The following is a 60,948-nucleotide window of genomic DNA, read 5'->3' as shown; positions in this document are numbered from 1 at the left end:
GCTTCTGTGTTTTAAAAGCCTTAATTGTTTATTTTTAGACCATCTTAAGACTATATAGGAAGCGTCTGTTGGCTTCCCATTAATGATATATTTAATTTATTCCTCTTACTGTAAAAGCCCCAGGACCTATGTCAGCTGACAGGACTCCTTCTGTCTCCATTGGTTTCATGTTTCTCACGAGAACTGCTTGTCCTTCACAAACACACACTCTTGGAGTGTTATACCACAAAAATAGTTTTGCCACCGACTGCTCTTTCAAGCTGGGTGGTGTGTGACCTTTCCGTGCCGGGAATTCATTGCTGATAAAATCTCTAAGCAGGGAGCAGGCATAGAGGACTGCCACACTTGTTTTTGTCCCTTATTTTATAACTTCTTGATTTACAGACATTCACAACAACTGGAAATAAAAAGTTGATACAAAGATTCATAATAGAAAACTGAGTTGTCACTTTTAGTTATTTATTATACTTTTAAAAAACCCAATCCTCAGAACAGCTGAGGGTGTTGAGTACATGCACCTTCATTTTATCCTCACATCAGCTCTGTGAAGTAGGTTAGGCTGAGAGAGAGTGATGGGGTGCAGTAGGTTCTGAATTCCCAGCTTTCATATTTAAAAAGTAAGTATCTATCCCCTTCCCTTGTGGAGATATAAGGAAAAAGGCATATCTCTTCAAGGGAAGGGGCCTGATAATTACTTTTTTAAAATTGTCACTTACATATTGATAAATTGACCTACTGTTGTAATAATAGGAATAATAGGTGCAGCAAGTGGAGATATGCCTTTCCCCTTATATCTCTGCAAGGAAAGGGGCTAGAGACTTACCTTTTTAAAAAAAATGAAAGCTATGAATTCAGAGAACCTGCTGGGTCTATTATTTACAACAGGAGACGGATTTATCAATATGAAATTGATGATTTTGAAAAAAAATGCCAACGCTCTGGTGGCCCAGGGAGAGCGGGGTGGCCACTTCTAGTGCCGGAAAAAGCAGTTCAGTTTGAAAAGCATATTGCTGCTGCTGCTCTGGGCTCAGTCCCAACGGAAGTCAGTTTGCCCTGGTGGTGGTGCCCTTTGTCTCCTGGCTCTGAGTCAGCCCGGTCAGGGCTCTCCAGTTTGGATGGGGATGGGGTGGTGGACTTAGGTATGGGTGGTTGCACTGCTCCCCTTTTAGACTTCCCCATGCAAAGACTTCCCCATGTCTTCATTTTCAATCTTTTTTTTTTAAAAACTGGGCCTTATATTGAACTATCAATCTATTAATTTAAGCATGAGCAAAAAAATAAAAGGGGGAGGGTACTGTGACATCACCAATGATGCCACCAATGACGGCAACACCCTCACTTGAAAATTCTGATTATTTAAGGCACATGCAGAACAAAATAAACTGACTCCACAACTATAAAAATGCAAAGAGAAGGCAGATGTGCGGAAGAACTGTACCCAAATCTATTCCAATGGTTGGAGATTGAGTGTTAGGAAAATCAGGAATAAATAATGTGTGCAGAAAAGCCCCTAGTCTTTTGGCTGTCATAAGTACAGCCTGTCATTCTTCTGTTCTCGAATTCAACAGGAGCCGAGCATGTATGACTCAAGGCCTTTTGGGCTTGGGGCAAAGGAAATGACTCCTTCAATCTGCCTGGTCATCATCATTTCCAAGGGGAGCTTTTTTCATTTACCACTATAATTAATTTTCAGTTTTTCCTGTTTCTGCACCCCAATTCTTGATAGAAATTTTTAAAACGAATAGATTGTATTGCAGTGTTGAGATCCTATTATTTACCTCTTTATTTAACTGTGTTTGGAAACCTTATCTTTTGATGGAATTTCTAGAGTGGCATGCCCCTCTTGCCTCTCTTTACATTTTGTTTGAATTTGCTTCCGGTGGTCCAACAGTTCCCCTCTTCTTGTCTTTGTGTAATTCCTGCTAGTACAAATTTCTGTGTTTTGAGACTGCAAAGCTATTCTCAGGTCAGTTTAAAACAAAGAACACTATGCCTTGCACATATGCATAAATTTGCTGAAGTACAAAAAATAGGTGTTTTTTTTTTAAATCACTATGGAAGACACTAAAAAGCTAGCTAGCCAAAATAGACTCTGCTGCCCCCTACCTTAGATTACACTGTGCAATCTAGACAGTTTTTGTTGTGTCTTGCTATAACAACTTATTTTCTCCCAGGATGTGATAAAAAAGGAATATTATTATAAGGCATACCAAGGTCGAATCCACATTCACCCATTACCCGCATGTTTATCGGATATCTTCCGTTTGCCTCCAATCCGCGATTTTTTCCTCTTCGTTCACATTCCTGCTTCCAATCCGTCTTTCTCGCGCGTCCCTCCGGTCACACGGCCGCTCGAAAACCGCTTTTTTGGGTGGGACCTTTTTTTCCCGCCCATTTTTTTTTTGAGGGCACTTTTCCATTATTCCGATCTTGCCTTATAAAGAAACATCATTGAAGATAATGATGCCTCTCTTTCCCCCACTGACAGCACTGATGGCTCTCTCCCGTTTCTTTTTTGGAAATTTGGAAGCATGTGGGAAGCTTTCATGGGCATTTCCTATGCAGGACAGTTCAGTGCCTGAATTTTACTGAAGTTTCACTTCCTTGGAGTGTCATTATTTCGATATTTCGTAATTTCGATATTACAGTAATATAAAATAAAAAAAATAAAAAACAGTTAAAAAGGAAGTTTCGCGAGTCCGTTCTGAGGATGGATTCACCCCAAAATGATTTTTCAAACTACCAGATTTGATTCAGAAACAGCATAATCAATAAATCCAATGCTATGAAGTCAAAAACAGTCTTTTGCAGACTACGGAGCACTTGCAAGTTGAATCAGCCAATAGGAACTCTCAGAACGGCTGGAGAGACAGGAAGGGGGGGTGGTTTTTTAAAAAAACATGTAAATTGTTTAATGAGGTAATGTGACCGGCACTCGGGATTGCGTGGGGAATGCAGGGAACATGCGACTTAGAATGAGTAATGTGGATTCGACCCCTATCCGATTTTCCTACATGGAAGTCTCTCAAATTCTTCCCACTTAACCACTCACCCCTTTTCTACTACAGAACTAGGGTAAGGCCTAAATCTTCTAGTCCTTTCAGTCCTGTGGCAAGGGAAATCCCCAATCTACCATTAAAGAGGGGCAATGTCATATAATTGCCACAATGGGTGATAAACACAGGGGTCGAATCCACATTACTCATTCTAAGTCGCATGTTCCCTGCATTCCCCACACAATCCCGAGTGCCGGTCACATTACCTCATTAAACAGATGCATTTCATTCGCATTTCTCCCGAATATGTGGTTACAGGTTTTCAACAGGAGTTTCACGGTGGCCGTGAACGGGCCAATGCGCAATTTACATGTTTTTTTAAAAAACCACCCCCCCTTCCTGTCTCTCCGGCCATTCTGAGAGTTCCTATTGGCTGATTCAACTTGCAAGTGCTCCGTAGTCTGCAAAAGACTGTTTTTGACTTCATAGCATTGGATTTATTGATTATGCTGTTTCTGAATCAAATCTGGTAGTTTGAAAAATCATTTTGGGGTGAATCCATCCTCAGAACGGACTCGCGAAACTTCCTTTTTAACTGTTTTTTATTTTTTTTATTTTATATTACTGTAATATCGAAATTACGAAATATCGAAATAATGACACTCCAAGGAAGTGAAACTTCAGTAAAATTCAGGCACTGAACTGTCCTGCATAGGAAATGCCCATGAAAGCTTCCCACATGCTTCCAAATTTCCAAAAAAGAAACGGGAGAGAGCCATCAGTGCTGTCAGTGGGGGAAAGAGAGGCATCATTATCTTCAATGATGTTTCTTTATAAGGCAAGATCGGAATAACGGAAAAGTGCCCTCAAAAAAATTAAAAAAAATGGGCGGGAAAAAAAGGTCCCACCCAAAAAAGCGGTTTTCGAGCGGCCGTGTGACCGGAGGGACGCGCGAGAAAGACGGATTGGAAGCAGGAATGTGAACGAAGAGGAAAAAATCGCGGATTGGAGGCAAACGGAAGATATCCGATAAACATGCGGGTAATGGGTGAATGTGGATTCGACCAGGGTTGCCTACCTCCAGATAGGGGTTGGAGATTTCCCAGATCTATAACTGATCTTCAGACTACAGAGATAAGTATTCCTGAATAAAACAGCTACTTTGGATGGTATTATACCCTGCTTAGGCCCTTCCTCAAACTCTACCCTAATCATGCTCCACCCCCAAACCTCCAGAAATTTCCCAGCTTGGAGTTTGCAACCTTAGAACTGGAGTTTAGCATTTCCTGTTGAACAGCTTCAGCTACCACCAGTGCTAAGCAAACCACTATTCAAAGTTGCTGGTAAGGAACAACTCTTGCCCCATCAAGCGTAACTGTTGTTTGTCTTAGATGCAGGGAAGGTGGCCATGCCAACAGCATTTATTGCATTGTGCTTATGACATTGATCTGAAGTGTACAACAAGACCTCCCACCCCCATACCAGCTACCTGTTTTCACTATGTGGAATGCTATGCTAGCCAAAGCTGCTTTTCTCCTGCAAGGCTGGGCCTCTCCAGCGCTTGAGCATATCTCCTACACCTTAGTAACCACCTTTGTTTTAATCCCGCTGTAGCAAAGCTGTCTCCTGGAGAAAGGGTTAATCCTACCATCTTTCATTAGGGATATTGCTTCAAATGATTACACCTAGAGCTGCAACAGTATGCATGTGAGACAGAGTCTGTGACCGTAATAGTGCACAATAGTCCATTCAACTCACTCTGTCTTGTAATGCCAGCTTGGTTATCAGTATGGCCGAGAGGAAGTCAGCTTGCAGTGAGCGACAGAACAAGAATGTAGACGGGATATCCAATTTTCTGTTTCTTCCTTAGAGATATCAGAATATGTTGTAAATGTTTAATGCATGGATATTTCATCTAATGCAAAGGGAAGCCCCGATGTTGAATCTCAAATTTTATTTATGCTTAGCAAGATACTGAAAAGCAAGATATCATTATCACTTGCCAAGCTATATTTAAGACAGCAGCATATTACCATCTTTAGTAAGACGTTTTAGCTCAGAATCGGGAGTCCTTTGTCACCCACTTAAGTGCTTGTGTGTCAACATGCAGGTTGCATAGAGACCTGGTAGTCCAAGTAGTCTTTGCACACTTTATGTTCTTGGGTCTTCCTTCCTTCCTTCTGCTTGGGAGAGAGGGTGAGAGGACCGACAATGAGCTCCAAAAAGATAGATAAGAAGCTGCAATGGGAGAGAAAATCCTAAGAGTCCTGCTTCTGATGCATGTACAGAAACATTTGAGTGGCCATATAGAAATCTTTGCTTCTTATCCTTACATTTTTAGAATTGCAGTGACTTTCCATTAATAAAAATGAGGAAATAAAGCAGGACAGCTCACCTTTTCTTTAAATGTGCTAAAATTCCATTTTGATAATCCTAGGGTTTTTTAAAATTGCAAATGTATCCAAGGGCATCTTTCCACGATGGCGGTGGAAAGTGCTGTCAAATCACAACCAACTTATGGTGACCCCATAGGATTTCAAAGCAAGAGACAAACAGAGGTGGTTTGCCATTGCATAGCTCACCATTTCTTTAAATATGCTAAAATCTCATTCTGATAATCCTAGTATTCAAATTTTTTTTTGCAAATATATCTAAGGGCATCTTTCTGCTCTGATGGTGGAAAGTGTAGCCCCCAGATCCTTGCCTTAAGGGGGGCATTTTTGGGCCAACACTTTGGTACACCTAGGTTTGTGTGCACACACAGGTGAGTATCTGCTGTCTCCCAGTTTGACCTTGGGGGAATCTAGCAGCTTTGATGGTAAACCTGGTTGTTGTCCACTGGCAGGAAAAAAGTGGAAGAATATGGGGACATGCATGCTGGTGGAGATGATGTAATGACATAGGGGCACTCTGTGATTTCCAAAAAGAACCTCTGTGGTTTATCCATTGTTTTTGTGAATAGTAAAATGTCCTGATGCCATGATGTCACATCTGATTTTTACCAGAAGTGATGTCAGAGCACCTGTGTGATGCTGTTGTGCCTGCCCCCCCATGCTGCCAAAGGTTGCAGTCTGTGGCCCAGCAACCCTACCATACAACTTTGCCATTTTCTCATTAGGGGTAGGGAATCTCCCACTCCCAGCTTCTATTTTCTGCCTACAGCTGGTGGGAGAAAAATAATATTAAAAAAAATCCTTTGGGTGATACTGTGATGTTACTTCCCAGGAAGTGACATCAGCATGCTCTAGGAACTGCTGAAAACTCTATGAGTTTCTGGCAATTCCTAGAGAAGTATGATTCTACTTCTGGGTTTCTCACAGAATTGATGCCACACCATCACCTGACAGCACCCCCTATTTCCAGCCCTCCCAGACTCACTAGTTGCTGGCTTGCAACCCTTTTACCAGCAGCTGTGTTAGGTTGTGAACATGGAGTGGGGAGCCTGAAGCTCTTTCTCCTTGCTTGCCATGTTCTTGAATCAATCTGGGTCCACATACATCTGGGAATTGAGTCCCCAGGACAGATCTTCATGCACATATCTGATTGCACTAACCTTGGGAAAATGTAATATATAGTTGGGCCCTTACGGTGTATCTTAAGATAGGGTAGCATTTTTATAGTTCAAAGGAATTCCCTATAAGCTGACTGCAGGATAGTCTATATTACATTATGTGGAGTTACAATTTTATTTATTTAGAACATTTTTGTGCCACCTGTCCACCCACATATTTGTATACCTGCTCAGAGTGTTTCATGTTCCTGTCCTTTTTCCGCATGCCAAAGAGATGGCTGCCCAAAGGTGTACTTAGAAGCATAACTTATATTTTAAGTAAGGCCAGTGGGATAATCAAGTTCAGCAAAAAAAAAAAAATAACCCAAACAGGAGCCTTGTGGCAGTTGAAAGTAAAAAATGTATTCTAGTTTCTGCTGGAATTTTTTAGGAGTCTCATAAAACAATGTAAAAACTATTTAATTAAAATAAGCACAGCGTTTTCCACAGTCATGTTTCAATTAACCATGAAACAAAAACAAATACATACTATTTGTCTTGGCTGCCTTAAGGTTTCAAATGGAACACCCATTGATAAAAATTCCTACTAAAAGCAAATTATGTGCTATCTAGTTTTCTCTGAGTAGGAAACTTTGGGGGGAGGGGCACACTGCATCACGAGAGCCCTCTAAAGTGTGGTCTTTGTGAAGGATCACTTTAGATTGGCCATTATCTCGTTCCTTGCTTGGAAGGGCTAACACACCCTTAATATATGAGGGAACCAAGGAATGTGGTCCAGCAGCTATTTGGCATTAACTAGCAAACCTGCCAAGACTTGCTGCTCCTTGGAAACTCAGGAAATTTGTTTCAGATTTATTTCCATGCAAAACAAGTGTGTTACACTGAGAGAATGTGGAAATTAGTTAATACATAAACACACAATTGCAGCTTGAGCATATGCACGGCTTTTTTTCAGCGGGAACACGGTGGAACGGAATTCCAGCACCTCTTAAAAATGGTCACATGGCCAGTGGCCCCACCCCGATCTCTAGACAGCGGGGAGTTTAGTTTGCCCTCTGCGCTGACGAGCGGAGAGCAATCTATGATGCATGGCCTCCCCCTCCCATGCGCGCAGGCGCCAGAGAGATGGTGGAAAGCGCAATTGTCTGGGGAAGGGCAATTTCCTTGCCTCGGGAAATCATCATAGGGCTCTTCCCTGCAGCAACTGATAGCTGTGCATTTACTCCACTAAAAAGGCACGTGGAATGCAGTCCTATGCACGCTTACTCGGGTATGAACCCTACTGAAAAGAGGTGGTGGAACTCAAGACAGCACAATGACCTCACTTTGGGCCAGCTGGAACAAGGGGTGTTTTTTTTAAAGTTTAAATTGCTCTTGGTGAAAATGGTCACATGGCTGGTGGCCCCGCCCCCTGATCTCTAGACAAAGGGGAGTTTAGAGGGCAATCTCAATTCCCCTCTGTCTGGAGATCAGGGGGCGGGGCCACCAGCCATGTGACCATTTTCTCTGAGGGCAACTCACTGAGTTCCACCACCTCTTTTCCCAGAAAAAGCCCCGAGTGTATGTATTCCGTTTATGCACAAGCATGCACAGAGTTCAATAGGGTTCATACCCGAGTAAGCGTGCATAGGACTGCATTCCACGTGCCTTTTTAGTGGAGTAAATGCACAGCTATCAGTTGCTGCACGGAAGAGCCCTATGATGATTCCCCGAGGCAAGGAAACTGCCCTTCCCCAGACAATCGCGCTTCCCACCATCTCTCCGGCGCAACGCAGCATGGGAGGGGGAGGGGAGGCCGTGCATCATCGGAGGCTCGCCTGCGGGTCACGTGGCACCGACTCGGGCCACGCCCACATTGCTCAGCACTTAGACTGCGGGGAGGCACGTAGCGATCTTGGGCGCAACCAGTTGCTCGCGTCACGCTTTAAGAGAAGAAACAGCCCTTTAAAAAAAATGTACTTCCCAGGCGCACACATTATTCTGGCAGTGGCAAAGCATCCCGGGGAAGAATGTTGCAAAGCGAGCGCGCTCGGAGGCTTTCCGCAACCCCTCGATGCCGCGCCGGGCTCCACACGCGGGATGCTTTGCAAATGCAAGGGTCGCCCCTTGGCTGCGGTCCCGTCCCTTAGACCCCCGGGGCACGGCTCAAGAGCGGCCGGCTCCTCCGGAAAGCTTGAGGGATGCCTCCAGCATGCGTGGGGAGGAGGGTGACGTGCGCTGAGGCATGCCTTTCGGAGCGGGCCAGACGCGCGCCGCCGCCGCCGCCGCCGCCTGCCCAGAGAACGCAGCCGGGGCTGTCCATCAGCCGGCGGCTGGAGCAGGCTTCTTCCCCGCGCGGCCGAGCTCGCCGTGAACAGCCAATCGCAGCGCAGGAAGTGGGCAGGCTTTATACTCTGTCACTATCGCGTGGAGGGAAAGGGAGAGGGGGGAAAAAGCATCTTTTTTCTTGCCTGGTTGGGGGGCGAAGAATATTGTACTTGCAAGCAGCCGAGAGAGAGAGGGGAGGGGGGAAAGGCGCCAACGGATCCCCTTGCATCGGGCTTTCCGAGATCCCTGCAATTTCCCCTCCTTTGTGTTGGTCAGCAGAACCCCCGCGAGAGGTTTTTTTGACCCAGCCAACATGATAGCTGCTCAGCTTCTGGCCTATTACTTCACAGAATTAAAGGATGATCAGGTCAAAAAGGTAAGACCCGAACGGACTCATTTGATGCCTGAGACTCAGCACGTATTCTGGCTGCTCGACAGCGTTGTGGTGGTTAGGGGCGGGGAAGGGTGTTTTTTTTTTAATGTAAAATTTTGCGCATAAAAAATTGCACCGGGGATTTTAAATCGGTCTAATTGATGTCCCGTTTCTTTGATCGTGGAGGTTTGAATAGCAAAAGTGGGACGCGGTTGGCTCTTTGCGACACGCGCTGCAGTGTCCTTGAAAGAGGATGTCGATGTTCCATCCAGAAAATCCAGTCATCATTTCCTCCTCCCAAGGCCCGCGGTGGAATTGCCTGTCCAACGTTATCCCTGCCCGTAATCTTCTAGGAAGTGGCCGTGGGAAATAGCAATACCTCTTTCTGGGTCTGGAGATTCAAGGCCTACTTATTTCGATGCACACATCGAACTATTCAGGCTTCTCTTGGTTTTTGTTTTGTGATGCACAATAGACAGTCGATCAGGTGTAGTTCCTGTAGCTTGCAGTGATAACATTGAGGTTGCAGGAGGCCTCGTGAAATTAACCAGTAAGGCGGAAAAAAATGGGAATCATTTGATTGATATCCCAATGAAGTTGGAGATGTATTTTATGTTCTTTATCACCCATTTCGACCTTGACTGCATATGGCCTAAGAGGTCTTTTAAGGTCACCGAGTGCTTTCAGGGTGTTAAAAGGTATGGGATTGGGCCTCTCCCGGAGCACCAGGCCGAGCTATTCGCATGCTAATTTCTCGGGCACCAGAGGCAGAGCTCATGAACAAGTTTTGCAGAAATAGTACCATTTCAAGAACATCAAGATAGATACGTATTTTTCTGTGCTGGTAAAGATTTCTGTATTTTAGGAATGTGTGGCTGTGTAATGCCATAGCTTCTTTAGAGGGGAGAGAGCTGATTATTGCAACCAGGAGACCATGTTAAATTGATTGCTTCCGTGCAAGGCAACCATATGAATAGACGTTTTAAATTTATTTCAATAATATTGTGTTATTTTCTTTTCTGTGATGGACGTTAGTCACAAAGATGATTATACAATTGTTTGCAGAAAAAAAAGTGTGCTTCACAAAACTGATATCAAAACAAATTCCATTACGTGTAATCACCTTGGTATATGACTGAGATTTTGCAAATGTCATGGCACGTGGAATCTTTTTGGGAATGTGCTGATTGGAGATTTTAAAAAATTATTTTTTTTAGAGTGGAGGCCCACTTGAAAATGTGCAGCCAGTGTTTGCAAAAGCCTGTAGCGTCCAGGGCATGGTGCTGCTGCACACTTAAGTCAACTGTCCTCTCCCTTTGTAGTTTCTTGTTCTCATGTATATTACTCCATCATCTGAATTTCCTTCTGCCTTTACACAGTCGCAATTAATTATTGAAGTGTCTGGTACATGCATTGTGCTTTTCTTTTTGAAGGAGCAATATATTCTGGGTGTGGTGCTCAAATGTAAACAGAACTTTAAAACTAAAACATTTCCTATAAGATGTGATACCTTACATGTTGAAGCAGTTAAAAAAAAAAAGCTCCAGGCTCTCAAATTATGAGGTAGGGCTTTCCTAAGGAGTTGTTAGGAGTATATGTGTTGTTAGGGCTGGTTACATTGGTTCTTTGACACTCCACTGGATGGGAAAGGATCAGGTGATAGACTCTGCTCATCTGGCTGTGATATTCACACATATTCCTCATTAATTTGGCAATAGTAATATAGGGAAGTGGCTCTCTGTCTGAAGGTGAGGGACCCAGTTAGTGCAGGAAGGACGGCTTTTCTTCTGGCTGATGATTCTGAAATATTCAGTTAAATTCTCCTGGAATCTTGATATTGAGAGTTGTCATTAACTCCATCATTTATTTTGCCTTATGCTAACCATCCGAGGGATTAATCGAAGCATTGGCATTTCAAGTCTGAGCAGCGAAGAGTCATCTTCTTCTGATGTTCCTGGTATAGCTATGGATAGCTTTGCCTCCATAGTGTCTGTAGACCAGAGAAGCTGCTGAACTTTGGGAAAAGGTGGACTTTGGCTCTACTAGAGCAATGCAAGGATCTTTTTTTATAATTGGAAAATATCAGCTTTTATTTGATGTTTCTTATTTAATATCTAATGAACAAATGGTAGCACAATAATGAAACACTGGTTGCTGCATAAAACTGGAAATTATGTTGTCATGGGCTATAATAATATTTCATGAAGAAGTTGCTTTTTTCCAAGTATGTCATAAGATCTGCTCTGTCAGTCTTCTTTTTAATACCAGCAAAAATCATTTTAGTTCCAGGAATGTATTCTTTCAGATTCTCCATATGTTCCATCAGTGTATTTTCAGGCAATACTTTTATTCTTGTTGGCATCTGAATAGGAAAATCTAGCAGCTTGTCTCATTTTACGGCCTAGAAGACCCCAAAGATTTGGGCCCATCTTGTGTTTTCCACCTTTTCCTACTGTATGGCACTGAGAACATTTTTGAACAAACAGCTTTTTACCCTTTTCAACATCACCCATGATGTTATGCCGCCAAAGTTAAGGCACCCTGGCTCAGCCTCTTCCCAAAGATCAGCCCTAAGACTTCCTAACTGATCTGACTCGGATGGATGGAGGTCACCTCAGCACGACTTCGCCCACATCGAGCGATGGTGCGGCCAAGGCGAAGGGGAGAGTTGTGACACAATCGCAGTGCGAGGATCTTAAAGAACAAATGTGTCACTTGAATTGGTGAGAACATTGGCCTACCCAACCTTGAAAATTCTATGGGATAGCTAAAAATGGCTTTCTCTTTCTAGAGGTTACAGCATGCTTTTCTTTCTTTTTCTTTTTGGAAAATGGGTGTCTTATAAATGGATTGTGTTTATCAGTTTCCTTGTTACATTTGTCTTGACTGTAGAAATGATATTTCAGGAGGGCTTTCCCCTTTATCCTCATAACAACCTTTTGTAGGGTTGCCAGCCTCCAGGTGGTGGCTGGAGATCTCCCAGAATTACAATTGATTTCCCGGTGACAGAGATCAGTTCCCCTGGAGAAAATGGCTGCTTTGGAGGGTGGAATCCATGGCATTATAACCTGCTGTGGTCCCTCCCTTTCCCAATTCCTGTCCTCTCCATGCTCTACCCCTCAAATCTCTAGGAATTTCCCAACCTGGAGCGGGCAACCTTAACTCTATGGCATCATACCTTACTGAAGTCCCTCTCCTTCCCAAACCTCACCATCTCCAGCCTCCCCCCCCCCCTCACATCTCCAGGAATTTCCCAACCTGGAGCCGGCAACCCTAACCTTTTGGGTTAGGTTTAACTAAGATTAATATTGTAATCAGTTGTTTGCAGTCTTGGTGACCCTTTTTGGGTGGAAAGGCAACATATAAATGTTTTAAAGAAAATAAATAAACTGATGGCTCAAGGACACTCAGTAACTTTTATTGGTGAGCGGGTTTTCTAATACATGTCTCCATGATCCAAGTCTGGCTGCATAGTTAAATGCTGATTAATTTATATTTCTTGTCTGTGTTTAAAAGTTATTGTAAGATATTTTATCACAATACTAAGTGTGCCTCAGATTTTTTAAAAATGTAATTTTATATGTTAACAAGTTCACTAGTATGAACGTCCAGATTAGGTGTAGAAATTTCAGGGTGAATCACCAGGTCTTTGTAGATGTAGCATGATGAAATTTATGCTACAGTTATTTCAACACTGTATTAACTGCTACAGAAATTTTGAAAACAGCGTGAAGCCAAATCTTGAGAACGTGTGGTGTTTCTGCAACTCTTGTGATATAGAGTAGATTTGCATATTGCTGGCTGTGTTCATTTGCTTTGTATTATATCAGACATTTGACTTTGGTAGTAGGTCTTTTAAGAATGGCTAAACTTAAGGAAAGTTGATATTTGGAAAGTCCTGTGTGACAGATGTGTTGTGACTGCTGAATCCAAATCATGAGCTATTAAATGACAGATAATGTTTTTGAAGTTAGCATTTCTATGGAGGGGATTAATGACAATCCCCTCCCCCAAACAGAACTGCTTCTCAAGAAAACTGTTTCCTGGGCTCCTTCCACACAAAGGGGAGTTTTCCATGGTGGTCCTGTTGCTAGTTTCTTAATTATCACTTGAAATGATAATTTCAGACTCCACCGAGTAACTAGTTGTCCCTCCACTGTTTGCTGTGGTGTCCTTTCACACCTGAAGTACATTGGACCGCCCTTTCCCCTGTATCAGGCCATGGTTATGATTCTCTGCCCACCTTAAATTTTTTGGGGGGGGAATGCTTGTGTAGTGCTGCTCAGGAATAACACAAAGCTGAAATTCTTTTTCTAAATCGCTGCATTTGAATACTGCAGCTAAGGAATAACCCAATTACTGAATCCTTTGACAACCTGTGGAAAGATTTCTACACTTACCTCCCTTTAATGAATTAATTTATTCCTACATTTGGACAACATTTTTGGGTTGCCAGCACTGTGATGGAAAATTCCTGAAGATTTTGGGGATGGAGCTCTGGGGAGAGTGGGAAAAGACCTTATTGGGGTTTAATGCCATAGAGTCAATCCTCCAAAGCAGCCATTTTCTCCTGGAGATCAGTTGTAATTCTAGGAGATCTCCAGCCACCACCTGGAAGGTGGCAACTTTCACTTTAGGAAAGGCAATGGGGACTGTCACCTCCCCTTCCTTTTTAATGAATTAGGTTGGGCAAAGCAATGGGGCCAATTCCCTTCCCCCAGTTTATTAGTTCTCCCTAGATTACAGCTGCATTTCAGTTTTCTGGGTAAGCAAATTCTGCCCTCCCTCTGTGTCAAAGAACCTCTTTGCATTTCAGGTTAGATAGATAGTTCAAGCTAGTGTGGACTTTTTTTGGTTATGCTAATGGAAGCAAGCCATGAGTCCTTGACCCACCCAGTTCTCCTATCTCAGTGGCACACAAGCCTTATGTATTGCTTACAAACGTATGTGATAGCCGTCCCTCCCCAAAATAGAGATATGTGCATGAGAATCATTGAAATATGTATACTCAGATGTTCAGAGATGTTTGTGGAGTGCCTAATTGTGGCTTCGTATTTTTGTAGTTCAGAAATGGTGCTACAGTGTTGCTAAGTTTCCCAAAACAGTGGGTGAAGAATAGGTGAAGGGGACATCCCTTCTCAAGAAAACAGAAGATATACCTTCTCTTCTGGATATGCTCAAAATATAGTGGGAAAGATCACATATGCGCTCCCCGCCCCGTGCTCACGTTTGGGGCAGGAATGAAAGACAACATCATGTAGCGCCCCCCCCCCCCAACACAATGCTGGAGTTCCTGAAACAGAAAAAGCTTTGCGTGGAATCATAGAATCATTCTATTACACCCAGCCCTAGATGTACTCCTCTTCTTGTTACAACCAGTGTCAATTCTGGAGATTGTCCCGAGGCCAGAAATTTTGTATTAGGGATGATAAAAAGTCCTCTGTTGGTGCTAGCCTATTCAAATTTACTCACAATCAAGCCCCACTTAGTTCAACAGGACGTAGGCCTGGTCTAGACATGCAGCTCCCTGACCAGAGTGGCCCAGGTTAGCTCAGTCTTGTCGCCTAAGCAGAGTTAGCCCTGGTTTGTACCTCTAAGGAAGACCAGGATCGCTACATAGAGGCTGGCAATGGTAAAGCCACCCCTGTTAATCTCTTGCCTTGAAAACCCCTGCGGGGTCGCCATAAATCAGGTTTCAGCTTGACAGCACTTTATGCAGCAGGATGAGGTGGAAGAGCGAACTGTACTACCTCAGGCAACTGAGGAGGAATGACATTGTTCCCAGTTCCACTGCATGAATGATTCCCTGTAAATGCAAAACTAGATAGCAGGTGAAGGGCTAGGCTGGAACCTTTTGCTTTTGATATGCTAATTTTTAATCTGCAGGAAGTTGGTACATAGAGGACCGTCAAAAGGTGGCTTTCTACACCTAGTATCATGTAGTTAGTTTATCCTGTGGTGTCAGAATTCCTCCACCTCATTCTATGGCATATGTAGACCAGGCCTTAAAACTGAATATTCAGGGAAGGATAGACTATCCCTGAAAGGGGCAGGCTCCCCACCCCTCTCCTTCTGGGAAATGCATTTGTGACATCTGAACAGGCTGTCTTTAGGCAACCCTCAGATGGGTTGCTTTTCTGCCTTTGTCAATGGTGTTAAGCCACTAGTAGGTGAGTGGATGCTGTAGAGAGCAGCCATGGGGTTGTTCTTCATATGGTGCATTGTGACATCCTCCCTGATGGATATGGATATTCATGTTTGATTTACTTGAATGAAATTCCAAGGGTGTAAGGTCAGGCCCCATACCAAGTCAGATAAAATTTTCTCCAGCCTTCGCTTTTGGTATGCAAAGGTCCTTGTTTGTGTTTGTCAAATAATATCATAAAAACAATTTTGTCCTGAGTTGTTCTGTATAAGCCTTGCTACAGAGTGAATCATATCCTGACTTACAGTTACCTGAATCTGCATAATATGCCCACATTTATAGATTCATGCAGGCAGTAACAAAATTGGGTGCTCATGTAAAATGGATGCTTCTTCCACAGACTAGTTATATTTATAAGTTAGTGATAAAGCCACGCAAGGAGGGTTTGGCAACCACAGTCTCAGGCACACAGTAAACTCCATAGAGACATATCAGGGAGGGAGGCCTTGTGCTGATGCCTTGCTAACCTACATTTTACCTTGTTCCGTTTTAGAATGATTCGGACTATACCAAAATGGGTGTTTAGTTATCTCAGAAGCTAGTTTGACTTGGGGGTGGGATATCCATGTTTTAATAAAAAGCATAATTGTCCAGTCATTTGCCTGTGGAAGGCTGGGTTAAGAAGGTTGTAGAACCTGGTTTAAGGAGTGCATGTAGATAAGCTCCAGGTTCAATTCTTAGCAGCCCCAGTTAGAGAGGGAGAGTGTCAGATCACATCTTAACAACGGAGAGTGTGCCAGCATCAGAACCTAACAACAACCAACAACCAACCACTATCACTACCAACATTCAATTTATATACTGCCCTTCAGGAAACTTAATGTCCACTCAGAGCAAATTTACAAAGTATGTTGTTATTATCCCTACAACAATCACCCTGTGAGGTGGGTGGGGCTGATAGAGCTCCAAGAAGCTGTGACTAACCCTATATCACCCAACTGGCTTCAAGTGGAGGAGTGAGGAATCAAACCCAGATTAGAGTCCTGCCGCTCTTAACCACCACACCAAACTGACTCTCCTGGAGAGCCAAAGTAAATAATACTATGCTAGATGGAGTGATTCCACCCCCCCCCCCCACACACACTGTATAAAACAAGTTCCTATATGAATTTGTCTTCAGCAATGAAACTCTTGTGTGTTTGGAACAGCCTGTGGCTCTGACATGTCATGTGACTCTTTTGAGCACAATTCCCCAGTGCAGCACCTGCCCCATGATTCAGGAAAGTGGACAAGGCTGTTGTCCTGTGGGGCCTATGGTTGACAGATGGTTTCCACCTTGAAACACCCGCTGCTGAAGGAATGGGTAAGCCACAAGCCTCCCTGAGGTGCAAGCCTCATGCCTGGGGTGGAAGTAGATGTAGCTGTTTTGACAGGTGATAATTGTAAACGTGGCTGCAGAGTGAGTGCTTCTGGTATACGGTTGTGTCTGCTGCTTGGGCCCTGTCAGTGATTGACCAAGCAGCACCAACAAAAATGTTAACCATGTTAGCAGGAAACTCCTTCAGAACTGTGAGGAAACCAGCTCACCTGTTTAGTAATGATGGCCAATAAAACTGAGTACTGTGGCCCAAGCCTCTGTTAAATCAATTAATGTAACTTGACTTCACAGTTGCATTTCAGCAGCTACATATTCTCCCAAATAAATGAACTGTTTATGGGATGTTATGAAGCTATAATCAATGTAGTATACGTGGTTTTTCAAGAGCTAAGGCATTAAGTTATTGCTAGGGTGAGCACTGAAAAAAATCTGGGTCTGGGTTTCAGGGATAAAAAAAATTCCCGGATCCCTGAAATCTGGGTCAGATTCTCTGACCTGGGATTTAACTGGCCATTATTCCCTATGGGGAAAATGTCCCAGGGGAGGGGGATTTTAAACAGTCTCCACCAAATTTGAAGGGAACCCATTCCTGCCTATACTTTGTAGACCCCCCAAATTTCAGGAGGATTGGATCCCAGGGTCCAATTCTATGAGCTCCTGAACAAGCTGGCCCCAGCCACTCCCCATTTTTTCCTATGGGGGAAACATTTCCAAGGCGTTTGAACTCCATGCCCCGCCCCCTTGCTTGGGATTTGCTGGTTTGATACTACTCCTTTGCAAGCCTGTTGTCTAGCCAGAGAATCCCAATATCAAACCAGAGAATCCCATTGGGGTTTCTTCCATTAGGTTTCATAACATTGTAAGTAGATGATAAAAAGGGCAATATAATATCAAATTGGATGGATGACACTGTAAGTATGCCAGCCAATTTGAAAGAAATAAAAATCACCTGAACTTCTGTTTACTTATTAAAAAGTGTCAGTTTGTGAAATGTCTAAATAAAATGTAACATCTAACACAAAAATCTAAAAATCTAATCTAAATGATGTGACATGGAAAAAAGGAAATACATTTTATTGGATTTGTTGTGATGTATTATTTTATTAAATAAATACAAAGAGAGAAGACTTGGGAAAATTGACCTTGTGAGTATCTGATGCTACAAAGGTTCTGAAACTGACCGACCACATACGTCAGAGGAAGTGGCAAGATACTGAATGTGCTGGATTAGGAAGATTATATAAAGTTTAAAGGAATCATTGAGTTGGACCTGCCATGCAATAATGGAAGAGAAGGGTTACTTAATGCCGTTGTTTGTGCAAGAGCTACTGTTAAGGTCAAGCAGTGATTTTTCATTTCTGATGAGTATCAATATGGTTTGATTGAAGAAAATTGATATGGGGGGCTGACATATATACATTGCACAATAACTTGATTAAGTAGAAACACAAGAGAGCGTACAGTCGATAACTCAAGGGCTACTTGTGATTAGAGATGGGCATGAACCTGAATACGACCCCAAAAAACCCACGAACCAGTGGTTCGTTGAAGCTCGTTTCCACGAACTTCCACGAACTGGTCTACTGGTTCGTTTGGTTTGTATTAAAGGGCAATGCCCCTTTCCGTGCTGCTGCAAAGCGGCAGGGAAAGGGGCAGTTTAAATGGCCATTTCCTGGAGGAAATGGCCATTTAAACTTTTTCTGCTGCTTGCAAGTGGCTGATCCCTTTAAACTATCAGATGGCAGGGGGGATCCCCTCCTTGCCGACTCCCAGCTGATAGTTTAAAGGGACCTGCTTGCCAGCGGCAGGGACCTTTAAACGCCCAAACCCCACAAACCCCAGCCCCCCAGCCCTCCACCCCCACCCCAGCCCCACACTTACCATGTCTGGTGGTTCTGCAGCTGTGGTCTCCTCCTCCTCCTCCTCCTGCGAGGGGCGGGAAGGCCGTTTTCGGGGGCTGGGGGCTGGGGCTGGGGTTTGTGGGCCGTTTAAAGGGCCCTGCCACTTGCAAGCGGCAGGAAAGGGCTCTTTAAACAATCAAATGCTCCTTTCCTTGCTGCTGAGCAGCCGGAAAGGGGCATTTAAACCCCACGAACCACAAACTGGTTTGCGAACTTGCCCCAGTTCGTGGGAGTTCGTGGTTCCTGGTTCGTGGAAACTTCATGAACCGCGAACCGCATGGTTTGGTTTTTTTGTGGTTTGTGCCCATGTCTACTTGTGATGACTCACTTGTGTTTCTGCCTGTGTAACAGCTCTTGTGTGAGTGGAAAGGTCCCATGTGATTTAACCTGATGTGTTATGGAGTCTTTCTTCCTGGCACTGTTTTGTTGTGTTTTTAAAAGTTTTTGTGTAATTCCAGGCATCGAGAGAATAGAAGAGCAAGATTCGAGTCCAGTAACACCTTAAAGACCAACAATATTTTTGTGTTTTAAGCTTTTGAGACTCAAAGCTTCCTTCATCAGGAAAGACTAGAAGCTGCTTGCTAAACTAGCTGTAGTAGTAGCAATAATAATGACGGCTTCTGCCCATTCAAAGGCTACCATAATTCAAAATTGTAGCAGTCTTTCTCCAGTAATCATAATGTCTAGAAAGTTTTTTAAAAGGGATCATTTTGATTTTTCAGAAACATGTGGTGCTTGAATATATGTACTACTTGCAAGCTTAAAGATCCTGTTTATTTATTTAGAAAATATACATTATACCCCTAAAATCTCTAAATATTATGAATGGCCTATTAAGTTTTAAAAGTAGGAAGTTAGTTTGAGATGAATTTAATAATTAATTGCGCAAAGCTGTTTTTAGTTGCAAAACCTTGGAACTGGTAGGCAGCTGAAAGTGCTCTGCAACAGCTTTTTGCATCAAAGTGCTGTTCTTATCCCTCCTGTCGCCTCCAACAGATTAATCTGTATTAGATTACAGCATATTATAGCATGATACAAACAGAGATTGCATTACCCGGGGTGTCAGGAAGATGTCCACAGGACATGGACATGTAAGACGTCTCATTCAGAATAGCAATATACGTCATGCTTATCATGTATTTGAATGAGTCTCCAGTTCTAAAGATGAAACGATATTGGAAAGCATAAAACGTTCTTCTCACTGTAAAATAAACTGGATTGTGTAGCAGCCGTTTTTGTTCTCTGTGGCACAATGCTCTCTAGCACTGATGTGGCCAGTAAAAGGAAGTTTCGCAATGTGCGAGTTGTGGCTTCAATTCTTTGTCTCTCTCCACGTGGTGTTTGGGGTGTTCATTTGATGGTGGGTGGCAGGTATAACTTATTTTGAGACCCACTAACAACGTCTGCTATATTTCAGGGCTGCTGCCTCCCTGTGATGTATCCTCCAATTAATGATGCCTGTAGTTTATTTTTATCCAGAGAAGAACTGAGTCTGTTGTAGGAAAATAGCAGGGTTGGGGGAGTCGTCATGCGAGACCAGTCTTTCAATACCGTGTGCTGAATGCAGAACTGCTAACAAAGATCTATATAACCAGGAAAAGGGCATGTAATGTCTCAGAACTATTATTATGTCCTGTCATATCATATGTAGTTTTATTCCAGTTTATTACCATTGTGTTTCTTGTAAAGCCTAGTTCATAATTCTGCAGCTGGGTTACTGGAATATGGTTTGTCCAGGACTTCCCTTGACAGTGATTTAGAATCTCGGGGAGGCACTTTAGCTCAGTAGTAGAAAATACGGTTTATATTTTATTTAAGTATTTATATCCCGATTCTATCTGAAAAGGACCTATGGAAAAAGATATCTGAATTAATTCCTGGCGTCTCCAGTTAAAGGATCTCAGGTAGGAGTTAGGAAAGATTCTTCTCTGACTGAGACATTGGAGAGCTGCTACCAGTCTGAGCAGACAGCGCTGAATTAGCTGGACAAAGGCAGATTCAGAAGATCATATAAATTTCAGTGAATACAAAAAACTGTGGATCAAGTTGCACAGCAGTGATCCATTGTGTGTACTTACTGTTTCTTGCTTTTCTCGCCCAATTTGAAGTGCTGGTGGTCGTCTATAAAGCCTTAAATTGCTTGTGATGAGTATATTTAAAAGACCAGCTCAACGCTGTGTGAGATCCAATATAGTACAGTGGTTAGAGTGTCAGATGAGGATCTGGGAGAACCAGGTTCAAATCCCTCCTGTGCCACGGAAGATCACTTTGTTGACCTTGGGCCAGTCATGCTGTCTCAGTCTGACCTACCTTGCAGGGTGATTGTTGTAAGGATAAAGGAAAGGGAAAGCCAGTTTGAGTTGTCACTGGTGAGAAAAGCAGGGTATGAATAAATAAATATTTTGGTTCCATTGTGACATTTGACTGGGAATACCATGTTACACTTACCATTCACTTTTTCAGGAGACAGATATTTTTGATGGCTTTTTCTTAACTCAGAAATTCCCTCCTTTGAAGGTTTAGCAAAGGCCAAGTGTAAGTGCCTTCTGGAAGTGATCTAATACTTTCCCGTTCATATTGGCCTTTGGTGAGCAAAGTGGATTCGATGGTGATCAGCTGATGTACTGAGGACTGTAACTGATGTAAATGTTATTACCTGCCTTGTTACTCATAGCATCTTGCCAGATCTGACCTGTGTTTGTTTCTCTCTCCTCCTCAGATTGATAAATACCTCTATGCTATGCGACTCTCTGATGAAACTCTGTTGGATATTATGGGCCGCTTCAGGAGGGAGATGCAGACTGGGCTTTCCAGAGACTTTAATCCAACAGCGACCATCAAGATGCTGCCTACTTTTGTGAGGTCTATTCCTGATGGCTCAGGTAAGGATTTTGTGATGCGCTGTTGCCATTTGTAAACGCACCTGCTGTCCTCAAACACAAAAGAGTGCCTTTATTATTACAGTGAGTGCAATGTGTGTCGTGGGCTACACTTGGGTTCCTGGAGAGAAGCAGTGTGGGGCAGTGAGTAAGAGTGTTGGATCAGAACCGGGGAGGCCCAGGTTCAAATCCTCACTCCTCCATGAAAGCTTACTGGGTGACTGTGGGCCAGTCATACTTTCTCACAAGTGGGTTGTTAAGATTAGCCTTAAATTTTGTGACTATACAGCTGAAGTACCATTTCACAAATATTTCAGACAGGTAATAAAGTAGGAAGACCTTCTATTTGAGATGCAAACTTAACCTGCAGAAGCTTATGTTTAACCCGAAGAAAAGCATGTACGTCTTGTTGATAGGGATGCCGATTCTCAGTTTGCAGATGGCATTCATTTGCTGCATATTGCCAGAGAGGACATTTCTAAAGTGCAGCATTTGTTTGAAGTGTATTTCAGGGTTCATTTGCTGTTGAAGAAGGCCATCTGCGCTAGTGTTTATTTTCCATTTTGTTAATGGTAGTGGCTCAGTTTAAACAAATGATGGGCTATAATGATGAAGATTATTTGTACATTTAACTTGATATGAGATACTTGTACTGAATGGTGAAGTTTAATTGTTTTCATTCATAGAACATTCTAAAAAGTTGTCTTCAGGCTTGAAATGACATTAGCCTAAGAATCTTTGATGTGCTGAAGCATTGTAGTGCGTGACCAGAAACGTATAGTCTGTGGTCCCTTGCAACATTATAGGGATTCTGAAGGCATAATTCTTGGTGTGCATCTGAGCATGATAGAAGAGTTGTGATATAAGAGGTTTTGGAGTGCATCTCCTAAACTACATACTGCTTTGTCACTGCTCCCCATTCCCAAATTTGAGCTGTTTTTGTAGTCAGGTGAGCAACAAAATTATATTCTTTTGAACATAAGGCATTTTGACCATGTAGATTCCCAAATGGAGGAGTTCATGTCTAATTTTTCTTTCAGAAAATAAACAGCCTCCTTTGATCATTTGCTGTGATGATGCGGAGTCACAAAAATACCTTGAGGTGCTGAACAGTCTTTTTTAAAAAAGTGGAAATAATGAATTGGATCCAGCTAGCTTTTTCACACAGTCTCACCTAATTTCCCTCCTTACTACTCTACCTGTTCTACATGGCTTTTGTCCATGTTGCTTCTGTGATCCTCAGCATAGCTTTTTGGGTGGTCAAAGGGCACCCCCTTCCCTTTTTCATTAGCAGAAAATCTGGTTGGATACAAACCTGTGTGTATATGTATTTATTCCCCATGTACATGATCTTCAGTGTTTATTTAAGTTGGGTATACAATCATGGTTTTTATCTTCTTCCAAAAATGGTATTAGTTGGTTATCTCTTCTCTAAAGCTGTAAGGATTGCTATCTTTGTTTGTTTGATCTGATAGACTGGGGCAAATGTCATCCCTTGGGCTGATCTAGTGTATTTGCAATGTCAAAAGGTAATTGCTGATAGTAAAACCGTCAGCGGCTGAGTACATTATTTTATTTAGTTAGTGGTGAAAAGCCACAACAGATCAGATCCGTTTGATGCTTAAGTGGTGACCTGTCTCTTCCAAAACAGAGAAAGGGGATTTCATTGCACTGGATCTTGGTGGATCTTACTTTCGCATTTTGCGTGTGAAAGTCTCTCACGAGAAAAAGCAAACAGTACAAATGGAAACAGAGATTTATGACACTCCAGAAGATATCATGCATGGCAGTGGAACACGGGTAAGGATCCTTTTCAAGAGCACACTGTGTTGAATGCTTTTTTAAAGTTTTCCCATCACATTTATTAAGCCAATTTATCTATTTAATTTACTGTACTTTGTATTTTAAATCATATTAGCTAGTTATTGAATATTCAAGAAAACTAAAATACTAAACTTAGAAATAATTGCTTGTAAAGTTATACTTTAACATCAACTTCTTTGCTATATTTAGTTTAGTTTTTCTTTTAAAAGACCTCTTACCCCTCCAAAAGTTACATAGTGCCTTAAGCAGCATAGAGGGAGAGATGAATGTCATTTACCCTTACCCAACACTCATGTCTGATGGGCTTCCAAGACAAGGAGGGGAAAGTAAACCTCTCCACCATGGCCTTATTTCTACCCTCTGAATTGTACCTTATGTCCTTTTCTGTTCAGAGGCCCAGGTTTCCAGATCTGGGGCTCTGCTAAATACCTAGTTTAGCCTTCAGTTACCTCTTAATATATATTTATAAGTTCTGGATAGGTTAACAATTTAATGTAACTATGCATATGTTATTGAAACCTTAATTCTTTGAAGTGTTGTCTCAGTTATTTACATTCACACTTGACTGGTCTTCAAAAAATGGTATGCAAATGTGTTTTTAAAAGAGATCTGCATCGCTAACTTTAGGTATTTTAAATACTGTGGTTGATTGGGATTAGTGAAGGGATTTGGAGCTGCATCTCTGTTCTTAGAAGGATGTTTTCTTCTTTTACCTGTTTAGCCACATTCCGCACTTGAGAGGTAAGAAATTGGTTGGTACAACTTTAATTAAACCCAAGGCAAATCAGTTCCTGCTCTCAGGTCTTAGGAGAGTTTGGGGGTGGGGGAAGTGTTTTAGACAGGCTCTTGACTAAAATTCTCAGCAGACTAGGCATGGAATTCTTAGAAGCTCTGACAGTTCAAGGGAAGAGCCAGCATATCCGGCTAGGATCTGGAAGATCCAGGTTCAAATCTCCAGTCTGCCATGGAAGCTGACTGGGTGACCTCAGGCCAGTCACTCTGTCTCTTCCTGACTTATCTCACAGGGTTGCTGCTGTGAGGATAAAATGTAGGAGAGGAAACTGATATGGCAAGCTTTTGGATACCCCTTGGGGAGAAAAGCAGAGTCTTAGTATATCAAATTCTCAGCATGGCTGAATCTGTGGATATTTAAACCCAGAGACTGGACTCATGAACAGATAAGATAGACCTTTCCTCAAACCTAAAAAAAGCCCCAAGTTTGCAGAAAAATGTGAAATCTAAAAAAATTTATATTAGCGAGTTGGTGGTGGAGAGAGCCGTCAAGTCATAGCTGACTTAAGGTGACCCCTAGTGATGTTTTCATGGCATGAGACTAACAGAGGTGGTTTGCCATTGCCTGCGTCTGCAACCGTGGCCTTTGATCGAGGTCTCCTGTCCAATTACTAACTAAGGCCAACCCTGCTTAGCTTCCAAGATCTGATGAGATTGAGCTTGCCTGGGCTATCCAGGTACATTGGGGAGTTTAAAGCGTTGAAAACAATGGAAGCAGCACCTGTCACTTTAAGAAACAAATGTCTTCAGTGGCTGTTGCTAGGCAACTACAACAGTATTACCAGCCTTCAAGCCTTAGTTTCTGTTAGTAAAAAGCAGCAGGAAAGAGCAAGGTCCTTTCTAGCACTGTTTTGGCCTTTGAGGGAGGACTTATTGGCCCACCAGCAACTACCAGGAGACTTGCTGCCTAGGCCTAGCTGCTTGCTACTGTCAACAGCAGCAACCCCATGGAAGTATAGTGATTAATGTTTCAGGCAATGATCTGAGTGACCCAAGGTTGAATCCCTACCCTGCCATGGAAGCTCTTTGGGAGACCTTGGGCCAGTTGCACATTCTCAGGTTAACCTAGGATTGCTAACCTCCAAGTGGGGCCTGGGGATCTCCCAGAATTACAACTGATCTCCAGATGACAGTTTCCCTGGAGAAAATGGCTGCTTTAGAGGGTGGATTCTATGGCATTATACTCTCTGGAGGTCCTTCCCCTCCCCAAACCCACTATTCCCAGTCTCCACTCCCAAATCTCCAGGAGTTTCCTTAACCTGGAGTTGGTAGTCCTAGCTTATCCTACCTCACAAGGTTGTTTTGAGGATAAAATGGAGGAGAGGAAAATGTTACTACCTGCTTTGGGTCTCCATTGGCGTGGGCATGGGGAAACAGGGTATAAATGAAATAAATAAAACTGAAGATGGAGGGGCAGATAAAAGGTGTGTGTGTGTGGGTGGGAAGGTTAGAAGGAAGCAAGGAAAGGTTGCCAGGATGAAGAAAAGAGGAAATAGTGTGAAGAGGGGGATACAGGAGAAAGTGAGGTGCCCCCGGCAAGTCCTTGTGGATTCCCCACTGCCCATGGACCATAGTTTACCTAGGCTACCAGGGGAGGGAAGGAGGGAAAGCTGAATACAGGGGAGAAGATAAAGGTAGGTTGGCTGATAGGTGAGAAGGAAAAAAGGAAGCAAGAAAAGGGAAGAGTCTATGGCGGTTTTCAGGGAAAGGAAAGAGGAAATATTGGGGAAAGAGGGCAGGAAATACCCCCCACAAGTCCTTGAAAGCTGCCCACTTGTAAATAGATGATACTTGTAATGCAGGAGGCATGTTAAGTGATCTGCCAAAAGGCTGTTGTGCCTTTTGACAATAGTTAGATCTGCATACCAGATGGAGCTTTTCACAGCAATGGGATAAAGTTTGTCATCGGCTAATATCTCTGTTCCAAGCTAGTGCAAGATCCAAAGCTGCAGGGACCCATTGAAAAGGTGGCAACTTGCCATCCTGTGGCCCAGTTCTCACAGATGAAGGCTAAACCTGTGTCTAAACTACACTTTTCCAGACTACAGGTAGAAACTGCCGTACTTGGGAAGTTCTGGTTCCGGTTTGACAGTGGAGGACACTCGTACTCTGCTCTGCTTAGAGGCTGCTAATTTTAACTTCTAGAGGCTTTAAAACATCTTTTCCCCTCTTTTTTTCTCTCTCTCCTTATTCTCTGCTTACGTTTCTTATCTTTATTTTGTAGTTCTTATAATTTCAAAGTAGCTGTATAGCTACATAGACTTAGTTTTAGCTCCACCCCTCGCTTATCTATATTAGTAGAGTGAGGAAGTGGGAGTGGAATTTAAAGAAATTAAAAAGAAATCAGGGGTTTGTTAGGACTTCGGAGGGTGATGATGATTTTTGACTTACGCTTTCTAAGTAGCTCTTAGTAGCTTAATTAATGGTATGCATGCTGGTTTACATTTTAAGTATTGCTGTTTAATTGGTTCCTAATTGGAACCAACGCTGCTTGTTAAGATTGCAGCAGGAGTAAAGTAGAGTATGTGTGAATGAATGAGAGAAGCAGACTTGCTGAGATGCAACTTTCTCACCTCACCTCTTTGCCTTCCGACCTGGCACACTCAGTTTAAATCTTGGCTGCCTTTCTGCCCTGTTGTGAGTGGCTGGACGTCCAGAAGTGCTTTGAAGATCAATTCATTGAAAAAGTCTGCTGCCCTAGTCAAACAACTCAAGCAGCAGGCAGGAGCACCAGGAGTTCTGTGCAGGCAGATGTACCTCATCCATTTCAGTTTTGGGGAAAGCTCCATACATGCTTCACTTGCTTGCATGATGAACTTCCTTATACTCCAGTGGTTGGGGCAGCCTCTGTTTCTGTGGGCTCCATGTGCATACCGGAGCACTATTTGCAGAGCTTTTTTTTTTTTTAGTTCTCAGACTTCTTTTAGCCCCATCATCCCTTATTAAGCCCCCTTTCATTTAAATATTTCAACAATATATTCCAACAATTTGTTATTGCGAACAAAGTCTGGAATATATTTTGTTTGTTGCAAGAGAATTTCTGGACCCATATCAGTAAGGACTCATGACCGTTTGCCCTGGTCGGTGATCTCCCACTGAAGCTAGACAAGGGGTGTGTGATCTGGTTCATTTTCTCATACCTTACTGTGCCATTTGATGTTAAAGCCCATCAAACGTTTCTGAGCCACTTGAGATGCTTGGGGATCGGGGGCCCTATGTTTGTGGTCTTATAAGACATTTGATACCTCTGCAGAACTACTGCCTTGTTCCATAGGATTTTACCTGTGGGGGATTACAAGTTTCAGTTTAGTCTCTGTGGGACCTCTGGGAGAGATTCTTTGGCAACATGGACTGCAACATCATCAGTCTGCTGACTGCCAGCTCTATTTCTGTTTGTCCTCAAATCCAGGAACAACAGGGAATTCCTTGAGTGTATATGCTAGGGTGCAGTTATGAGCCGGCTAAGGACTAACAAATTGCCATTCTGGTTTAATGACAGAAGAGATAGCGATAAGGCCCCCAAATTGGTGGGACTGCGGTTTTGTCAACCCTAGATGGGGATTCCTAGCCACAAAGTGCATACTACGGAGGGTGCACTTGCGCCCTGCTGGCTGTCAGCTAAGGATATGGCTTTGGTCATCCACGCTTTATTGTGCAATCCTCAGCAGAGTTACTCCAGTCGAAGCCCATTGATTTCAATGGGCATAGATTGGTGTAACTCTGCTTAGGCCTGCACTGTTAATAACTCTTCAGGGGGGTGACTGAAGTGTATACTTTAGGGGCTGCCTTTTAAGACTGTTCAGAAGTCTGCCAAATGCTTCATTTTCAGATTCCTTGCTACCATCATAGTTTGCTTAAATTCAGGCTGTGTTGTGGCAAAAAAATACTTATCTATAGTGTAATATAGGTAGATCATTGGTAGTGGAACATGCCATCAAGTCACAGCCATAGTGATGCCGTAGGGTTTTCAAGACGTGATACACAGAGGAGGTTTGTTGTTGCCTGCCTTTGTGTAGCCACCCTGGACTTTTTTGGTGGCCTCCCATTCAAGTGCTAACCAGGGTCAACCTAATATAGATTGATCAACCTAATATAGATAGATCATTGGTGGTGGAACATGCCATCACGTCACAGCCGGCTATAGTGATGCCATAGGGTTTTCAAGACAAGTGATGCACAGAGGAGGTTTGCTATGGCCTGCCTCTGCATAGCAACCCTGGAATTCCTTGGTGGACTCTCATTCAAGGGCTAACCAGGGTCAACCCTACTTAGTTGCCAAGATCTAATGAGATTGGGCTAGCCTGGGCCACCCAGGTCAGGGCTAATATAGATCCTTATGTAACCAATAATGTTTCTCTGTGTGATGATGATGCAGTCTGTGTTGCCAAACCATGAAAATTCAAGCAAAAGTTGGTATAGACCTAACAGTAAATTCCCATGGCAATATGATGCTTTGATGCATTTTTAAGCTCTATTATGTTCTTAAGGTTAGGCAATTTGGGCTGTATTGTTTCCATACTGTCATTTTTTATGTTTGGGGGTTTGTATTTTGTACTCTGTGCATCATTGTTTCTCTTCTTGTTCATATCTTGCATTTGGCCCAAATTAAAAGACTTTCTGATTTTGTAATAAAGAATTCTCACCTTGCTTCTTCATGGGGAAGTTGCAGAGGCCACTTTGAGTGCCATTTTTATAGTAGTAAACATTTCTGAATGAACACAGCTCTTGTTCTAGCTTAAGTGCGCAATGTTACGTGTTTGCTTCTGGCCCCCTTTCAAAGCTTTCGTGCTGACCTTTAAAGCCCTTTAAAGGGCCTGTAAATCTTGGGTACCATCTTTCATATGTCTGGATTTTTTATTGTATTTGGATGGTGTTACAGGTGTTCTTTTTGGAAAAGAATGAAGTTTATAATAAACAGACCCTCCCTAAAATGTTCCTTGTAAATGTTCACATGGGAGTCAGGATAGTTAAGAACAAACTTTATCGCCTACTAATGCCCGTGAGCCCAGCCTGTTTAAATTCTACTACTTCAGGTCTCTGCCTTTCCGTCTGTACTCCGCTAGTGCTGTAAAACGTTTCCCTCTTAAATAGAAGGGAAATCCATAGCAGTTGATACATCAGTGTGTAGGCAAGTACGTTTTATGCTTGCAGTCTGAGGATTAAAATTGGGAGCAAAGACGGCATGAAGAATTATTTTTAGTCACTGTGCTACAACCTGAACTATGTGTTGGGAAATCCTCAGTTCAAATATTTAAATACTGACCTCCCTTAAAGAAGGATTACTAAGATCACACACGAAGTGCTTTGAACGCTCAAAATAAATATGATTATCTTGAAATGAGAAGTGTGTTAAGAGGATTTAACACTTATATATAGTTTAAGAATTAAGACAGAATCACATATATTTATGCTAAATTAATGGGGGGGGGGAGTTGTTTGTGTTTCTGAGACCAATGAAGCCCCTTCACCCAATTGCTGTATTTGTTGTACAGCTGGGAATATAATTTTAAATTAAAGTTTTTTCTCTTTTGCTCTTGCACACATACGCACACCTACATATTGTGTTACATTTTGCTGCCAACAACTCAGGCTGGCTGGCTGGTGAAGGCCCTGAAAGGCTAAAGGAGTTTCGTCTGCTGTCTCCACTAAGAGCTCCTGGGGGAGTTACAGGTATTGGAATCTGGTAACAACAATGCTGCTATTCGGTTACCCCACCTTACACTATCCATTACCATTTCTCTTGCTTTTCTCTTAAGGCCCAGCCTTAAGTAATGGGGTCCTGAGTCACAGCAGCATGGCTCATGGGCCTGGAGGCCTGTTAGAAGGGCTGTTGGACACCACTGTTGTAAAACTGTCTACTCAGGGCAAGCTGGTCCCAGGCTTGTCTGTGCTCTTCTAGCTGTTTTGCTCTAAAACATCCCCCCAGCTGCTTCAGCTTGCAGATATGGTATTAGTAATATGCCTGAAAGAGTTACGTTGGTTTTGATTACTCTGGAAGGTCAGGTTTGATGATGCCGTAGTCAAAGGAACCAGTTTGTATCTTGTTCTAATTTCTGTTTTGGGGAGATAATAAAACTCTGATTTCTGCGACAAATACCTATATTCTTGCCTTAACTTTAGTAGTTATGACACGTAGATTATATGAATGAACAGTTATTTTAAGTTTAAATTGAGAGTCTGTGCTGGATGGACTGTGAAAATATATCCGAGTCCTACTGTTAGGAACCTTAAAGTCAGACTTTTAGGAGCCACTGGTCAAAACGTTCAGAGCCCTGACTCATGACCTAGGTGTATTTTACCAGTGAAATTCTTCACTACGAATTAGTGATTCTGTTCTTAGTGAATCTGTTAATGAATCTGTTATTGATCATTTGATTTTAAGAAGCTTTATTTGGCCTTTGCCTACTTGTCCAACAGGTTGGTAAAATAAGATAATTTATGCAGTAATTTAATACGGACAGTCTCATTAGCGATCAAGTCAATGACATGTGGCAGTGGCTTTCAAATTTTTAGCTCCAGAGATCAGACAATAGAACTTTCGTCTTTTGTTGCAAGCTCACTTGTCAGTTATTATATTTGAAATGGGAATAAAACATTTATGTGCAGTCCTGACACCAGAACCCATGTCACATGGCTTGCATTGTGTCACCATCTACTTTGAAATTTGTAGTGAATTTCTGGCCGTTAAAATCAAACAGAAGAGGAAATAAGGAGAGCCGTGCTGGATCAGATCAAAAGGCCACAGAGGCCAGCATTCCATTTCCCATAGTGGTTAGCCACATGCTCTTGGAAGGCCAAAACGAAGGGTTTGGAGGCCAAAGCCTCTCCGCTTTTATTGCCCTCTAGCAACTGGTATTCAAATGTACCCGGCCTCTGAACATGGAGGTTCCACTTAGCCATCCTGGCGTGCGCTTAGGACAGTCCACCACAAGTATTGAGGGGAGGGACAGAGCTGAACAGCAGCGCCCCATTAACCCGGAATAGGACTGGGTATTTGTTTACATGGCATAGGCCACAAGTAAAATGTAAGGGACCTAGTACTGCATGTGTCTTATTGCTGATCCAGATGTTAACTTGGAAAATAATGGTTGGCCCAAATGTCACTGAGCTTTTGGTTGGCCCCTTGAAAGGGTTTGGGAATAATTCACAGAAAGTGAGCAAATCATGATGTAAATAAAAAGGATATTTTTGATAAAAAATATAAAGGTTTGAGTTTTTTGGTTTTGCTTGATGAGCAGTTTGGAAGAAGACGTATCTGGAGATTTTCTGATGCGCCTGTCTTGACCATACTGTTGTGCTGCACTGCCCTTTCCCACATTAGCACCATTGCGCTGCTCTTGCCTGTTTCATAGCATGAAGGAGTTGCAGCATTAGTCATATACAGAGCAGTGGATAGATTGCCTGCATACTGCTGCATTAAAAAAAACAACCATATATGTGAACTATTAAACAGCATCCAGGTGTGTGCTTTTAAACTATGAGTGAAGACATTTTGTTGTGCATGGCCTTTCCCTTGTGCAAAAATTGCCCAGGCTTGTAAATATAGCTACTTGGTCATAGATATATTAACCAGTTGACAAGCATCTTCATATACAATCTTCTATGTATAGTGTAAAAACTTATCAAAATGTTCCATTTTAAAGGCTTGCATCTGGGATAGACGTAACGTTCTGATCTGCTAACTGGGGAGAGCAAGTTACAGCTGTGCCAGGCTTCACTACCGTATTTATCATCCCAGTGATTTCACTGGGACTTATTTCTGATTAAATTTGTGGAGAATTGAAGCAGCCTTTTTATAATAAATCCTGTGAGAATAGTTCACAGAAAAGCTTGCTGAGCATCATGGCTCAAAAGGAGGATTTTTCTCCCTACATGGCCATTTATTAAAATACATATCAATTGCTTTCTTTCTTAAATGCTGTTTATAGGTAGATCATGAGAGGGAGGGCAGGAAGGGTTATATCAGTGCTTAGTTCTTGTGGCCCCTTCTTACATGCCCTGGGTTATGCCAATCATCACCTTGGGGGTCAGGAAGCTATTTTTCCCAGGCCAGTTTGGCTAGGGATCCTGACAGTGTTTTGTCATCTTCTGGGCATGGAGCAGGGGTCACTGTGGGGGGGGGGGGTGGGGGGAGGGGAGGGGAGGTAGTTGTGAATTTCCTGTATTGTGCAGGGAGTTGGACTAGATGACCCTGGAGGTGCCTTCCAATTCTATGATTCTATAGCACTGCCGCCAAAATAATGTCACTAGTACGGATTCTTTAACTACATTTTAGGGTCCCTCCCCAAATGACGTTTATGAGGATGGAGGCATAAATAAATTTTCATCCAACTCTCTAATATAATTTTATTTCCTTGCTTTCTTAGCTTTTTGATCATGTTGCGGAATGTTTAGGAGATTTCATGGAGAAACAAGAAATCAAGGACAAGAAATTACCAGTCGGTTTCACATTTTCTTTTCCATGTCGACAATCCAAGCTAGATGAGGTAAGAGCATATTAAAGGTTTAATATAGAAAAGCTGTGTCAACGTTCTGATAATGGTGTTTGACATAGTGAAGCTGCTGAGCCTTGATAAATGACTGCTGTTGTTGACTATGATAATGCTATTGTTGAAATATTTTATACTGAATGGGAGACACTTGAATTTAAACTTCGTCTTCCAGGCCTGAATTATATTTGGGTAGGTGACCACTCAGAAGTTCATTCTTAACTACATACGGAAGTTTGGTAGGTAGCCATGTTGGTCTGCTGTAAAACAGCAGGATTTGAGTCCAGTGGCACCTTGAAGAAGGGAGCGCTGACTCTCAAAAGCTTACACTCTGGAAATCTTGTTGATCTCTAAGGTGCCACTGGACTCAAATCCTGCTGTTCTACGTGTGGACGTATTTGCCTTAGATTCTGCTTTGAATTCCACTGTTAAAGTTTGAATGAAAATATGCGCAGGGATGCTTAAGCATGACTTCTGTGATTCCGTAATTGTGGTGAATCTAAAATGGTGTTATCACAGTTGCAATGAAGGTGAGCAAGTGGGTATTCATGTGCTTTTGATACACAGGTTGCTTTTTCCATGTGGACTTAGGCAAGTCTGCATGACAAGATTTGACGGTGAAGTGGTTCATAGTTCATTTTTAACAGAACCGGAAAAAATGGGGCTGTAATGAAAAAAGTAGCACATTGTTTATTTGGTCTCACTGTAATTGTTTAATTATATTAGGGTTTCCTGATAACCTGGACGAAACGCTTCAAAGCAAGTGGCGTTGAGGGAGCTGATGTAGTACAGTTGCTCAACAAAGCAATCAAGAAACGTGGGGTAAAGTTGTCCTTTAAATATGCATGCATTTCACAGATGCTTAGATATTAAATGGTTCATTGATTAAGTCTTGTTCTCCTAAGATGCAGTCATTGATACTTTTTATTAAGATGGATATTGGGGTTGGCAGCAGATTCCCATCGGAAACATTCCTGAATGGTTAGATCTGGGTGGGCAGATGTTTCAGCCGGAGGGTCACATTTGGATTCTTGCATGCTTTCGAAACCTCTGATGCTAGTTCTTGTTTCTGGTGCCAGAAGCAGTAAGAACTGGTGTAAAACCTGGACTCAGCAAAAGTGGACAGAGATCTAGATGTGGTCCTTTACCCCAGTCTGCTGCTCTTGATGGACTTGAGCTGTTTAATAAGTTTGCGGGCCTGCCACTGCTGCAGTCTGGTTGGCTGATGATCCTAGCAAATCAGGAAACAGCCTGTGGGCTGGATAAAAAGCTGTTGTGGATGTGGTCCTGGGCTATAATTTGCCCTCCTCTGGTTAAGATGTCTTGCTTATTTTGTGATGTTGCCACTTCGGTGTAGTGGTTAAGAGTGGCAGGACTCTAATCTGGAGAACTGGGTTTGATTCCCCACTCCTCCACTTGAAGCCAGTCCTTGGGCCAGTCACAGCTTCTAGGAGCTCTCTCAGCCCCACAGGGTGTTTTGCTGTGGGAATAATAATAACATACTTTGTAAACCACTCTGAGTGGGCGTTGCCCTGAAGAGCGGTATATAAATAGAATGTTATTGTTGTTGCAAAAAATACTAACTCAAGAAATTATTCAGAGTTCCAATACATTTTGGGCTCTTCGCTCCTTCAAGGGAATGTTGTGTGCCAAATGTAGGAATGTAAAAAGGAAAATTTGATTTGACAGAGATTCCTCAGGTTCCAACAATCCACTCTGAGTCAAAGTGGAGTGTTGGAATCATGTAGCAACAAAGCATGTTTGTTTATTTTTTTACTTCAGTGTAATGCTCACTGAATGGGATTTGTACCTAAGTACATATGCAGAAGATTGCAGTGTAAACCGAAAGTCCTTTCCAGGGCTTTTTTTCAGGGGGAACACGGGGGAACGGAGTTCCGGAACCTCTTGAAAATGGTCACATGGCTGGTGGCCCCGCCCCCTGATCTCCAGGCAGAGGGGAGTTTAGATGGCCCTCCGTGCCGCTTGGTGGCGCGGAGGGCCATCTAAACTCCCCTCTGTCTGGAGATCAGGGGGCGGGGCCACCAGCCAAGTGACCATTTTCTCTGAGGGCAACCCACTGAGTTCCGCCACCTCTTTTCCTAGAAAAAAAGTCCTGGTCCTTTCTATGCAGCTACCTTTGGCATGTAAATGATTGGTTTCTGGCTGGTAGAATTTGTAAAGAAGAAAAGGATGCAAGACTCTTAAGGAAAAACGATCTGTAGTAATAAGGACAAAACACAACCTCCTAGCTGACATATAAGCAGTATGTTAAGCGAATCTGTCAATGATTTATGATGCATGTCAAAATATGTTAATAACATTGCACAATATAAGAAACATTCCATTGCATTTTAAAGGATTATGATGCAGACATCATGGCAGTGGTCAATGACACCGTTGGAACAATGATGACCTGTGGGTTTGATGACCAGCGTTGTGAAGTTGGCATAATTATCGGTATACTGATGTTCAGTTCCTTTGCTCAGTGTAATACATATTGCAATTTTATTTTGTTTTGCAATCTGTTTGCTAATCCCACTCCTTTTTTCTAAGGCACTGGCACAAATGCCTGTTACATGGAAGAAATGAGACACATTGATCTGGTGGAAGGTGATGAAGGACGGATGTGCATCAACACTGAATGGGGAGCCTTTGGAGACGACGGCTCATTAGAAGACATCCGGACCGAGTTTGACAGAGAGATTGACCGGGGTTCCCTTAATCCTGGGAAGCAATTGTAAGTATGAATATGTTACTGTTGTCACTGTCCACAAAGGGTTGTGATTTCTTTGATCACTGATACTTCCACAATTTGCTATTACATTTGGCCTCCGTTTCCCTGAACCTCTTCATCCAACTTGTATTATTTTTTTGGAAAGGTGGGATATACTTCTTAACGAACTAAATAAAACATTCAGCAGAGATAATATGGGTTGCTTCCGCAAGGAGGTTTTATCTTTGTTTGCTATCCAACTGGAGCTTTGTGGGCGGGGGGCGGCACCCATATGATGTTGTCCTTTAATCTTCCACCCATATGATGTTGTCCTTCCACCCATATGATGTTGTCCTTTAATCTTCCACCCATATGATGTTGTCCTTTAATCTTCCGCTTTCTAAGTGAAAGCGTGTTTGCACACTATGTGAATGGGAAGAAGGTCCTGCCTGCTTCAGAACCATTTACCTTGCTCCAACCTCCTGCAGCTCCCCCCCCCTTCCACTAGATGGTTTTTCCCAGGCATTGTTAAAAATTGGTAATTGCCCGATTTCTATAACATCATAACTAGCTATTGCCACAATTAACTTAGTTCCTCTGCATCCCCAACTTTCATTTTTAAAAAAAATTCTAGTCTCTAGCACTTTTTGTTATGGAGGTATCCCTTTCTGCTTATTTTTCTGAATAAAAGCTGGGCAGTCAGAGGAACTATTTAGTTGTTGCAGTAGATAGATATAATGTTGTAGTGATCCAGCAATTACAGATTTTTTTTAAAAGGTTGCAATAAACTCTCTGATGATGTGATGGGAAAAGGGCACATGACAGAGGAAACAGCAGCAGCACAAATCTCCCAGTCCATTGTGAGTGCCTCTGCGTATGTCGTGGTGATGAGAGGGAAAGGGGAATCGTTGCCATGTGGAGGCAGTCTTAGATAATATTTGGGTTGGCGTTAATCATCATCATCCCTGGAAGAGGAGGAGGAGAATCTCAAAGGCTTGCAGTGAGATTACCAGTATGAGTTGGATCCAAAGCTATGCAAATACATATTTCCCTCTGCAGCCTTCTGCACTCCCGCAAATGTTGTTTGTAGTTCCGGAGAGCTCTCCAGAACAGTATGCAGTGGGAAGGGAGAATGAATTAAAATGCCCCTGTTTGCACAAGTGGAAATGGAACTTGGGATCCAACCCTATATTTTGATGTCATTTTATCTTCTTAATGGCTTTTGGAGGTAGGTTAGGGTACAAGATGCTCACTTACCCAATGCTATCCAGAAAGTTAAACATGGTCGAAGATGGTTTTGGACCTTAAGGCTGCAGTCGTACGCACCCTTAGTAGGAATTGTTCCATTGATTTAAATGGGACACGTGAGTAAAAGCATGAAGGATCAGCCTGGACATGTGCAGGTTCCCTACAAGTGTGTCTAAACTGGTTTATTTGTGATATATTTCTTTTATCACTACAGATTTGAGAAGATGGTCAGTGGCATGTACATGGGTGAACTTGTCAGGCTTATCCTTGTGAAAATGGCAAAAGAAGGTCTCATCTTTGAGGGGCGAATCACTCCAGAACTTTTAACCAAAGGAAAATTTGAAACTAAGCATGTTTCTGCCATAGAGAAGTAAGTGCTTTCTGAAGCTTTTGCTAGGCTTCCAAGCTGATGTCATTTTGTAATTATTAGAAGGGCAAAATATTTAGTCAGATTCTGAGAGCAGCTCCTGGATGGGCTTTTCAAAATGGATTTTTCTGTTTTATTGCCGTGTTAATAGCTGGTGCTAAAATTTTCCCGGCATCCAGATGTCACTGGAGACCTATCATGGGCTGAAGAGCCCTGGCTGATTGCTGCCATTAATTACGGAAAGCTTGACTTGGCCCTTGAAATACTCTGATATACATAGTCGAACTACGCTGGAATTTTGCTTCTATTTTACTGGTTCTCCTGTTTTTCAGTCTTTACTGTTGTTGTCCCTGCTTTTACAAACATAGCTCTGTAATCCTGGGTTTTCTTTTTTTATGTGTAAGTTGGAATTCTCAAGAGTTTAACAAGGCAGTGTTCTGAATGCCTTGAAGGGCACATGATTTTACTTTGCTGCTCTTACGATATAACTTTGTAGTAGTTCAGAAATGGGCCACAGTTTCCAGATCTGCTTGACCACCAAATTACCCTTTGATCATGTGTCTATTTAAAGGAGTTCCTCCACTGTAGTCTGTTTCCATAAGTGACTTTTCACTGCCCACCCAGAATTCATTTGGATTAGAAGGTGCAGTCTGCAAGGTATAACAGCGCTCCTATCAAATACGTCCCTGTGTGCATTCCTGCTTAGGGAGAGTTGCACATAGCTGAGGGAAACAAGTGTGTATTTGAGACAATGTAGCAAGGACATGAATGAGATAGGAGTCATCAGTGTAGGTATGATTCAGGGATATAAATACTCCAGGGTGAAGACCTTCCTGCACAATCTGATATGCACAGTCTATACTATTGTCAGGCTTTGGCCGGGGTGTAGCTGCACAGGGCATCAGTGTGCCTGAACTGCAGTCCTTGGCTGTGGACAGAGACTGCACAGGTCTCTGCTCTGTGGAAGGAGGGGGAGGTATACATCACCCTTGCTCCCTCTCTACCACTTGCGCGCCTGCTCAACCTGTCAGGGTCCCAGCAGCATCTTCCTGCTTCCAGCCTTCCACGGCTTCCACCCTCCTTGCCTCCTCCTTGCTCGCTGTTCCTTTTCTCTAGCTCTCCCTCACTCTTCTAACCTCCTCCTCACTCCTACTCAACCCACCCCGCCCTGTGGATGGACTTCTTATATCCCTTCACCCATTCCTGGCTCCACCTGCCAGCCACGTTCCCAGCACCACCCTAGCCATGCCCTTGGCTGTCCTAGGCAGCCACACCTGTGGCTGCTTTGCTCTCAGCCCCACCTGGTTCTGGCTGATTCCTTCTAGACTGCTTCCAGGCTGGGGTGTGGCCCTGTGCTGCCCTTCCTCTACTGTAGGTAAGGCTGCTGTCTTGCTGCTGGCTGGCTGTTTGTCCCTGCTTCCTGGGCTTTCTCCCTCTGGTCTGATCCCCTCCTGGTTGTCCTCACTCTCCCTGCCTGGGCTCCCGGGAACTTCTCATAGGATTGTGTTATTTAACCATGACTTTTAGAAATTCATCATAGATTTCAGTCTCCTAATTCCCTTTTTTTTTAAAGGAGCAAGGAAGGTTTGAATAAAGCCAAAGAGGTATTGACACGTCTTGGGGTCGAGCCCTCCCATGAAGACTGCATTGCTGTCCAACATGTGTGCACAATTGTTTCTTTCCGCTCCGCAAACCTGGTGGCTGCTACTTTGGGAGCCATCCTGAATCAGCTTCGGGACAATAAGGGAGTTGGCCGTCTCCGCACCACAGTGGGGGTTGATGGCTCTCTTTACAAGATGCATCCACAGTGAGTTTCTGTATGGTTTCCATAATTATCCTTGGGCACCTGTTAGGGATCGTCTCTTGCAAAGGTCAGACATGTAGCACGTCGAGCTGGCATTTGGACATGTGCTTAGGACTTGATCTAAGTAAACAGAACATTTGATACAGATAAGAGAGCGGGTTTCCTTTAACATCACAGTATAGAATGTTCAGAAGTGGCTAAGGAACCAGTTCTGGCCAGTCTGTTTCTCTGGCACATGCTTAGTAGGGACAGACTCTTCCAGTAGACAGTACTTGCAAACACTTGCTGCACGTGGCTGACAGAAAGTGGATTCTCCCATGTCTGGGTCATGAGATTATCCACATTATTTCTTTCCAGGTGCGTTATCTTATGCCATGAACATGCAAGGGGGTAATTTCTAATACCATGCAGAGCAATGGCACACCACTGAAGTGATATGATGTGGTGGCATCTCTGTGTGTGACCAGAAATGACTCCTCTCACATGAATGCGTAGTAGCGGACAGCTTTGCAAGGAATTATAAGTCAATATGTGAGTCCATCCTTAGGGTATCCTCCACTCGATGTCTTGTATTGGGCAATCTGAGTTCATAATAAAATGTCAAAAATAAGAGAAGTGCCCTGTTTCCAAACCCCGTTGACTCTGGACAGCAGCTGGATCCTGGGCTCCCTCACAGTCACAAGTGCAGTCCACAGACCACCTAACAAAATACGTGGGCTAAGTTTGGCTTCATTACATTGAAATCCAGTCTACAAATGTGAATTTGAAGCAATTAAGACTAAGCAGGTTGAAGTACAATTGCTGCAGTTTACGGGTTGACGAGTCAGTGTTGCTCTCCTCCTCCCCCCGCTTTTCCTTGGGGGTAATTGCTTTCCGTAGATCTTAACTGCAAACTATCTTTGCTTAGGGTTGTAGCCTCTGACTACCAAAGCGGTAAGCAATTGGTCAGTGAGGTGCTGCCACTCTGATCCCAAATCTACCTTCTCCTTATTTTACGTTTTTCAAAGCCGCAGTCCAAGCTAAAGCTCCAGGCTTTGGTGAGGAGTATATACCTCGAGGTTTCCTCGTCTTGGCCAACTTAGGGCCATATCATTTTTCAGCATCTGAAGCTTTAAGCCAAATTGTTTTTACTGGTTCATATTGAATTTTTAGCTTTTCCTCTGGCCCTCATAAAATCTACTTAGTCCCGTTTCTCACAACATGTAGAATTGGCCTCTTTTAAGATACTGTTGGAAACTGTGCATGAGAGGTCCTTGGGCTCACTTGTCAGTGTTTACTTTTAATACTCTGGCTTGATTTGGTCATATAGCCAACTGCCAATTTTAGTTTCCCCCAAATTAGTGGCTAATGCTTCCTTTGCAGTAGGACCCCTCAGTGTTAGCCTAGCTGCACTGGCACAGCTCTTCTGTGAGTGGCTCCCAGGCAGCTGAGGTAACATTAAAATGGGACAACCGCAAACGGGACCACTTGAGTGGATCTTAGAATTTGACATTTTTAGTAATTCAGTGATTGCAGTCAGACCCCAGCCCAGTGCTGGGTCATTTCAGCATTGTCTCAGCCATGCAGAGCCATTCGCAGTGAAATGTTTACCGTGTTAAGTTATATTTAAAGGCCCAATAGAGGATATTATTATTATGTTTGAGCTTTACTTCCAAGTAGCTTTGTTTAGGATTAAGGTGTTATGATGTCCCAGTCTGAATCTGCCATATCTCTCTGTTTTACTCTAAGTGGCGATTGCTATTCTTTTTGAATTTAATGTTCTAGCAGAGTGAGTTGTCAGCCTGTAGAGTGGTGGATGGCTTGAGAAGGAACTGAGGCATTCAGTTGACCTGTGTGATTCCATTGTGAAGGTAGCCCTTTTCATGTTGCATATGATGAGAGGAATGCTACATGCAATCCTCGGTATACATGATTGCTGTTGTGAGTGACACAGCAATCGTGCAATGTCGTGCAGCTTCAGTATGTGCAAACACATACTCTTGAAAATTCAGACTCAAGTGGCGCATACTGTGGATCATATGGAAAATATGTGTGTTTCCTGTTCCGTAGAAAAGGGTTATTGTGCATGCCAAGAGGATCAAGCATTGCACACTTTCCCAGTATATGAGATCAGAGCACCTGAAATGGGATGAAGTTATCCATGTGTTGTAGGATTAGGCTTCAGCAAATTGCCTCCCACACCCTTCCAGCCACTCATGTATTGGGCTAGATAGCTCTGTGCCTTTGTATGCAGCTTGTGTATCATGAGACGCTGCCTATTGTCAGACAGACTACTGCTATATAGTTGGCCTGATCTAGTAAATGTTTCCCTAGAATTAAAGGCGGCTCACATTCGTACTATGGTTTTCTTTCTGCAGATACTCTAGGCGGCTGCACAAAACAGTGAGGCGCTTAGTGCCCGACTCGGATGTACGGTTTCTGCTGTCCGAGAGTGGCAGTGGGAAAGGTGCTGCCATGGTGACGGCGGTAGCCTACAGGTTGGCCGAGCAGCATCGGCACATTGATGCCACCCTGGCTGAGTTCAAGCTCACGAACGAGCAGCTGCTGCAGGTGAAGAAGAGGATGCGGCTGGAGATAGAGGCTGGCCTCCGGAAGAAATCCCACGACCATGCCAAAGTCAAAATGCTGCCTACTTTTGTTCGCAGCACACCAGATGGGACAGGTGATCGCTCTCCTTTTGAAAGTGGCGTTACTTATAGGCTGCCCAATATTTTTCTAGTCTAGTGAGATTTTTGCAAAGTGAGGAAACCAAAACTCCATAGTCGGGGCTGCGCTCTTTCTGTGCATATTTCTCCCCCCCCCCACAAGCTACGCTTTCAGAAGGCACCCCTCCATATTGTCCTCCTCCACAAATTACTCTTAAACCTCCCCCAAGTTCAAAAAGAAGTTTGCTGATTAAGTGTGAGAATTTTTCAGAAGAGAAGTTTGAAGGGAGGTACTTTGTGCATACAAATACATGCTGGTGCTTTCCCCTCCTTTGGAAAGTTCTTGGCCCAAATCATACAGCTGAATAGATTTTGAATACATTAGATCTATTGACGATGTTCCATTACGGATCTTATTATGGATCTTACCTCCACAGATACAGAGAGCACAAGCCCATCAGAAAGAGAAAATAATAATACTTCGCATTAGTATAGTGCTTTCAGTTGTTCAGAACTCTTCATGTAACTTACAGTCGGCTGTAATCTTTACAACAATCCAGTAGAGTCATTTTATCCCCTTATGGCATACGGTTGCCTGAAGTCACCTAGTAAGTTGATGGCAGAGGTGAGATATGAATCCTGGCATTCCTGAACTATAGTTTAGTCAATCTATTAGCCACTCTGCTATCCCAGTTCATCCATGGAAGAATGAAATTAAGTTTCTGCCTACTTTTGCATTGTCCTTCATTGAGAATGACAGAACTCTGAGTGTAGCTTCTGGCTTCATCTGGAGCCGACACATACAAGCAGAGTTGCTGGGAAGTCTTGTCTATAGCTTGCAGAGTAAGGGACTCATTCTGTTACTTTCAGATACTTTCTGGTGGGCATTCCTTTTGATCTCATTTCTTCCATATTAAAGTATTCATCCTTTTGTTTGTGATGGGAAGAGACCTCTCTCTTCTATTTTGTTCAATGTAATTTTTAAAAGCAGCATTGATGCTGCTTTGAAAGAGTGCATCCTTTCATTGGAGGTGGAGAACCCTCTGCTGGCAAGTTTTCCACTTTTAGTGTGTATAGATCAGTAAATTTAGCATTTTCAGAATCTGTTGTCTCATAAAAGAATTTTTTAATGTCTTAGTTTCCCCTTATCTACCATTCTGTTATTTACAGAAAATCTCTTAAAGAGACCCACAACCTTAAGCAAATTTGTGTGAAACAAGAGTGAAGGCGTGGCCTGCTTTATTCCTAAATTCTTACCTGTTGAATGTTTTCTTGGCAGAAAATGGGGACTTTCTGGCTCTGGATCTTGGAGGAACGAACTTTAGAGTTTTGCTTGTGAAGATTCGAAGCGGAAAAAGGAGAATGGTGGAGATGCACAATAAAATATATGCAATTCCCGTAGAGGTCATGCTGGGGACTGGAGAAGAGGTGAACTTCTTTAAGTGTTCTGGATTTTGTTTTACAAAATTGTTGCTGCTCAAAGACTGCTGAGCATGTATCCTTAAAACAATGTGTACTGATGCAGACTTTCTTTTCTAAAAAGCTGTTTGATCACATCGTTTCCTGCATCTCGGATTTCCTGGATTACATGGGAATAAAAGGCGCCCGACTGCCCCTGGGCTTTACATTCTCTTTCCCTTGCAAACAGACAAGTTTAGACGCTGTAAGTTGTTTTTCTTTTTGTTATTATATAATTCAGTTTTTCAATATATCTTTTGATGGCATATTTTAAGCTGCAGTTTATTGGCTGAGAAGATGCATGCTAGAATATTTGTAGCCCACCCTGTAGCCATCTCTTTACTTGCTTAATCAAACGCTTGGTAGGATCAGGAAAATCTCCAATCTCAGGCTTTCAGATTTCTGGGTAGAATACTTGGCCTCTATGCCCCCTCCCCGATTATTGACAGAAGCATGACACAAACTGGGCCCCTCTTCATTTGACATGTATTTATAATAACAAATAGTGTGCGGCAAATGTTTTGCATGCTGTCCCTAATCAGTGATAGAGGAAATCCTGAACAATTAACGTGTGTGTGTGTGTGTGTGCTCAAAATGATGATCAAGTCAAGGTCCAAATGAGATGCTACGAGGAAGGAGTAACTGCCATTGACCTGCATATCCTCGGTAACGTAGTGAAAGAAGAAGCATGATATCGTTATACATTTCCCCATCCCTGCTCCACTTCATTGGCTGCCATTTGTGGTGGGCAAAAACAGTATGGAGGGGAGACATTTCCCCCATTTCTATTGCTTCACGTGGAGGTATTGTGTGCATGTGCAGTAGCACAAAGGGGAAAACTCTCCTTCCCTGCACTGTTTTTGCACGGGACAGGGGAGGGGGGAAGCTTGGGAGAAGGGCAGGAGCTTTCCCTCCCCCCGGTGGCAACTTTCTTGAGCCTATTTGCATGCTGTTTTTTTAATAGAATCCAATCCCCGAGATGATGTGTGTTTGCACATAACACCGGATTGGCCGTGGAGGACTCTTAAAAGAAGTAATGTGTAGAGTGACTGTTAACTTTGATCTTCGTGGATGAGTTTCTGGTGCCATCTGCTGACTAGATCCAGTATTGCTTCTGGATGCCGTAGGGGCAGCTGGCTCCAGCTGAGTCTGGTACCATAATGAATGAAGTCAGAAATAGAATCTCTCTTTACTTTTCAGGGCATCCTTCTGAATTGGACCAAAGGTTTTAAGGCTACTGACTGTGAAGGAGAGGATGTTGTTAATTTGCTACGGGAAGGAATTAAAAGAAGAGAGGTGAGGGTTTTGTTTGACTCCTTAGAATAAAGTTAGCAGGTGGTGGTCATCATTTTGTACTATTGATCTTGAGTAACTGGTACATCTTCACATATACCTCTTTTGCATCAGTAAAAATAGGGTACGTTTCTGAAAGTTAAAATATGCATAAGGAAATTGGTCAAACAATGTAGATCCTCCTATTTAATCAAAGCTATATTGTTTTCTTATTCTTGTGGATGATTCAAAAAAAGTTTCTGGTCTACAAATATGTAAGATGTAGGATTCTATTGTTGTTGTTAGTATGGTATGACGTTTTTTATCGTATGAAATTCATATTGGTATGTAAGTAATACAATGGGTCTAAAGGCTTGTAGGCCAGGTTTGTAATATAACTATTAATACATCACTATACCTTTATTAAAACTTAAAAATGGGAACAAAAGATTGGATTAATTCCAGATAGTAAGTGGCAATGTATTATATGGCAGAAGTAATTCCATTTTAGCTTTGGTAAAAATGTCTTTATGTTATATTGTATATTCCAATTAACAGAAATGCAATGATGGTTATTATTACAATTTTGTAAAAGCAAAATTACACAGATTAGCACATCAGAAGAGATACAATATAACCTGCCAATGGAACCGGTAGTACTTTTTGCTAGGTTGCTTGGAAGATATAGTAGTTGAGAAAATTGTGGGATTAGTGCTTAGTTTCTCTGTCATAAGGGAAAAAATAACAGTGCTGACCAAACTACATGCAATGTTTTTTTTAATCAGTTGCGTCTGGACTTCTCCTGATCCCTTCCACTTGTGCATTTTTGAAACAAAGATATCATCAGAAATTTGAACCTTTTGTACATACGTATGGTTTGATTATATGCTTGGCTTTTCGGAGTTGCAAAACAGAACAGACATCCACTGGCACCTTAGAAACTAGCAGAATTTATTCCAGCATTTATGAGTTAGAGCTTACTTCATAAGATGCTGGATTCATGAAAGCTTAAGCTGGGACAAATTTTGTTAGTTTTGGTTCCACTGGACTTCTGTTTCATTTATTTTTCTAGAATTTTCCTGAGTTATTAGAGATAGGCACGAACTGAAACATAAACCAAAATTAAGCACGAACCAGGCCGGTTTGTGGTTTACGAACTACGGTTCGTCAGAGCCCATTTCTGACAAACCACCACGAACTTTAGGCTGGTTCGTTTGGTTCGTTTTTTGGTTCCTCACTGCAGACAACCTGGTGCCAGTCAATTGGTTTCGTAGGCAACAGGGGATGGACTTCCTGCAGACCTTCTGCTGACCCGGAAGTGATGATTTTCTGACCTGGATGTGATGTTTTCATGAACCAAACAAACCGGTTCACGAACCAGGGGCAGGTTCGTGAAAGTTCGTTGTTCGTGGTTTGTGAAATTTGACGAACCACGAACCACATGGTTCGGGTTTTTTTCCGGTTCGTGCCCATCTCTAGTTGTTATTTGTAATATCGAGTGTGCAAAGAAGGAGTGACTCTCTTCTAAATAAAAGTTTTTAAAAAACGGCCCCAGTGATCTTCTCTTTTTTGGTTGCTGTGTAAAAGCGTCCCCAAAAGATGTACTAATGTAGCCGTGTGGTTACATAAAACAAATTTAAATGTATCCCCATAGAAGATAGGTGGAAATAAGAAGTAGAGGCATCTATTTTTATATAACAATGATACTGCAGTAGGTATTTGCTGAAACATACTTCTGAGATTGGACACTGGCATGTATTCAGTTGCTCCTATACAGAACAAAACTGTTGTATTCAGGTATTATTAAATAGCAAATATAGGCTAGTTCCCCTGCATTGTAATAGAGACTGACTGTTGATTTGATGCACTGCAAGAAAAGGCATTGTGGTATCATATTGTTTCTCCCGAAGGAATTTGACTTAGATGTTGTGGCTGTGGTGAATGATACGGTTGGGACAATGATGACTTGTGCCTATGAAGAGCCAAACTGTGAAATTGGACTCATTGTAGGTATGAGCTTGTTCTTTCATTTGATTTTTTTAATGTTATTTAAAAATCCACGTAGATGTTAAAGAGTGATTTCACCAGTTCCAGATTGCTCTGAGGAACATTTTTGCTGTTAGTTACACCAGCCATGTAGTTGCAAAATTTAACAGTACGTTCCTGTGCAGAATTACTCCTGTCTAAGCGAATTGAAATCAGTGGGCTTAGAATGGAGTGACTTTTCATAGGATTGCATTGGAAGAATCCTGATGGCGACGAGATCTCTTACTAATACTGCTTCAAGAGGCAAGTCTGGTGCCAAGCAAGTGGCATCCTGTTGGAAAACGCAAGAAGAATTTGATGCTGAAACAGATTCTGTCAAACAGTTCAATGACGGAGGGGCACATGGTATGAATACCGAAGGTCCTAGGTCCAATCCTGGCATCTCCACTTAGTAGAGCTGGGGAAAACCCCAGTCTGAGAGCCTGGAGTGCAACTGCCAATTGGAACAGGTAATACTGGTGCAGATGGACTATGATCTAACCTGGTATAAGGCAGTTTTGGTCATATTATTAGCTAGAACCATGTAATGTGAGTTAAGTATTTTGGTCTGCAGCACTCTATTCGCACTGTCTTTGAGCACCAGACAAGAAGGGAAAAGGGCGATTACTGATCTGATCAGAGCTTTTGTTCCATTTTGTAATTGTGCTAAATCCATTCTGAGTAGTCTTTGCTACTTCAGGAGTGATATTTTTTCAAGACTGTTTCTTTAAAAAGGTGTATGGTAGCAAGTGCAACATTCTCTAACTAATTTGAATTTGATAGTGGTACAGTTCTGCCTAAACAGCCATGCCGTTAAGGATTCTGATAGGGCCTTCTACCATGTTTAGAAAACTCAAGGAGAAGAGGACACTAAAGTGTGTAAATTGAAAATGTGGACACACATCCCTGTTTGATTGTGACTTTTGTAAGGCCACCTAGTGACCATAAATGCTCAACCTAATCTACCTCAGAAGTTTTTCCTGAGGGAAGAAAATAGGGCTGAGGCAAAAGGGCAGGAAGCCTTTGAAAAGTCACTCAAAAGTAGTATGTTTTCAGCTTTGCTGAAAAAATTCATGATTTAGAGCCCCCTTTTTTCAGCATTTTTGAGTGATTGCCTCAAAATGAGGTGAAAGCCTTCACTCTGGAATCATTTTTCCCAAATGATGCCAGCACAAATGCAAATCTAAGTAAACTAGATATCCCTGAATATAGGGCTTGTCATTATCGAGGTGTGTCAACAAACGCTTTTTTCCCCTTCAACAATCTGACATGACAACTTGCCATTTCTCTTAGTCACCATGTGATTTCCAGTTGGCTTAGATTGCCCATGTGGCTGATCCAGGAAACATTGTTTTTACTCTCAGTTGCCTTCATTTGCCCTCAGTGACCTCATGATGGACAGATATACAGTTCTGCCCTTGAATTGAAATATTTTCTCATTCTAGGAACTGGTAGCAATGCATGCTATATGGAGGAAATGAGAAACATAGAGATGGTCGAGGGAGAGCAAGGAAAGATGTGTGTGAACATGGAGTGGGGTGCCTTTGGGGACAATGGATGCCTAGATGATATCAGGACAATCTATGACAAAGCTGTTGATGAATACTCATTGAACTGTGGCAAGCAAAGGTAATTACTGCTTAAATATGGGAGGGGCTGTGGCTCAGTGGTAGAGCTTCTGCTTTGCATGCAGAAGGTCCCAGGTTCAACCTCTGGCTTCTCCAGTTAAAAAAGATCAGGGAACAGGTGATATAAAAGATATGAAAGGCCTGAAATCCTGGCGAGCCACTTCCGGTCAGTATAGATGATACTGACCTTGATCATCTAAGACAACGTCATGTGTCCAAGACAAAAAATACAGCCTCTGGCAATGCTTCCTCATGTATTCTGTGTGTGTGGAGGCAGCTCCCCACCCCCCAGAACTAAGGGAAGTAACTCCCCTATTCCCCCCCCCCCCAAACTGGTAATATTGACACAGAGCCTACATAGACGTTCATCTGATACTGACGGAGCTGTAATGAGCATGTCGGTATCCACATAGTAAGAGAAAGGAAGGGCAAGTTTGGCCTCTTCTCTTGCCACCCTCCTGTTTCATTGTAGGGGAAGTCCACTGCACATAACTGTGCATAACAGTCCATTGCACATAACAGTGGACCTATTTTTAGTTTCATTGTCTTGTTGATATTGTTCCCTGCTCTTACTCAAGGAAAACTCCCCTTGACATTTAACAAAGGCTTTCCATGATCAAGAATTAAATGCCGGCCCAGGGCTCCAGGCTATGAGCATTGTGGCTCCCTCCTTTCTGAACCAGTGTTTCCATCTATGGTTGTAGGTATGAGAAGATGATCAGTGGAATGTACTTGGGGGAAATTGTCCGCAACATTTTGATTGATTTCACAAAAAGAGGCTTCCTCTTCAGAGGTCAGATTTCAGAAGCGCTAAAAACTAGGAGTATTTTTGAAACCAAATTCCTTTCCCAAATTGAGAGGTGAGTGATCTAGATATTCCTGGACTAGGGCTTCTTGTTATCAAGCTATGTTAATAACAACTTTCTTTCTCAGCAGTCTTACTTGACAGCATGACAGTAATGCTGCATATCAGTGTGTATGTGTTTTTTGTGTTTTCTAGCTTTTGGGAGTAGTGATCTAAGGGTTCGCTTTCAAAATGAGCTTCCTTTTTATTGCAAACATATACATCCCTTGGTGGTGCTGTAATACCTCTGCTCTGCCACTAAGGGTCTCTCTAGACATGCAGGTTTTTAAAGTCTTGGCTCTGGGTTCGCCAGACCCAGCTCGAGTTTCTGCAGCCACGCAGCAGTTTAAAAAGTAAATGGTTGTTAAAAAATAAAGGAAAGACCAAACAGCCGCAGAATGCCTCCATGGGGGAAGGAGGGGCTTTTCCCTCAAGTTGTTTTCTCACGTCACAATAGCATGAGGGGACTTCCTCCCTGTTTTTACTGCTCCTTGTGCATAGAATATTCCACGTGGAGCAGAAAAAATAGGGGGAAAACCTCCCTCCCCTGCTCTTTTGACAGGGGAAAATGGCTTGGGGGAGGACACGAATGAGCCCCTCCTCCCCCAGGGAGGCATTCTGAGGCTGTTTGGGCTGTCCTTTATTTTTAACAGCTGTTCCCCAAAGCTGCTGTGTAACTGCACATCTAGCTTGGCCCTTAGTGTTCCTATAGTGATATTTTTCTTCAGAGTAAAGGGAGAGAGAAAACAGGACCATAGCAGCCCGGCCTCCAGCACAGTTGCTCCTTCATTAAGTGTTTCTAGTTTAGTGGGATAAACCTCTCCAGTTCCATCAATCCAAAATGCACATAATGCGTGCACAAGTAACCCTACAAGAGTTAAGATTGGTAAAGTGCAAAGGAAAAGGTTCCCTTCAAGTATAAGAGGCAGCGTTTTTAATCTTAGGGGTTTTCATACTGCCATTGATGCAAATAAGATGAAGCAGACGGGATAATTCAAACAAGCTCAGGTGGGTCAATAGAGGAAGGTTTGATCCTTTCTGTGTTTAAGCAGTGAACATTTCGGCATGATGATTCCTTCTCCATAATGTTAAATTTGAATGCTAGAAGTGTTTAATTGGAGATCGCTAAATACACTGAGGCAGGATTAGGGGTGCTTGGATACCTGCCAGTTTGGCTCACTTCTTGTTCACCAGTAATGATCAGGCGGCCAGTTAGTAGATGGGCTATTCAGCTGTTCACAACATGTGTGTGTTTATTCACAGAAACAGGCAACTTGCAGCTATCAGGGATTAGCTGAAGTTTACTTCTGATCTGCTAGGGGAAATTTTGTTCTGTAGCCAGCATTTTTTGGGAGGGGGTAGGTGGGAAATCAGGAGCCAGATTCTTTTGATTTCCCATCCTGGAAACTCGACTGCCTTCCTTGCTGAGATGCAGAAAATTTGACAGGCATTTCCTTTCTCTTCTCCCCACCCAAAGCGGTTTGTTTGGGCTGCAGAGAAAAGGAGCAAAACAAGCTCTTTCTCCATTCCCTTTTGCTTTTGTCCTCACCCAGCTTGGAGGGGAAGGAAGAGAAATGAGCTCTTTCCCCTTTCCTTGTTGCAGTTTCCCTGTGTAGCTGTTTTGCTTAAGGGTGGTGGTGAATCAGAGCCCTACACCCTTTTGATCCCTATATCAACTGTGAGTTGGCTTCTGACCAAGAGGAGGCGGCAGACTTAGTGTTTGGCAGCTGTTTGAGTTGCATGATACAATCCAAACATATCCTTGATCAACTCATTGATTATAGTCTGAGAGCCAGTTTGCTGTAGTGGTTAAGAGCGGCAGGACTCTAATCTGAAGAACCAGGTTTGATTCCCCACTCCTCTGCTTGAAGCCAGCAGAGTGACCTTGGGTCAGTCACAGCTCTCTCAGAGCTCTCTCAGTCCCACCCACCATAGGGTGATTGTTGTGGGGATAATAATAGCACACTTCGTAAACTGCTCTGAGTGGGCATTAAGTTGTCCTGAATGTTATTGTTGCTGTTGTTATTATTATGAAGTCCAACCAACAAACAAAATTCACAGTATCCATACGGAGGAGTCTAGGTTGCTTAAAACTTTTCTTGATTCGTTGGAAGTGTTAATTATATCGTATGAGAAATGGCAAAACCTAAAGTGATAGACATATGATTATGGCCAAATAATAAAAATCTGCTCATAAATCTGTTCTTGATAATCCCAATGTGTTCCAACCTTCTTGAGAAGAATCATCAAATAAGATCTTAAATAAGATTTGTACTATATTTGTAATGAGTCATGCCAGCATCTGGCTGTAGAAGGATGTGAGCTTTATGTCTCAATTTTGCTGATGCTTTAACTGTGAAAATATATTGCCTTGGTGCTTGGTGCCAGACCCGAAATGCAAAGGCTTCATCTGGAAACAAGCTCAAAGATCTGCTTTGTTGGTTTTTCTCCACAGTGATAGGTTAGCACTGCTTCAGGTCCGCACAATCCTCCAACAGCTGGGTCTAAACAGCACCTGTGATGACAGTATCATAGTCAAGACCGTGTGTGGGGCAGTGTCGCGAAGGGCTGCCCAGTTGTGTGGAGCTGGAATGGCAGCTGTAGTAGACAAAATAAGAGAGAACCGAGGATTAGACCATCTGGATATAACTGTGGGAGTAGATGGTACCCTATATAAACTTCATCCACAGTAAGTGTTGAAAAGTTTACGTTTCCTACTCTCTGTGTCTCTTTTGGAGCAAGTACAACCTGAAGTTTGGAGCTCTATGAACAGTTATAAAATTTTTTTTCCATCCATGGCCAGTAGGTGTTTGGAATGCTGTGGGCAAAGAACATAGCAAGGGTTTTGCTCTGTCATCCTCCATGGTGGATGACAGAGCAAAATTGCCTAGATTGTAAACCAGTAGCTACATTGGTCAGGCTGTGTATAATGCTTATTACTGATGGGTTAATTTTATTTATAGTCCATAGAGTCTAGCCCAGGATGAAGAAAGACCGAAACGGGAATTGGAAATAGCAAGCTGTAGCCCGTCGGCTAGGTGTCTCTGGACACGTCCTTTTTCCACTCTTGGACATATGGACATTTCCTGTGTGCATCTTTCCATCTGTCTACACTCTCCCACCACCAGAATATTCATTGTATATAGAAATATATTTATTGTCTACCCGATAGACTACCTCTTCTTGTATATATATGCACTTTAAATCTTGTTTGAGATATATTGCACCTCTGCACTGTTGCACTTTGGATTTAATACAAAAATTTATATCAACCTTGCATGATTAATTTTTGTGACCCTGGTTGTTGTACTTGTGTTGTCTGTATAGCCGGGGGTTCCTTTTGTTGGTTTGCTATCCTCCATGGTGGTGCAAGGAGCCGGTATGGCTCAGTGTAGCTTTGGGAGGAGCATGAGGACTGTGGGCGGGGCTGCAAGGAGCAGGCTTCTTGTCAGAAGTGCCACAAAGAGTTGCAGTGGGGTAGATCTTACAGGGGACAGGCCATGGCTTAGTGGCAGAGCATCTACTTTGCATGCAGACGAACACAGGGTCACCCTCGAACATCTTCGGTTAAAAAGATCCGGTCGCAGGCAATGCGATGGGAGACTTGGGAGAGCTGCTTCCTGTGTGGATAGACAATACTGAACTTTACTTTTGTTGAGTTTCTCTGCAATGAATCTCTTAAGAAGAAACTGATAGCAGTGAAGCAGAGGTATGCACATTCAAAGAGACATAGAACACTGCGTAGCATCAGCTCGCTCTTCCAGTGAGGAATTCAACTTCTTAACAGGGAAAGTTAAGTTTGTTTCCTGCAGTGTTCCTGTTGCAGTAGCTCCAAGAACCTCAGGCCTTTCTGCAAGGTATTATACTTGGTAACTGGGGGTTGAGTGGATGGAAGTTATAAGGAGGAATTCACTTTGCACCACAGCAGCTTCTGGCTTTCCTCTGTCACCTGTTGCCCGCTGCATCCGTAGTGAATAGGTGACTCTGTTTACATGGGCTGCAAGGAGAGTCCTGGGCTGACTGTTCTCTTTCTGTGTGCTTCTGACACAGCAAAGTAGGAAGCTGTAAGAACAAACATGTTTGGGGAATCTGAGAAACCTTCAGTGATGTTGCTATCTGTGAACCGGTGAGGGAAATGCCTACTAAACCTTCCATTTTGTCTTCCATAGCTTTTCAAAGGTCATGCACCAAACTGTAAAGGACCTGGCACCCAAATGTGACGTGACATTCCTTCTTTCCGAAGACGGCAGTGGCAAAGGGGCTGCCCTCATCACTGCAGTGGGATATAGGCTCCGTGATGCTGAGCATAACTGAACTCCTCTGCAGCACCGGCGAATTCTGCCTTCCGCGCACTTTCTTGTAAAGCAGTGGCTCTGTAGTCTGAACTGGCAAGGACCCCTACCCCCCCCCCCAAACCCACTGCTTTATGAAGAGTTGAAAATAAAATAGGATACTGAATAGAGCGTGTTGTTGCTGATAATATCTCCCAGCTCTGAACCCTCGTCTACATGTGTCTTTTTTCTGCCCTTTTTGGTATATTCCCTATGTGTAGGTCATAAAAAAGGATCTATAATTTAAACAAATGTCAAAAGAAAGTTTATAAATTGAGGTCTAAAATTACCACCAGATATGTGAACAAGAGTGGGTGTCCAGTGTATTCTTTCCAGCTGCTACTACATCCATGGTAAATACCTAGACCCACCTATCTGCCTGAACATGAGACAGATGCTTATGCAAAGGGTACTTAGAGCTTCCCCTCTGGATTTTTGCATAACATTATTTCAGTTTTCAAACAACCAGAGAGCTTTCACAGCTGTTGGAAAGCACTGTATGCTTATGTAAGTCTCTATCGTTGGATTTCTCTTAACAAGCTGAATTGTCCTCTGTTCACATTCAGTCATGGGGTTGGGGAGGGGGAGACTCTTCCTATACATCTAATATCACATCAATATTTCCCATGGTTTTGGTGACTGATGTTATTTCCAAATGAGACATATTGTTTCAAAGGCAAGTCTTTGCGAGTAAAATCAAGTAAATGATTGGCCTGGGGTAATCCAAATCTCTAGTCAAGAAAAAGTCATGCATTTCTATGTCCTGATCTTGGTTTGGCATATTCCATAGAATTTGGATTTGAGAGGGTCTTTTGTTCCCACCTTCTGACTTTGAAGGCCACTTCCAATGTAACTTCGTTAGCTCATTGATAGACTTCGTGAAGCAATCCTGCGAGCAGCTGGGGATGGAAATGTCATGTGCTGACTGCAACATTTCATTAGCTGTATCTGAATACTGGATTTCTCTTGGGTCCAATTCATGGATGTGTCTTCTGGGAAAAAATGGTTTCGATGGCTAATCCTCATATCCTCATATGACAAGACTTTTTAATGTACTCTGTGTACGTAGAATTTGACATCACTCTGAGTCTATAGCCAGACTGGCTCAGGGCAAAAAAGGAAAAGATCTCCTTCCATTAACATCAGTGGATTCCACTTGATGCTGCAAATCCACAGTGATTTTAGGGAAGCCAAATTATACCAATGATATTCTGGAAATGAACACAAATGACTTGTAAAGTGGCATCAACTTCAGAATCAGACTTCACAATATATAGTTAGAGCAGTATAATCAGGGCTTTTTTCCCAGCTGGAACGTGGTGGAAGGGAGTTCCGGAACCTCTTGAAAATGGTCACATGGTTGGTGGCCCCGCCCCCTGATCTCCAGACAGAGGGGAGTGAGTGGTGCAGAGGGCAATTGAAACTCCCCTCTGTCTGGAGATCAGGGGGCGGAGCCACCAGCCATGTGACCATTTTCTCTGAGGGCAACCCCCTGAGTTCCACCACCACTTTTCCCAGAAAAAAAGCCCAGAGTATAATAATTTCATAAAGATCTAGCTTCAAGGAACAATTATGGCTTCAGTCCAGACCAGGGTGGAGTAAAGAAGATGAAGGCACCCGGAAAAGCAATCTGATAAACATAATACCAAACAGACCAAGTAGAAAAGGTGTCTCGGTGCATAAACCAGACGAATCGTAATTATGAGGTCGCTTGCAATTTGAGCTAGACAATGAAGGTAGCCATGTGGTAATTGTTTTCTCAGAGGAGGAGGAGTTTGGCCAAACTTAGGAAGTGTATGTGAGTCCAAAACAATAGCAACTATTGCCTGTTGCGCTTCTGTTCTCCAGGATATGAATTGATGATTTTTTGCAAGACCTTGCCCTCATTATTGGTAAAAGGTGGGGGTGGAATTTCCATACTGTTCAATTTCTCAATATCTGGATTGCCCTAGCTGCTGATAAACATTTCAATATTCATTATGGCACACTGTGATCGAATGTTGTATGGTAATGTGAGTCACAAGCCGTAACCTCAGCTTTAAGTGTGTGTGGGTGTGGGCGTCTTTCTGAAGAACTGCATGATCACTTGCTTTTTTGCAATGTAGAAAGTCTTTTTACATTGCCCACTAGTAGCCACGATACTAGTGCAAAATGGATATTTGTGACATTATTAAACTTTTTTTTGATGTGTGTTTATTGGTGTCTGGTGATTATTTCTGGAAAAGGGACGATCCGTATTTGAAAAAAAGACATTGATGCCCTGTTAAAGCAACTGAAGCAAACCAGGAAAATTTAAAATGCAAATTCCTGAGCTATTTCATACTACAAAGCAACATGGAAGTCTAGCAAAACTTTATGTATGTAAAGCTATGCGATGTCTCACCAGCTTTCAGGTAATGGATCCACTGGAGAATTTCTAGGGACATTTCAGTCTACAGAGGATTTCAGTCTACAGAGGGCAACTTTCGCGCCTCTTCTCTTGCTGCAGCTCAAATATCCCCTGATATGCTGCCCTTGGGGGGCATTTTGGGCTATGGAGGGGAGGGAGGAGGAGAGGAAGTTACGCTACATGGATAGAAATCCCTCTTCCCCACCCAACAAAAATGCTGCGGTAGATCCAAACCATTGATGGGAATCTGCAAAATGACATGGTTGTCAACAAACCACTGGCTTAGTCTACCTGAGCTGCTGTGTGAAGGAACTAATATTCTCCTCTGCACATATTGATGGGGAAGGGACCATGGCTCAGTGGTAGTGCAGCTGTTTGCCGTGCAAAAAGACCCAGGTTCAATCCCTGGCATCTCCATTTTAAAGGATTAGGTAGTCAGTGATGTGAAAGATCCTTACTTGAGACCCTGGAGACCCACTGCCAGTCTGCACAGACAATTTTGACTTTGATTGGTCTGATTCAGTCCAAAGCAGCTTCTTGTGTGATTCCAGGATTTACCTGCAAACTTAGGACTCTTGCCTGTTCAGCAGTAACAGGGTGATTCATGATCTCGCATACCAGTGTTCATTTCCGCTTTTGATTTCAATAGTTAGGTGGAAAAAGCAATTCAAGAAGTTCTCTGAGTAGTCAAGGGGAGCCTTTTTTGAAAAACGAGTATAAATTATATATTTTATCATTGGAATTCTAAGAGAGCCTGAGATGACAAGAAATGTGCTTACTCTCCTTTGTAAGGTGCATAATAAATAGAATGGGGTGTGAAATTCATGCCTAAAGCTAAGCTTTTAAGAGTTGTGATTTGGGTGCCTTGACAAATTGTATAGAAATGAGCATGGAGGTGAGTTTGTAAATTGAGCAGAGGACTTGTTCGGTACAATAAGCGCGCCAGGGTGTGCTACTTACTCTTCCTTAGTAGAGATGTATTCAGGGTAAAGCAGAAGGTGAGACTTTTCAAAATGCCTGACGGTCCATGTTGAAGCGCATGCAACTGATACATTTGGGAGTGTGTTGCTTTGATTTATTGTATACAGTAAAGGTCCTTAACTCTTACACTATTTTTATAAATAAGCAAACGTTCTCATTCCTGGGGAAAGGAGCCGTGTATGTATATCCACTATGGTGTCACCTGCATGTACCTGCTGTTAATGAGAATCTCCTGAAGATTTCTTCCAGCAGGCCAGTGCAGTGTTTTCAAACTTTTTTTAATTTAGCAGAAGGGAAAAATAAAACCCCTTCCTAACTATTGAAACTATTTTGTGCTCTTCCTATTTTGCTGGAAGTATGAGTATCTGAAAATCATTTCCAGAAGAAGGTGAAAATGCTTCAATTGTATGTATATTTAAGAAATCAGTTACTGGTTGTTTTTAAAATACAAATTGATATTCAATCATTTTATTTTAGTAATATTAAGCATTTTCTTTATTAAGCACAATATTCTTGTTACCTCAAATTACAATAAATATTTCAAAAATCTACATTACAGTACAATGTTTTATTGCTAGGTGTACTGAAAGTGTTCATTCTGATATTTTTTTATTCCATTTTTTAGAAGACTTAAACACCTTAGCATTCGTTCAGAGAGGTGGTTCTGCTCCCTTTGGTGAAACAGGGCCCATGTAGTGCCTGTCAATGAATTAGCATTGGCAAGAGTGCTAAAGTTTTTGTCCCCCCCCCCCCCAAAATTTCTGTCATCCAGATGCACTGTGTGAGTTTGGGACTCAGAACTTAATTGTAAGGCACACATAGGCCTGATTCAGCTTGGGATGGCCACATATGAGGGCTTAAGCTTCCCCCCTCCATGTGCCTCCCGGGAACTCTTTTTTTGCCACACTAGAAAAAAGTGTACTTAAGGACAATGTGTAACTTTCCTCAGTGGGGCAAGCGGCTGCACCCAGGGCTATTACAGGTTGGGGAAATGTTGCAGGGGGAAAAGATTAAGCCCTCGCATGCTATTGCCCGAGATACTTGGTGAATAAGAACTAGAACATGTCTGTCAACAGAATGCGTGGAGAATAACTCAGAGCCAAGCTACAAGTGACGCCTGACACAGCTTCCCTCAAGTTTTGATGGGAAATGTAGGCATCCTGGTCTTGCAGCTGTAATGGAGAGCCAAGCTGTAAAACCAGGATGCCTACATATCCCATCAAAACTTGAGGGAAGCTGACAAGTGTCCAACCTGTGTGAGGCGTCACTTGTAGCGCGGCTCTGACTTTGCAGCCCCACAGAAAGCACAGTGAGTACTCCTTTCTCTCCCAAATAGCCAAATTGGCTCTATTATCTGACCCACACAGAAAAACATCATTTTGATTTTTTAACATAAACCCAGAATAAGTTAATTATGTAATCTTTGTATACTATGACTGAATCTCGGTATCTTTCTTTCTGGTGTGGGTAACTGACAGAGATCCTGGCCTTGGCATAAGACAACAGAAGCAGTAAGTGAAAGAAATGGCTGTGAGGACTGAAGGGTTAAATGAGTAAGGAAAGCAAAAGGGGAGCTCTGTGTTCTTGCCCCTCATTAGCCAGAAATCCAAAAGAAAGTGTGGGTGGGGGAGAATAGAAGTGGGAAGCTGGGGCACAACTGCATAACAGGAGCAGAGAAAAGGAACAAGGACCAGGGTTGCCAACACCAGGTTTGAAAATTTCTGGAGATTTGGGGGGGGGATTGTAGAGGGTAGGGTTTGGGGAGGACAGGGTCTTCAGTGGGGTATAATGCCATAGTGTCCAACCTCCAACTCAGACTTTTCTCCAGGGGAACTGATCTCTATAATCTGGAAATAAGTTGTAATTCTGGGAGATCTCCAGGCCACACCTGGAGGTTGGCAATACCTGGAGTCTGACCCAGCTTGTATGGTTAATGGTGAGTAAAATGAAGGGCCAAGGCCCTACTCTCCTGCTCTCCTCCTGAATGTGTTCAGGTTTCATTTCTAACCACGATGAAAGGTAAGTTCAGCCTTTCGCATACTGAGATACTCGGTAAAGAAAAACCATAAAAGTAGTGGCAATGCTTTAACATTATTTAATAATGTTAAAAAGCACCATTTTGCTTCTCCTGCAAGCACAGCTCTGGGCAGAAATAGGGCCTGGCTCTCCCGCTTATATTCTGGCTGAAATTATTTGAAGTATGATTGAGGAGGGAGGAAGGAAGGTTGGGCTGTGGCCCAGAAGTAGAGCATCTGCTTGGCATGCAGAAAGTCCCAGGTTCAATTCTTGGCAGCCCCAGGCTCAAGTAGTAGTTCAGGATGCCAACCTCCAGGTGGGGCCAGGATACATCATGGAATTAAAACTATTCTCCAGACTACACAGTTCAGTTCCACTGAAGGTAGGTGGGCTGTATGGGTCTATGGGTCCCTGCTGAGGTCCATTCCCAAACTCCAGGCTTCCCCAAATCTCCAGGTTTTTCCCAAAGCAGAGTTGGCAATCTTAGTAGTAAGTGATGTGAAAAGTCTCTGCCTGAGCCTTTGGAAAGCTTCTGCCAGTCAGATTTAGACACACCATCGATCCTGATAGACCAGTGATCTGACTGAATTGGCCAGCTTCATGTACTGAGTTGCTAAACCTAGGGTTGCTGGAAATCTCCCAGAATTACAACTGATCTCCAAGCTACAGATATCAATTCCCCTTGATAAAATGGTTGCTTTGGAGGGTGGACTCCATGGCATTATACCCCACTGAGGTCCCTCCTCAAACCCCACCCTCTCCAGGCTCCACACCCAAATCTCCAGGAATTTCCCAACTTGGAGCTGGCAACCCTAGATAAAACCCTTCAAAGGTGGAGCTGAAAGTGGAAAAGAGATAATGCCCTATATATTTGTAAATGTTTTCAGCTAGCTGTATTTCTCCTCTGTTTTGCGCTGACTCATGTCCCCAGTCTGTACTTTTAGGCCTCCCGAGCACATAATTCTGGTGATGGGTCAGGCTTATAGTTCTGTTCACGGCTTTTTTTCTGGGAAAAGAGGTGGTGGAACTCAGTGGGTTGCCCTTGGAGAAAATGGTCACATGGCTGGTGGCCCCGCCCCCTGATCTCCAGACAGAGGGCAATCTAAACTCCCCTCTGTCTGGAGATCAGGGGGCGGGGCCACCAGCCATGTGACCATTTTCAAGAGGTTCCGGAACTCTGTTCCACCCCGTTCCAGCTGAAAAAAAACCCTGGTTCTGTTGCTAAGTCAGGAGGTCAGTGCTGCCCAAGGGCTACCCTGAGATTAGAATACTGTCTTTTCATCCACTTTTTTGGTGTTTCTCATTTAATTATTTAAGCTATACAATTACTGAATTTTTTTTGTTTAAAAAATTAATCTAAAACCAAAGTAACAAATAACAGTAGCATTCCATTTATATACCGCCCTTCAGGACAGCTTAATGCCCATTCAGAGCGATTTATAAAGGACATTATTATTATCCCCACAACAATCACCCTGTGAGGCTGGTGGAGCTGAGAGAGCTCCAGAGAGCAGACACTGACCCAATGTCACCAATTTCAGTAATTGTATAGTTTAGATACTTTATTTAAATGAGAAATACCATATTGCACATCCTATTGAATCATAGTGTTTACAAATTAGCTCACAGTTATTTGGCAGATAGATGAAGAATGAAACGGAAAGCAGTGTCATAAGGGGTGAGTGCTGGTAAGGCCATGTCTGTGCTGTAGAATGGAAAAGGCAGAAAAGGGGGCAAAGGTTTTAATTCACATTTATTGTTAATCGTCACTTAAGGCTAGGTTTGCCAACTTCCAGGCAGTCATTGAGATCTCCAGTAATTACAACTGATCTCCAGGCCACAGAGATCAGTTCCCCTGAAGAAAGGACAGCTCTGGAGGGTGAACTCTAGGGCATTATGCCCTATTGAAGTCTCTCCCCTCCTCAGACACCACCCATCCCAGGTTCCACCCTCAAATCTCCAGTAATTTTCCAAGCTGGAGTTGGCAACCCTACTTAGGGCCCTATTAGTAACTTTTGTTTCCTTTCAGTTTGAAGACTCATTCGTAACTGTACCTTGACCTGTTTAGATTCAAAACAATTGTTTTATAAACCAAACAAGGTAAGAAATAACTGACAGAGAATGGGTTTTGTTTGGGGCAAAACCAACACATATTTACCGTGATACATCAGCGATGTGACCACAAGTTTTGAGAGGTTTGTACTTTGGGAACAAATAAGAGAGTTGTAAAGATGTCAGAATCTGGAGAAGTGAAGGTAACAGGGAAAAGCATAATATGGTTGATAAAAATGAAGGCACCGTCTCTCCGTCACATGAAAAGCGAGCTGAAAAACCACCTTTTGAATCATCGTTTAGTGTTGCTGACAGCAAGCACAGAAAAGGACCATCACAAATCTGTCACTAGCTTCCGCAGTAATTGTAAACCTACAATAAAGTAATATCCTTAGACACCGTTCAAATTATTAGCGTAAAAATCAAAATAGCAAATTCAACAATATGTGTGATACCTTGTCATTATTAGTTACATTTGTTTCAGCGCTTGTCTGAAAGTTGGAGAGCTGCTCTCTCTGTAACTTGTGCAAAGGTAAGGGACTGGTCAAGTTAAGTCTGTCTCTGGGGGTTGCTTGGATGC

At 42.8% G+C, this 60,948-nt stretch overlaps 2 protein-coding genes, 1 non-coding gene and 1 pseudogene across 3 annotated transcripts in view; 2 read left to right on the top strand and 2 right to left on the bottom strand.

Annotated features, from left to right (window-relative positions):
• Nucleotides 1–8,944: 8,944 nt before the first annotated feature.
• On the top strand, nt 8,945–55,126 carry HK1 (hexokinase 1). Its single transcript, XM_054983060.1, has 18 exons — nt 8,945–9,190; nt 21,331–21,493; nt 23,142–23,290; nt 32,473–32,592; nt 33,322–33,417; nt 34,953–35,052; nt 35,149–35,332; nt 36,771–36,926; nt 38,497–38,730; nt 41,085–41,389; nt 42,652–42,800; nt 42,916–43,035; nt 44,031–44,126; nt 46,013–46,112; nt 47,573–47,756; nt 48,460–48,615; nt 51,055–51,288; nt 52,769–55,126. Exons 1-18 carry the CDS (start codon nt 9,128–9,130, stop codon nt 52,911–52,913), a joined length of 2,754 nt encoding a protein of 917 aa, XP_054839035.1. The 5' UTR covers nt 8,945–9,127; the 3' UTR covers nt 52,914–55,126.
• LOC129331932 (cytochrome c, somatic-like) lies at nt 11,367–11,880 on the bottom strand (annotated as a pseudogene).
• TRNAA-UGC (transfer RNA alanine (anticodon UGC)) lies at nt 47,777–47,851 on the top strand. Its single transcript has one exon. It is a non-coding gene; the product is annotated as a tRNA-Ala (tRNA).
• A 5,590-nt stretch (nt 55,127–60,716) lies between the features above and the next one.
• The window catches only part of TACR2 (tachykinin receptor 2), an 18,845-nt gene continuing 18,613 nt past the window's right edge, over nt 60,717–60,948 (bottom strand). The window contains exons 5-6 of the mRNA XM_054983953.1: nt 60,824–60,948; nt 60,717–60,740 (exon numbers count right to left, since the gene is read on the bottom strand). The exon at nt 60,824–60,948 is cut by the window's right edge and continues 41 nt beyond it. Of these exons, the coding sequence (XP_054839928.1) occupies nt 60,717–60,740; nt 60,824–60,948 (149 nt within the window). The remainder of the gene's footprint in view (nt 60,741–60,823) is intronic.

The sequence above is a fragment of the Eublepharis macularius genome, chromosome 6 (assembly GCF_028583425.1).
Source record: "Eublepharis macularius isolate TG4126 chromosome 6, MPM_Emac_v1.0, whole genome shotgun sequence".
In the NCBI taxonomy this organism is placed as follows: Eukaryota; Metazoa; Chordata; class Lepidosauria; order Squamata; family Eublepharidae; genus Eublepharis; species Eublepharis macularius.
Note: the sequence above shows the minus strand (reverse complement) of the source record. Positions and strands in the feature narration are given on the sequence as shown.

Coding starts and splice junctions, on each gene's coding strand:
- HK1 (XM_054983060.1), top strand. CDS start 9,128: ATGATAGCTGCTCAGCTTCTGGCCTATTACTTCACAGAATTAAAGGAT. Junction 32,593..33,321: donor GACAATCCAAGCTAGATGAG/GTAAGAGCATAT, acceptor TAATTATATTAG/GGTTTCCTGATAACCTGGAC. Junction 36,927..38,496: donor CATGTTTCTGCCATAGAGAA/GTAAGTGCTTTC, acceptor TTTTTTTTAAAG/GAGCAAGGAAGGTTTGAATA.